General features: G+C 42.4%; 4 protein-coding genes across 4 annotated transcripts; 3 read left to right on the top strand and 1 right to left on the bottom strand.

Moving 5' to 3' along the window:
- The first annotated feature begins 4,426 nt into the window (after positions 1 to 4,426).
- LOC103188624 (casein kinase II subunit alpha) lies at positions 4,427 to 25,737 on the top strand. Its single transcript, XM_007908668.2, has 12 exons — positions 4,427 to 4,592; positions 9,231 to 9,342; positions 12,725 to 12,826; positions 13,869 to 13,919; positions 14,533 to 14,592; positions 16,253 to 16,336; positions 18,949 to 19,059; positions 19,517 to 19,618; positions 23,094 to 23,194; positions 23,309 to 23,457; positions 24,976 to 25,065; positions 25,554 to 25,737. Exons 1-12 carry the CDS (start codon positions 4,492 to 4,494, stop codon positions 25,667 to 25,669), a joined length of 1,179 nt encoding a protein of 392 aa, XP_007906859.1. The 5' UTR covers positions 4,427 to 4,491; the 3' UTR covers positions 25,670 to 25,737.
- A 7,410-nt stretch (positions 25,738 to 33,147) lies between these two features.
- On the top strand, positions 33,148 to 46,097 carry tbc1d20 (TBC1 domain family, member 20). Its single transcript, XM_007908669.2, has 8 exons — positions 33,148 to 33,462; positions 35,822 to 36,007; positions 36,970 to 37,050; positions 38,789 to 38,975; positions 39,274 to 39,375; positions 40,844 to 40,985; positions 41,491 to 41,669; positions 44,227 to 46,097. The coding sequence occupies exons 1-8, from the start codon at positions 33,408 to 33,410 to the stop codon at positions 44,480 to 44,482; spliced, it is 1,188 nt and encodes a 395-aa protein (XP_007906860.1). The 5' UTR covers positions 33,148 to 33,407; the 3' UTR covers positions 44,483 to 46,097.
- Positions 46,098 to 46,310: 213 nt separating this feature from the next.
- Positions 46,311 to 56,598, bottom strand: LOC103188626 (ranBP-type and C3HC4-type zinc finger-containing protein 1). Its single transcript, XM_007908671.2, has 13 exons — positions 56,477 to 56,598; positions 54,906 to 54,991; positions 54,315 to 54,459; positions 53,544 to 53,637; positions 52,776 to 52,992; positions 52,521 to 52,651; positions 51,696 to 51,869; positions 50,922 to 51,082; positions 50,268 to 50,379; positions 49,602 to 49,781; positions 48,971 to 49,069; positions 48,600 to 48,743; positions 46,311 to 47,947 (listed from the first exon to the last, which is right to left on the bottom strand). Exons 2-13 carry the CDS (start codon positions 54,964 to 54,966, stop codon positions 47,867 to 47,869), a joined length of 1,599 nt encoding a protein of 532 aa, XP_007906862.1. The 5' UTR covers positions 54,967 to 54,991; positions 56,477 to 56,598; the 3' UTR covers positions 46,311 to 47,866.
- Positions 56,599 to 58,166: 1,568 nt separating this feature from the next.
- On the top strand, positions 58,167 to 65,043 carry maf1a (MAF1 homolog, negative regulator of RNA polymerase III a). The gene is made up of 7 exons (XM_007908672.2): positions 58,167 to 58,368; positions 61,179 to 61,307; positions 61,504 to 61,672; positions 62,277 to 62,398; positions 62,572 to 62,691; positions 63,265 to 63,369; positions 64,209 to 65,043. The coding sequence occupies exons 1-7, from the start codon at positions 58,286 to 58,288 to the stop codon at positions 64,228 to 64,230; spliced, it is 750 nt and encodes a 249-aa protein (XP_007906863.1). The 5' UTR covers positions 58,167 to 58,285; the 3' UTR covers positions 64,231 to 65,043.
- Positions 65,044 to 70,869: the final 5,826 nt, after the last annotated feature.

Genomic DNA, 70,869 nt, shown 5'->3' with positions numbered 1-70,869 from the left:
AAAACATTTTCTCATAATTGAAAATTATTTAAAATAGTGTATAAATCTGACATGCATATTTTAGCTATTCGGGTATAAGTGTATATGTAATGCATCAGTGCACTCACTTCTTTCTACAGAAAGAAGAACAACTATTTAAATCAGATATTCTGTCAATGCAGTTGAAGTTAAGGGTAGTCCGGTATTGATGCTGCACTGCCAGAAAATAGCACCAGGACATTCAGTAAATAATCATTTTGGGCCTGAGAGCTTGCAGCATTGCAGATGCCCGTGGGGGGGGGGGGTATTCTATCCAAATTTTACATCATTTGCTGTGATCAGTGGATAGCGCTGCAGTTCTCAGTTATAATAATAATAATCCTTGCATTTGATACAGCGCCTTATCACGTCTTCGAGACGCCTCAAAGCGCTTCACAGAATATACTGTAAAATGGATTCACTGTATATTTTGTGGGCAAAACAATTATGTCCAAAGCAGCATAAATTGTAACATTCCACTTGTCTGAATCAATCAGTCTTGCGTGGGGGTGTGAGGCAGTGCTTAACTGATTTGCATTCACGGGTCTGTGAATTGTAGGTCCAAGTCGGCAGATTTCATCAGGGTTGTGTGTATAATGTCCCCAAAGCAAAGGTGGGTGCAGGTGAAAAGTGCAGCTTGGTGTTGGGGATAGTCAGATAATTATTTATATTATTTAATGACCAGAAGCTTTCTATTATTTAGTGATCAAATGGTTTTTGGTAAACAACGCGTTGTGGACTTCGATTCTGACCTTGTGGTTTTTGAAGAGGCCACAGATGCTGGATCACTGGTTTGCTCATGTCTTCTTGGTTAAAACCTCACGGCTCGGATTTCATTTGGTTAGGAATCTTCGTGACTTGATCCATTCAATTTAATTTTGTTTTCGGATCTTCTCTCCCCCATCACCCCATTGTTTCCAGCCCTAAATGAGGTAGATTTCTGTCTTGAAAGGCAGAATTAGCTTGAGACATTAGCTTCAGGATTAGACTTAACTGATGCCTCCAAAATGAAATTATCCTCTAGACTGAGGAGAGGTCATGTAGGCATCTTCGTGGTGGGGGTGGGGTGGAGTCTAACCAATATTGAGGCGATAACTGAAACTAGTTTAAGAAAATGGTAATCCAATTTCATGTTGAACAGTGTAAAGATTCCATCATGAACAGGCCAATTGATTTGCTTTCTTCCTGTGGAAGAAATATGAAGAACAAAAAACTGCGTGGACATTTGCAGCAGTAATAATAATAAATACTGTCAATCCACTTTATGGTATATTCTGTGAAGCGCTTTGAGATGTCTCCTGAAGATGTGATAAGGCGCTATATCAAATTGAAAGATTATTAATAAACACTTGCGCCTCTCATGTCGGCAGGAAGCCTTAAAAAGCTTCACAGGCTTTACTCTATTTTGAATGCAAACGTGGCAACCGATTTGGACACAGTCATGTTGTAAAAACACCCATTAAATAAATGACCAATTGTTGAAACCAGAACATCAGGAGAAACTCCCTTTATTTTTTGAATAGTGCTTTGGGATGTTTAACTTCCTCAGACAGGCGGGACCTCAGTTTAATGTTTCATCTGAAGGATAGCACATCCCAACAATATGGCACACCTACAGGAATGTATTGGAGTGTCAGACTACATGAGTCATGATTTAGGACTGAAACCCAAAGCTTCTGAATCAGAGATGAGAGGGCTACCACCTGAGCCAAATTGACACAATAGTGGTAGTGCTATTTCCAAATCTAAGTACAGTATAATGCAACACTTTTCAAAAGGTTGACAGGACGATATAATAATAAATAATAATCCTTGCATTTGATATAGCACTTTTCACGTGTCAAAGCGCTTTACAGAATATACTGTAAAGTGAATTGACTATTTTGTGGACGAAACGCAGCAGCCAATTATGTACAGCAGTGTCCCACAAGCAGTCATGGATTGAAGTGACCAATTGTTTTGTTGCTGGATTATTATCAGGCATGTGGAGTAAAGAAACTCGCCCAAGGTTTTGCGCTGCCGGGAATTGAACCCAGGTCTCTCACTTGCAAGGCAAGTGCTCTAACTGCTGAGCTACAGAACTTTGAATACAGGATATGTATTTTTGTAAAGTATAAATGAAAAATAAATGCAGTTAACCTGGATAGACAGGAATTCTTATTCCTGTGGAAAGTCGGGTAGAATGTTGCACTTTTAATGCACTATATTGCACTGTTCCATTGTATTTTTACTTAAATGTTGCAGTATTCTCACTTTTGCGGCCTTGTTTTGTGAGTTGATTGGAATTGCGTTGTGTGCTGCATTAAGTGCCCTGTTGGTTGCCCTACAGAGTTTCAAGCAGATCATTTTAACAGTTTAAGCTCCGTGGGTGGAAACCTTCTCAACTAATTGCTGGTTATAACGCCTGGCAAAAGTTATAAATTGACTGTTTTTCCTTCCTACTAGAGGCTCTGTTTGTTTGCCCCTAGTACCCAGCTTAATTGGCCATTATTCATGTGCAATCCTGGACAGTGAATACCGTCAGGAAAACCCAACCTGTTCTAACCCAGCATCCACACACAACCGCCTCTAGTGGGGGTCAATGGACTGTGATCAAGACTGGGACTCATTGCAGACTGCTGCAGAAAGAGAGAGGTCACTGCCTATGCCAAATGGTGACTCTACCGTTGGAATCAGAGGCAGCCTGTAAACTTATCTCTTTGCCAAATTCCTTTTATAATAAGGACCCGGATTCAGCAGTTGGTGGTGGTCAAGTGCTTTGAGAAGTCCTCCCGACGTGAAAGATGCTAAATAAATGTAAATGGTGTTGTATGTGATATTGGAACTGTGATACTTTGAGATGGCTGTTCAGTGTTACATACGCCACATGGGTCTTTGTGCTGCAATGAAGGGGTAGCATTCAAGATGTTGGTGAAAAATTGATGAGGAAAGGCCAAGGCTTAAAGCTTTGCACCTATAGTGTTGAAAATCAATGGGTTATATTGCTAGTACAGGTAATGCCCTGGAGGACAGTGCTAACTGTGCTGACCCGCTTTATGTAGCTTGGGAAGCGTTTGATGCCAGCTGGCCATTGGATGAAAGTTCAAATGTGATTTCATCAACAATCTGATGTGACTATTTCACCCAGCGGCTTTCTTCCTGGGGGAGGGGGTACGCATGGTTAGTCTGGCTCAATGGCGGCTCATCTGTTGTCTGGAGAACATAACTGAGTTAGTTCTCTGTACTGGACTTGGTATTCCATCACCTGAGTCAAGCAGGTCTGCAGTGCTTAGGGCTATTAATGATTTACCAGCTTGCTTTGATCCATTGGGATTTGGAGTGTTTGTAATGTCACTAAGAGGTGGGATTCTTTCCATTTGGCTCTTGTAACTCTGCAAAGCCAATCTTGTTCAGCTAGGGTGGAAGCTTATTAGTGTCTCTTACCAATAAACTGCATGGATTTAATTGGCTCATCTCCAGCAGTATCCCAATGTACCCTTTGGGGTCCCTTATGATTTTGTTTCTGCCAACCGGATTGTAGGGCTGTATACTGGAACACAGAGATCTGGAATTATCCTATCAAATTGTCATACTGCATCCCGTAGAGCCACAAAGCATCTTCATAGCCTTTCAAGGCACTTTTGCCTTCCTGGGAGAAATAATGCTTGCATTTTGAAGGCTGGTATTTTGTAGGCTGGTCCTGAGTATTTTGATTCAAGTCTACTTAGATTTTTTGAGCGTGCAAAATGTGTCTTAATTGGAAAGGGGATCCCATTTGCAAGCTATCAGAGCTATCAGATGATGCCATAAGTGGATTAATGTTCCTATTGCTCAGACTGACATGACATAGACATCTTGTGTAACCGATAATATTTTTATTGAAATTATCCAGCCCTAATTATATTCCAAAAACACAGAAGTTAGCACTGAATATTCATAACTTTATGCTCCAAAATTTCACCACTTTCATTCGTTTAGAAAATATACATCACAAGATGTGAGAGAACATTCTGCCTTCTGATGCCACTACCTTTTATTCCTGCAGTTACTGAAGTCATTTTAGATGCAAGGCTTTTTATTGGCATACAGTTCAGGGTGGTCCAAACTTTTGGCTGCTGAGGGCCGGATGCCCTATTTGAGAAACGTCCGCATGGCTCATAAGCAATATTTTTGTGTTTCCCTTCCAGAAACATAACATACAACATTTATGGGTTTGGAGGGAGCGGGTGGGCCAGATGAAATGGAGGAGTGGATGAAATTGACTCACAGGACCACCCTGGCATACACCATACTCTTCGTATTCTGTATTTGTGACTTGGTGTACTTCATCAAATGTTTGTGCTCTTTTCTTAACAGTGCAAAAGAGTCGATTAAGCGAGGCTGATCCCGCTCCATTCATTGTCCGAGTTTGAAGGTAATTGGCTTTCCCCAGCTGCCCCGCTGTTTCACATCCGCTGCTTCTGAACTCTCCTCGGGCCTTTCCAGCTATCGGACATGGCAGGACCTGTGCCAAGCAGGGCCAGAGTGTACACTGATGTAAACACACACAAACCCCGAGAGTACTGGGACTATGAATCTCACGTCGTGGAATGGGGGTAAGTTTCTTCAAATTGGAATGGTTTCACTAGACCTCCAAGCAATAGCTATTGTAACTGTGACCAGATAGCTTCATTTGTTTCTATTTTTAAAAGAGCAAAAACATTCAGTAAATTTTTATATTGATTCCCAAGGTCTTGAGGTAAATCGCAGTTTTCTTGATTGTCCATGATGTTGTTATGAAGGATGTAATCATGGGCCTTTCTTTTTCTTTTCCCTTCCAAATACTTTTTCATGGAAAGTGCCCTTGGCTTAGACGTTTGTCCACCTACAAATGAGTAATCAAAACAGTTGTTGTTAAAAATTGATCATAACATTTATTGGGTGTCCGTCCGGATGGTATTGGGGTGGTATAATGTTGGGTTGGGTTGGAGAGGTCAAATTGCAAAGTTTAAGACTAGCCTGGCAGAAAATATTGCTTTGTGATATGAGGCTTATAAACTACAAAAGTAACTTGTACCCCATTGTATCATCTGACAAATAGGTTGACATGTCTCAAAGTGCTTCACAGAATAAACTGTAAAGTGGATTGATTATATTTATGGCAGCCAATTGCACACAAACAGTCGTGGATTGAGAGATCAAATTTTGTTTTTTCAAGTACAACAGCAAATTACAGGTGTATAGGGGCCTTTCAAGTCGGGAGGACATCCCAAGGAGCTGGACAGTCGGGGATTTAACTCCAATCTGATTTGGGCCTCACTTAATTTTTTTCAATAAATGTTTATGCAGCATTGCGTAGTGGTTTTTGAGTGCTGAATTCCTTTAATTCAAAAGGTTTGAATCCTATTTGGTGTATACTGCTGAAAGCATTTTGTTATTGCATAATATAAGCTATTATATATAATGTATATAATATAGATAGATAGAAAGATATCCCTTCTCCCACCCCAGCTCGGGACTGAAATGCTGTACACTGTCCTGCGCCTTGGGGCGTCCTCCCCAAGTGAAAGGCGCTATACAAATGTCATCTTGTTGCTGTTGTTGATAGTAAAGCGATTCGGAACAGGGCAGTCTGAAGCATGTATTGTAGTCTGAAGTTGCAGTGCCCAGGGTCTGATATACCATTGCCAATTTTTGATCCATTTTAATATTATCAAAAGAGCTGGTCATATGATCACATCTTTAATAACATTAAAATGGTATCTTGGTGCAAGAGGGGCCTTTCAGTCTATCCATGTGCAAGGTGCTTTGAATGTTGTAATGTATGGAAAATGAACAGAGGTGACTATACCTTTTATTTCACAAATCCCTAAATCAAATTAGTAAATGCTGTTTCTAAATTAATAAGAGAAGCACAAGGATAAGATTGGCTTCTATTCTAGTTTTGTGCTCTTGTCTTTGGGCCTCGCCTCCTCATGATATTCCATGAAGGGAGCCCTGCAATTTTTTTTAATAAGATTACGTCGGATCAATGTGTCCCTGGAATACCGTGGAGAAGAAGAATTACCTGCTGATCTTTATGGGGTACTTGTTACAGAAATGGACAAGATAGGTTAACTGCATGCCTAGCCAAGCATGAGGAAGAAGCTTTGGACAATATTTCTGAACTGGACTAGAAATGAATTTCCCGTTCCGTCTTAGCTAACCACTGCAGCACTGTCACGGCTACATGCTGAGTTCCTTGTCTTGATTGTACAGGGTGCTTTTGTTTGGGGGGAAGGAGTAAAGCAAAATCTGAGGCCGAGCAGCTTCTGATTTTAAGGCACCTTCATTGTGGTTGGCTCAAATGGCAATGTCCTGAGCCTTCAGGAGTATGTTGTCTATTTGGCATGATGGGATGGGGGGAAGAATAGTGAATGGTGGTTGGAATTTTTTCCATCCAGAAGAAGCAAAGAAACAATGATTAGGCCCATGTGGCAATCCATTCAAACATTTACAGAACAGTGTGGGGATATTGTTTAAGACAACTCTTGAGCCCGGTTGACAGTTCCAGGTAGAGGTACTGCTCCTCGTGAAAGGATTTTTCGTGTCAGCCATAGCATCTGATTTACATGGTGTGTTACGTTTATCACAGTGACTTATGCTTGATGGGTATTGCTTGCTGTTTCCTGAACTGAATTTGAATTGTTGGAATTCCTGAATATTCTTAGTCCAGTTTGCCTGGTTGTGAAATAGGTTAAATCTGATGAGGGTTAAATAGAATTTTTATGATCCCTGTATTTCTATTTCACACAATTGACAAACTTACCCTGTTTTGCAGATAACATTTTTTTAAAGTCCTCTTGCTGTTCCTCTTTCTGCACTTATACTTCCAATATAAGATGACATTGTTCTGTACAAGTGCTTGTCCTTATTTTTTTGATTCCTCCAAGACCCTTGTTTAAGATGAAATTCAGAACATTGTGTTAATCATTTAGGCTTACGTATTCAGGACATCTGAATATAGATTGTAGAATCGTCTGCAATTCATTACCTTGGTTGGTTACATAATTAAGGACATTTGTATGTCTTTAAGCACGCTTAGCCCATTAGCCCAACCCAATTTTAATCTGATGACTTGTCAAATACCATTGAACAGGTGAGTGTTTAGTGTTGAATCCTTATTTTGTGTGTTTGAAATTCTGGAAAAACAGTATCATTAAATGTGAAGGAAAATACTCTTATTTCTGTTTGCAGATCTTCTGTCAGCATAAAGCAAATTATCTGTAAAATAGCATAAATTGCAAGGTTTGATAACTGCACTATTTTAATTCGAAATACATTCTGAATTAATCCCAATGAAGTGTTGAAGTTATCATGGGATTATTTTGGGAAAAACACAATAATGTCATTCAGATGATCTTGCAATTGTAAATAATTCTGATCATTTTATAGGTTATGAAGAATAAACTGACTATTGTATTAAGTTTTCCATAATTTAATGCCAAACAAGCCTGTCTCGTGACAACTACGGTACATAGTGAGACCAGTATTCAATCCCATGTGGGCAGAGAGTGGCTTGTGTGTGACAAGTCTACTGATTGTTCATAGAATATTACAGCGTAGACACTATTTGATCCATCAAGTCTGGATTGTTTTTTATCTTGACATGAGCCACGTAATCTGATCCCACGCACATGCTTGCTCCCTGACACTCTTTCATATTCCTCTTCTACAAAAATCTATCCAGTTTGTGTTTTAAGACTGCCTCAACAACAGTTCAATTGGGGTATATTATGGTCTGTTATGAAATTGCATTTGCTGGCTTTCCATTTGCCCAACTATTCACCAGTCATGGTTGAAGGAGCCAGGGTGGTTCTTTCCCATTATACCGAACAGTGGTATCATACACAAAACAGGCAGATGGGGATCAAGCAGTTGTAGGTGTGAGTCCTAAATGTAGGCCTTGCTCACTATTTGTTTCTGTTTTACTCTATCCATCTGAACAAATTGTAGCCGAGGATTTCAGTGCACCATGTGTGCAATGCTGTTCTGTGTCATTTTTTTAAAAAAAGGACATTGGTATTATAATTCCTGGTAATCAGCACACATGTTTTTTAAATCAAGTTTGTAGTATTTATTCTTTCTGCTGCACGTATATAGTTCATGTTTCCACCATGAAGCCCCCAAGCTGATTGAGCTGGAACTGCTACAATAAGTTAACAATAAGAGGCCACATGATATTTCCAGTCAGTCAGCGAATATCGAAGTTCATGTGCCCTGTGTGAACTGTTCTGATTTCCTCTTGGCAATTTATTGTCATCAGACCATCCCCTTTAATTGAACTGCTGCTGTAACTAATTCCCAGGTTTTCATTAGTCCTGTTTTTAAAAGGGATGTGGTCCAAAGTTTAGCTCGCAGCACGTAGGTTCTTTTTCTATTGTGTTGCCTGCCCGCTCTGGTAGAACTTCAGTATGCTGTGTGCTTGTGACTTCGCACTTCATCTTTTGACATCAGTTGCCTCTGTGACTGTGAGAACAAATCCGTATAACTTGAAGCCAATAGACAATTGACATTTACACAAGTGGAGGGGGCGAGAAAAGGAAAATAATCTTTACATACTTAATATAAAATAGCAGGTGATCAGGGATTATTTCCAGATTTTGTTTGGTGCATATGTATCCCATATCAACCGGTCCGCTCCCTCCGCTCAGAAGGTGTGTCTCAAAACCTTCCTCTTCGACCTAACCTTCGGCCACCCTCCTGCCCTTCATCCTCCCTGATTCCCAGCTCTGGTCCAAATCCCTGACTGTCCAGTGCCTTGGGACGTCCTACCGATCTGAAAGACGCTATACAAATATAAGTTTTATTGTGTGGGTGGGGGGGGGGGCGGAGTGTTTACCTTTTGTTGATTCCAACCTTTTATATGCACTGATTACCAGGTCACTTATGGGGTGGTATGGTAATTGACTGTCCTTCATTCTGCTAATATTGGACTATGCCATGTGTTTGGTGAAGGAGCCCCTTAGAAGGAGCTGTGGTCACGAAGGTTTCTTTACAGTGTAGTTTCCTTCACATTTTCAAATGCACTTGAGTTCCAATTAAGACTTTGTGGTAAAAGTTTATTAACATGACTACTTAAACAGTAAATCCTTCAATTTCACCAAGACAGCTGTGGCTAGAGTATGTCCCAGTTTTTATGAATTGTTTTACCAACTTAAAAAAAATTGCAGCGAATTTCAGGTATCTTAATGCTTTGTATTCTCTCTGTGCAGGAACCAAGATGACTACCAGTTAGTGCGAAAATTAGGCCGAGGGAAATACAGTGAAGTATTTGAAGCCATTAACATCACAAACAATGAAAAAGTAGTTGTTAAAATACTAAAGGTAAGACACGCCCCAGTACTGATGCCTGTAACCCACTCAAATGATAGCTTGTCTTATAATGCCTGCTTCAGGCACGCTTAATTACTCAACTGGGAGACCAGCCTTTTCCCAGGCCCCTGCTAATCCCACACTTGAGGAAATTAGGGAAGGGTGGCTGCCTAATTTTGTCCCTCCCGCCCTGTGTAACCTAGGTTTAGCTCTCTCTCTCCTGCAGTTACAAGGTTGAGATGCAGATACTGGAAACTGATCCTCATCAAGAATTACACCCTTCTCTCCTCACTCTGGACCATACTGTGTCCACCTTTCTAACACATCTGGTATGGGTGTCGTGTGTTTTTCTTTTTAATTCAAACATTCCAAACTGAATGGTTCTGAAGAATAGCCATTAACATTGAATGATTTGTGATAATTGATCTCCCGGCTGCTTTAAATAGCATTCGTGCCTAGTTTTACTTATAAATGGCAAGAAAACTCCAAAATGCTGCACTGCATAAAAGTTGCCAGCCACTGAAAGTGAATATTTTCATCTACTAAACATTAAAGAATGCTTTTCATTAGCAGAGCTCACTCATAATAACAATAATAATAATAATCCTTGCATTTGAAATAGCGACTTATCACGTCTTTGGGACTCTCAAAGTGCTTCACAGAATATACTGTGAATGGACGAAACTCATTATTATTGTAATACACGTTTTTACACTTTTTTCCCAACAATAACATGTCTTCCTACACAGAGTTGGGGGATTGTCCAAGCCTTGCCATAGAAGACCATATGTGTAGAATCAATTTGATTGCTAAAGGAAAGGATAGATAATTTGAAAGAAAAGATAGATAATCGGAAAGTAAGAGAAAGATGCAAAACCAATAGAATATTGATAATGGAGGACTTCAATTATCCTAACATAGACTGGCAAAATAACAGTGTAAAGTGCAAGGAGGAGTAAGGATTCCTGAAATGTTTGCAGGATAACTTTCTGGATAACTACTTTTCCAGCCAAACAAGGAAGGAAGCAGTGCTGGATCTAGTTCTGAGGAATGAAGTGGTGCAAGTGGAGCAGGTTTCAGTAGGAAAGCATCTGGACAACAGTGATCACAACATCATTAGGTTTAGAGTACTTATAGAAAGGGACAAGGGACAATCAAAGGTGAAGATACTCAACTGTAAGATGTTTAATTTCAGTGAGTTAAAAAGGGACCTAACCAAGGTGGACTGGAAAGAAAGACTGGCAGGAAAAACAGCTAATGAGCAATTGGAAGCCTTCAAGGAGGAGATAGTTCAAGGACAAAACAAATACGTTCCCATAAAGGGGAAAGATAGGGCAACCAATCCTCCCTGGATGTCTAAGGAAATTGGGATTAAAATAAAACAGAAAAAGAGGCTTATGTCAGGTCCAAAATAGAGAAGATAATCAAATAGAAATAGAAAGTACAGAGGAGAACTGAAAACGAAAATAAGAGAGCAAACAGATGTATGAAAGAAGATTAGCAGGCAACATAAACGGGAACCTTTAAGGTATTTTATAAGTATACAAAGAATAAAAGGTCAGTCAAAGGTAGGGTGGGGCCAATTAGGGACCAAAGAGGAAATCTTATGGAGGCTGATGTACTGAATGAGTACTTTGCATCTGTCTTCACAAAAGAGGATGCAGCCAATGCCACAATATCGGAGGAGATGGTAGAGAAATTGGATAGGATAAGAATAAACAGAGAAGAGGGATTAAAAAGGTTGACGGTGCTCAAGGTAGATAAGTCACCTGGTCAAGACATCCAAGGTTACTGAAAAATAATCCCTCAAAAATAAATTATAAATTGGTCATTTCAATCCACGACTGTTTGTGGGACATTAAAGGAACAGTGGCAGCGGATACAGAATTGTCAGGGAGGCAGAGAGCAGTGGTGAACGGTTGTTTTTCTGACTGGAAGGAAATGTGCAGTAGTGTCCCCCAGGGGTCGGTATTGGGACCACTGCTCTTTTTGATCTGTATAAATGACCTGGACTGGGGTATAGGGCGTACACTTTCTAAATTTGCAGATGATACTAAGCTGGAAAAGTAGTAAACATTGAGGAGGATAGCAGCAGACTCCAAGAGGACATAGATAGACTGGTAAAATGGGCAGAAATGGCAGATGAAGTTTAATGTGGAGAAATGTGAAGTGATATGTTTTGGAAGGAAGAATGAGGAGAGGCAATATAAGCTGATGGGACAATCTTATAAGGGGGTGAAGGAACACAGAGACCTGGAGATTCCTAAAAGTAATTCTTTGGAGGTGGCAGGATAGGTAGATAAAGCTGGTTTAAAAAAAAGCATACGGGATACTAGACTTTATAAATAGGGGCACAGAATTTATAAAATACTGGTTAGGCTTCAGCTAGAGGCCGTGTTCCGTTCTGGGCCCCACACTGTAATAATAATAATAAACCTTGCATTTGATATAGCGCTTTTCACATCTTCTAGACGTCCCAAAGCGCTTCACAGAATATACTGTAAAGTGAATTGACTGTATATTTGTGGGCAAACGCGGCAGCCAATTGCGCACAGCAATGTCCCACAAACAGTCGTAGATTGAAAATGACCAATTTATTATTGTTTTGTGTGATTAGGGATTATTATTAGGCTCTGTGTGGAGTAAGGAAACTTGGTCAAGGTTTCGCCCTGTCTGGAATTGAACTGAGGTCTCTCGCTTGCAAAGCGAGTGCTCTAACCACTGAGCTACAGAACTCCACTTTAGGAAGGATGTCAAGGCATTGGAGAGGGTGCAAAGGAGATTCCAGGATTGTACCAGGAATGAGGGACTTCAGTTATCAGGAGAGTAGAGAAACTGGGATTATTCACCTTGGAACAGAGAAGGTTAAGAGGAGACTTAATAGAAGTTTTCAAAATTATGAGGGGATTCGATAGGATGAACAAGGAGAAACTACTTCCACTGGCGGGTGGGTCGGTAAACCGAGGGCACTGATTTAAAATAGTTGTTGAAAGAAAGAGGGGAGATGAGGAGAAATTTTTTCCAACAGCGAGTTGTTCGGATCTGGAATGCAATGCCTGAAAGGGTGGTGGAAGCCAATTTGATAACAACTTTTAAGAGAGAAGCAGATAATTATTTGGGGAGGACATGTTTGCAGAGCTATGGGGAGAGTGCGGGGGAGTGGGATTGATTGGAAGCTCTTTTCAGAGTCGGCACAGACACAATGGGCCGAATAGCCTTCTTCTCTGTTGTATAATTCTATGATTCTATGAAATGGGGTAAATGGTGGGAAATGTATTGAAAGATTGACTGTTATAGAGTGGTATTTCTTATTTGCATTATATGGTAAAAGGTTTATTCTCCAAATGTATTATTAATTTGTAATCTGACGTTTAAAACTAACGTTTGCTTGCAGCCCGTAAAGAAGAAGAAAATAAAGCGTGAAATTAAGATCTTGGAGAACCTGCGTGGAGGCCCAAATATTATCACACTCATAGATATTGTCAAAGATCCTGTGGTAAGTCGAGCTTCCTCCAGCACTTCCTTTACTTCAAGATGGGAGAATAATTATCCAATATTTTCAGATCAATAAATTTTTCATTGAAGCAGGATAGGAGAATGTGTTGCTTACCCAGCAACCCATTCGTATAGCACTTTCACATTGGGTCATCTCAAAATGCTTCACAGGATTTACTGCAAAATGTAGTGACCGTTTATTTTGCGTAGGAATAAAGCAACTGCATATTTGCCCACAGGAGTGTAGGGATGGGATGTTGGTAGAGAATTCCTGAGAGCGGGGGCAAACTGGCTAAATGTTTGTCCATGTTGTTGGGGGTTGAAAGAAAGAACCAGCATTTTTATAGTACTCTGCCTTCTTGGCCTCTATCTCTCTGTTTTTAAATACCGCTTGAAATTCTGCCTCTGATGGCACCTACAGTCACCTCCCAGGCATCCTACACAATCCCTACAAAGCACTGCGAGATATTATCCTATGTGAAAGGCGCTGTATAAATGCAAGATGTTGTTCCGCTTTCAGAGACACCTTGGACGTCTATTTTCAAAGGGAACTAAAGTATTAAGAGTTCAGAATACCAGTATGAACTTTAAATCTCCTGAGCAGGTGATTAATTCATTACGTGCAAGTACTTGGAGTCTTATTAAAAAGAAATCCTGAATGTGCGGTGTATTAAAGTGGTTTGCCGCAATATGTATGAATTCTTTATTATTTAAAAGGATTTGGATATTTATGGTCAGGAAAAAAATTCATGCCTTTTTAAATTTTTTATTCCACTAAATTTATATTAAAGTAATTTTCCCAGGGCTATCTGCAAGCCAGTTCTTTGGGCTTCCGTGTTAAAGCTCTGTACATCAGTATATGTTAAAGACAGTGTGCTGTGATTAAAGAAAAGTTGCAAACATTCTAAACTAGTATTTCAGCATTTATTATTACCTGGCAAATCTTTTAGGGCAAAAAACAGATCAATGATTGGTGTAGTTTTGTACGCAATGTTGTCCTCTTCAAAGGCTTATGACTGGGTGGCTTTTTTGCTTTTTCATAGTCACGGACACCTGCATTGGTCTTTGAACATGTAAACAACACAGATTTCAAGGTAAGAGCATGCTTTTTATTCAGGAAGAGATCACCAGCTAGGTTTGATTTTTTTTTGTTAAAACCATTTTATTGTTAATCAACTTCCATTCTCTTTATTAACAAAAAAAGGATTTAGGGCTGGAGGGAAGCGAAGATTTGATTAGGATTTCCTTCACGGTTACAGTAAAATGTTTCTGAAAGTGTTTCCTGTAGTCGGTCCTCTGCCATCCCCAATGTGAAGCACTTGGTTTGTACTTTCCTTCGTGGTTGTACTGTTATGTCTTGGCTAAGTTCTGAAACATTCTGCATTAAAATAGCCAGGGTGTCTACCCAGTTATTCCCGCCTCCCCCTGGGTGCTATTCACAAGGTCAAAGGGTTAGATTGTTTGGTGGGGAAATATTAAGAGATGAATCTCCATTCAGCAACACTCTGTTCATTCAGGGTGACCGTGTGTAGAATGCCCTGATTGACCCTTTACATTTGCTCACTTTAATCCTGCTTTCAGACATTATATTCCTGTTAATAACTGGAATATATTAAACGATAACAAGCTTTTTTTTTTTGGTCTGTGCTCTAATTTTGTGTGATTATTAAATGTTTTCAACTTGTTTTCCCTCTTTGTTCCCTGCAGCAGCTTTACCAGACCTTAACAGATTATGATATACGATTCTACATGTATGAGATTTTGAAGGTATGGAAAGTATTTTTGTAATAGTTTTAACTATAATTTAATGTGCTGTGAGAATGCCAAAATTGTTTAGAGATGAAGATGATTCCAACATTAATGTGGTTAATTGAGATCTGCAATCTTCCATGGGCTTAGCCATAAGACTACTGTCTTAATATGTAAGAGTTTTGGTAAATGGTTTAAATAATTTGGAAGAACTTTGGAAAACTGGCTTCCAAATTAAGACTGGATTTAAGAATTATCCATGAACGACAGCTGAGGCCACAATAAATTTCAGGCCTCTTTTGACCTAAACCATCTGTAAGCTTTTATGGTTTAAAGCAGTTGGCTGACCCGGTCCCACTGTTTAGATTTCAGTTTTTCCTGCTTGATACAAGTTGTAAGGAAAAGGATAGGTTCATTTGACTCAACCAGCCCGTTTCCCTTTGATTTCACACTCACCTTCTCACTATATCCTTCAGTCTTTCCTTTTCAAGAAAGATATACAGTTGCCTCTTGAGCTCACCGTATATCGATGCTTTGAGATGTCTCGAAGACATGATAAGGCGCTATATCAAACGCAAGGATTATTATAATCTTGACATTCAAGTCAATGGCTACAGGCCTTATAGCTAGAATTAGTCTTCCGTGTTAAGAGAATACAAGGGAAACTGAGTATATTCACATTAAAAGAGATGGCTCAGATAAGATCTTATTGCAATTTTCAAGACGCTAAAGAGTAATAGATAAATTGTCCTTAAAGTAAAAAAACGTAGAACAAGTTTGGAAGGGGGAAATCCCACCTGCTTCATTCCAGAGGTTTGGATTGTTTTTAATAAAAAAGGAAAGAAATTGCCATATGTCTATTCCGAATACACAGTACTGCACCACTCAGCCAGAAAATCATTGGAGTTTTACAGGTCTAGGACTTGTACAGTGAGATTGATGGCCGCAGCAGGGGTGAGATTGGGGAGTTCTACATCGCTTAACTTAAATGTTTAATGCTGCAAACATTTCCCAGACTGTCCAGCGCCTTGGGACGTCCTCCCGACATTTGCACTATAGAAATGTAATTTTGTATTTTATTTAGACTGTTGTTTGCTTAATGTGCCCCTAAATTTTAATCTTGAGAGACTGACTTTCCATCTGCATTACTTTGGTGGAAATTGAAAGAAGACCTGTGCTAGCCCCAGTTACTGAGGCGATTTGGTGACTGACCTTGAGTTTCCATGTTAGAACTCTGCAGCACCAATTCTTTGAACTTTGTCCTCTTCCCCCCCCCCCACCCCCCCTCAATACATGATTTGAATTCCCATCCAGAGGTTTAAAAGCTGACATTGGGAATGCCTGATTTTTTCCAGAAAAAAACATTCAAACTTTGCCACAAAATAAACCTTTCTGGTAATAATAATCCTTATATCTGATGTAGCGCCTTACCATATCCCCAAGACAACTCAAAGCACTTCACAGGAGTAAGAACTCACTGGGACCAGTGAATTTGGTGTTTGTATATCCATGACTGAAATTGGGAATATTTGTGGCTAAACTTATGAGCCGAGTTGTCCTAGTTCCAAGGTTTCACTGTAAGCAATGTAAATGAACTTTTACACTATTGAAAATCACTTGTTAATTTTATGAAATAAAGTATGGACGGTGATCTAGTCATATCTTCTGTGTTTTGCAGGCTCTGGATTATTGCCACAGTATGGGGATTATGCACAGAGATGTTAAACCACACAACGTTATGATTGATCATGAGCACAGAAAGGTAATGGACAGAATATAATAAAGATTAGCCATTTTAGTTCTTATAGGTGCATGTATTTTACCTCTTTATATTCCTCTATGTTATGGCAGTTGACATTATCTGTTCCATTGTCGTCGCCCCCCCCATTCCGCCTGTCCCATTTAAAGCTGTTTAATTTGAAGGATGTATATTTATTATTAGTGCAATTTAGAAACTTGGATTTGAGCCAAGGTGACTCCAACCAGCTCCCTTTTTTGCTTGCAAGTGTCCAAAAATGCCTTTTTAAACTCCCTGATAACTTTGATAAATATTAGAATCATAGAATATTACAGCACAGAAGGAGGCCATTCGGCCCATTGTAACTGTGCCAGCTGTTTGGAAGAGCCACCCAATCAGTCCCACTGCCCTCGCTTTTTCCCCATATCATTTCAATTTTTTTCCTTTTCCAGGTACTTATCCAATTCCCTTTTGAAAGTTGTTATTGAATCTGTTTCCATCACCCTTTCAGGCAGTGCATTCCAGACTATAACAACCCTGTTCGTTTAAAATAAATAAATAAAAATTTAAAAAATCTTCTCATCTTCCCTCTGGTTCTTTTGCCAATTATCTTAAATCTATGTCCTCTAGTTACCAACTCACTTGCCAGTGAAAACAGTTTCTCCCTATCTACTCTTATCAAAACTCCTCATAATTTTGAACACCACTACTAAATCTCCCTTTAACCTTCTCTGCTTTAAGGAGAACAATTCAAGCTTCGCTAGTCTTTCCACTTAAATAAAGTCCCTCATCCCTTGTACCATTCTGGTAAATCTCCTCTGCACCTTCTCCAAGGCCTTGATATCCTTCCTAAAGTGTGGTGCTCAGAATTGGACACAATACTCCAGCTGAGGCCTAACCAGTGACTTATAAAGGTTTAGCAGAACTTCCTTGCTTTTGTACTCTATGCCTCTATTTACAAAGCAAGGATCCCATTTGCTTTTTTTAACAGCTCTATCAACCTGTCGTACCACCTTCAAAAAAAAAAAAAAAGCTGAATAGATCAATGTGGCTGGGCTTCATAAAATTCTCTCTACAGACAGTTATTGCTGAAATCTTACCTTAATTTAATCAAATTACAATTCATTTTAATATCCATTCGTTTTTGGGAAGTGTGAACATTTTTGTTGAAATTATGGAATTCAGCAATAATGCTTACATTTAATACATAATGTCTAACCTTGAAACTTCTCCATGGGTAATTGTTAAGTTTAGTGACTGTTTGTAGGCAGACACGGCAGCCAATTTGCGCAATGTTAAGTCCAACAGTCATTAAGTGAATGATTAATTTATCTGGGGATTGTTAGCCAGGACACCCCGAGAAACTCATTCATGTCCAACTTTAATGTCCAGCTGAACTGGCCTTGGGTCCTCAGTTTAATGTCTCATCTGAAGAGCAACACTTCTGACATTGCTGTGCTTTCCTATCACTGCATTGGCGTGTCAGCCATTGTTGGGCTTAATCCACAATCTTCTGCCAGTGTTGCAAGCGACAAGTCGCAGTTACACTGCACTCCTCAGTTTGCATTGTGTAATTGAAGAAAAGAGCTATCTTCACTCTGAAGATGCTAATTATTCCCATAGCTGCAGTATGTTTGTCATAATCAGAATTATTTAGCAAATTTAGGTCCTGACTTTTAGATCGCACAAGGTTAAGCCTTAAATTAGCTTTGGTCTGGAGATCCCTTAACACTAGCTGCAAAAGCTAGTGTGTTGCAGCCTGACTAACATTCCGTCTAGTATCCTACCACCGAGCCCCAGGGTCAATGAGGTGTGGAATCCTGTTTGTGTTGACCACACATAGAACCTATTTGATACCTATCTATCTGTTTTTCTTAATATTCCATATTGCTTAATATCCTTTGATATAATTGAATCCTTTGCCTGAATGGTTTGCAACGTGTTCAGATAATTAATAAATAATCTTTCAAAAAAAATTGGGTTCACTCAATCCACAAGTGTTTGTGGAACACTGCTGGACGCAATTGGCTGCCGCGTTTCACCCACAAATATAGTCAATTCACTTTACAATATGTTCTGTGAAGCGCTTTGAGACGTTTCAATGACGTGATAAGGCCTTACATCAAATGCAAGGATTATTATTATCCCACCCTCAATTGGAATTTTTTNCTGAACAATTCTTGATCCCTTCTCTTCAGATGACAAGCAACATCTCACCCCCACACGTCCCTGTTAATTCTTATGGAGTCAAGTACTTAGTGGTTAGAGCAATCGCCTTGCAAGCGAGTGGACCTGGGTTCGATTCCCAGACAGGGCGAAACCTTGGGTAGTTTCTTTACTCTACACACTTCAGTTTACTTAACAGTAAGTAGAAACCCGGTCGTTAGTTGATTGGTGGATCCGGGGTAATAATCGCTTCAAAAATAAAAATAATAATTATTTGCTCACACAATCTACGACTATTTGTGGGACACTGCTGCATGCAGTTTTGTCCACACGGCTGCCACATTTTGTCCACAAATATTCAGTCAATTCACGTTACAGTATATTCTGTGAAGCACTTTGAGACGTCACAAAGACATTATATCAAATGCAAGGATTATTATTATTATTTTCTGTTGTATCTGGGATCACAGTTGCGGCTGATAGACTGGGGTCTGGCAGAGTTCTATCATCCAGGGCAGGAATACAACGTTCGAGTGGCCTCCAGGTACTTCAAGGGACCCGAACTACTTGTAGATTATCAGGTGAGAAAATGTTATTTCCTTTGTCACTGGGTTCAACAGGACACAAGATATGAAAGTGCCGATTGAATTAGGTTTTTATAAGTGATGTTACTTTTATAAGTGACGTAATTTTCTCCAGATAAGAGAGACTTTAATAATTGTGTGGAACTTACTCTTGTGAGATGGACAGGTTAAAGGGTTTTGCTCAACAACAAAATGACATTTGTAGCGCCTTTCAAGTCAGGTGGGGGGTGGGGGGGGGGAGTCTCAAGGTGAAAGACAGTCAAGGATTTGCACACGAGCTGGAAATTGGGATCAGGACGGGTGGGGGGGGGGGGTAGGAGGGTCAAAGAGGAAGGTCTTGAAGGTGGCAAGGGAGGGGGCGAGGCGAAGGGACTGTGGGACAGGTTCACAGTTGTTCATGGACAAAAAAAATTGCTGCTTAAATTCTGATTTCCTTTGGATTATTTGATTCTAGATGTATGACTACAGTCTAGACATGTGGAGTTTAGGATGCATGTTGGCCAGCATGATTTTCAGAAAAGAGCCCTTCTTCCATGGGCACGATAACTACGATCAGGTAAGATGTTAAAGTCAAATTTTTAAGGAGTGTTTGCTTCAGTCAAAAGCTTCTCGTGAAGAAATCTGGTATTTTAAGCAAACTGTTTAGTCCTTCACAGATGGCATACACGTTGCTTTGTGACCAGAAGGGCACATCCGTACATTTCTCTCACTCTCACCAGATCTTTGTTGATCCAGCCTTGGGATGACCCGCAGAGCAGATCTTTGGGGAGGAATTCCACCTGGACCTAGATTTACTCTGTTTGTGTAACATTTCAGTGTCCAGAATTTTGGAAAATACAAACTTAATTTTGAAGCTGTGTTTTCTTTTTAAAAAAAACAATGGAAGACCTGATTTGAAAGTTAAGATTGAACTCAACAATTTGCGGAGTTCTGCTTGCTCCAAATCTAGACCCACTTTGTTTTGAGTCAGTGATTCCCATTGACTGACTGGGACATTGCACATGAGAGCAGCCTGGAATGATTACTTACCCCAGTTAATTTCCCCAGTGTTGATGTGTTGGGGTCACTGTTCTGTGCTTTTTCCTGGTGGCATAGATTAGGAATCATTTGCATTGTGGGTTAATGGCATATTATCACCCTGTGTTACTGCAACACTATCTATCTCTCTATTGCTCTCTCCCCCCACCCTCCCTCCTTGAACGAGTACGAGTTTTAAGCATACCTGACGAAAGTCCCTCTTGTGTGGGAAACAATAGGGGAATGCAGTTCCAGTGACAGGGTTAGATTCAATAGGCTGAATGTCCTCCTGTGCTGTTCCTACGATTCAGCGTTGTGACTGGCGATCACTTTGTATAGAGCCTTTCACGTCGGGAGGATGTCCCAAGGAGTTGGACAATCAGTGTTTTGGACTCGAGCTTGGGGTCAGGATTGGGGAAGGTGGAGGGCAGGTGGTAAGGAGGGTGACTGAAGGCACGATTGAAAAGGAGGGACTTGAGATGGGTCTTGAAGAAGGCAAGGGAGGGGGCAAGACTGTGGGATGGGCTTTCCAGAGGCTGGGTACAGAATGGCTGAAGGCCCGCCTACCAATGCTTGGGTGGGAAAGCGGGACATGAAGCAGACCAGAACCCGCTGAACGGAGGGAGCGAGCAGCTTGGTAGGGGGTTAGGAGGTTGCAGAGGTAGGAGGGAGCAAGGCCATGGAGGGCTTTGAAAGTGAGTACCAGGATCTTGAATTGTATCCTCTGTGTGATGGGAAGCCAGTGGAGGTGTGCGAGGATGGGGGTGATAGGGTCACGGAGCCTAGTGCGGGAGACACAGTGAGGCTGACAAGCAAGGATTTTGTGTAGTTGAGGCTGAATGTTGTGAATGCGTGTATGAGGGTCTCGGCGACCTGTACTGTAAAAGCACATTGAGCTGGTTTGGAAGGGAACGTGTTCTGCTGAAGAGTGAGTTTGACTGCGATAGTGTTTGTGGACCCGTGTGGGATGTGAGATGATGAGAAAACCACAAATTCAACAGCAGCTTGTATTTATACAGGGTAACATCCCAGGGTAGACAGTGGTGGAGCACTACGCTGAGCCGGGGGAAGGGGGGAGGTGACCATATGCACGGTCAAAGAGGAAGGTCTTCCGGCGCAACCTGAAGATGGGGAAGGAGGTGGCAAGGCGGAGGGAGTGCAATAAATATGCAAACGACCATTTTTTTATATACCTTTGAATCTGCACACATTTAGATTGCAAACCTCCAGTGAACTGAATAAATCCTCATGTTAAAGGCACAGTTGGCATTGCATACAGTAATTTACATGCAAATTTGGAGTGAGCTACAGTGTAAACTTTGAGATACATAGCGAATGTGATCGCATTTAGAAATGCTTTCAGAAAATTAATTCCAAAAGTGGGTCAGGCAGGACTGCAGCTGCTCAAAGAACAACTGGTACCATTCAGTTTCTGTGAATCGAAAAGTCATCCTGTGGAATGAGGGCGTTTGAGCGTATACGCGTGTGATTCCTTCCTCTGGCTCCCACAGTGATGCAGGGTGGGGTGAGCAGTGCAACTGCAGCTGCTGCTCGTGTGTCTCTGCTTAGAAAATGCTTTGTAATAGCATCTTTATACATAGAGCAGAACCACCACCTGCTGGAGGAGAACGATGTTGCAGGAGTCAGATTTGTTTAAAATGTTTTTTTTAAAAAGGTCATTCTGCAACACCTTAACTTTCATTTTGGATGGTAGAGTGGAGGCAAATCTCCTTCATCTCTTTGGTTGACTTACTATGGAAACATAGATGTGTACAGCACAGAAGAAGGCCATTTGACCCATTGTGTCTGTGCTGGCGCTTTGAAAGAGAAATCCATTCAATTATGAATACAAAAGAGATTCCTGACCTGTTTTAGTTTGAAATAGTTATATTGGTGCCACTTTTGGGTACTTAGGCAGCAGAATGATGCAGTGGGTCAGAATGATGTACTTTTACTCTCTTGGGGTTGGTGAGATTGGTTGAGATGATGGCTCTTCTCACTGTCTATAGGGATGTCAGTGAAGTAAGGCAGGGTTTCTCAGCTGAGTTTCCTAATGGACTTGGCTAGACTTGTAATGTTATAAAAAGTGTATATTTGCTGTTTGTTGCTATGGACTTACTGACTGTATAAATGACATTGCGAGTATTGGCTTTGAGGTGTGACAGAGCCTCATTGTGGGGGAAGTGAATAAACTGCAGTACGTACAATCATTGCCACTTCGACCACACATCATGCATGCAGTAATGAAGCTTCCTCACGTTGCTGAACTCGGTAAATCCACCGCCCACCACCCCCCCACCCTGCACGCACACACACACACCCCACCCCCCCAACCCCCATTGATAAAAAGATTGTGTATTAACTGTTTTTTTAAAAAACTTAAATTTAAAATTAATTCCTTATAGCTGTTTAATTTCTAGAACTGGTCTGATTCCATTTTGAATAGGCTCTTATGTGGAGTTGTAGCGTAGTGATTATAGAGTAATCACCTTGCAAGCGAGAGGACCCAGGTTCGATTCCCGGGCAGGCAAAACCTTAGGCAATTTCCTTACTCCACACTCCTTTGTTTACCTAGCAGTAAGTAGAAACCCAGTTGGTTGTCGATTGGTGGATTGCTTTTCTGGGGGTAATTATCCCTCAAAAAAAAATTAAGATAAATAGTTTGGTCTCTCGATCCACAACTGTTTGTGGGACACTCTTATGCGCAGTTGGCTGTTACGATTCGCCCACAAAATATATAGTCAATTCAACAACAATAATAACAACAAAATGACATTTGTATAGCGTCTTTGACATTGGGAGGACGTTCCAAGGCGCAGGACAGACAGAGTTTCGGACCTGAGCTGGGGGTCGGGATTGGGGAGGGTGAAGGGAAGGGGGGGAAGCAAATTCACTTTACGGTATATTCTGTGAAGCACTTTGAGATGTCTCAAAGACATGTTAACGTGCTATATCAAATGCAAGGATTATTATTATTAAGTGGCTTTAATTTATCTTCACTCTTTTCTTTGAAGTTGGTCAGAATAGCTAAAGTGCTTGGCACCGAGGACCTGTACGATTACATTGACAAGTACAACATTGAACTGGATCCTCGGTTTAATGACATCCTGGGCAGGTCAGTTCCCAGCATTTGTTCACTCGACTCGCAAATGAGCTGAAACTGAATCCTTTTTAAAAACAATCTTATTTGTAACAACACCCGAGTGATCTCGTTAATGTTGATTTTCAGACATTCCCGTAAAAGGTGGGAGCGCTTCGTACACAGCGAGAATCAGCACCTGGTCAGCTCGGAAGCGCTGGATTTCTTGGATAAGTTGCTGCGATACGATCACCAAACGCGTCTAACAGCACGAGAAGCTATGGAGCATCCTTATTTTTGTAAGTGACTTGTACGAGAGCTTGTAAAAACTCAATTCATGACTGTTTGTGTGCAGTTGGCTGCTGCGTTTAACCACAAAATACACTGTCACTCAACTTTACAATATTTTCTGTGACGTGTTTGAGACGTCTCAACAATGTAATAAGGCGCTATATCAAATACAAGGATTATTATAATTATTGTGCAGCTTCCCACCAGATGTGGACTAGGTCATGTTTCTTTGCCATTATAATGCACAAGGCCATTCTAGTATGTAGTAGCCACTGTAGTATGCAATTTATACCAGATTGGTTTGGAGTAATACAGAATGACCTCATTGTGATGTATTTTGTGTCCTTAAAATTAGACCTGCGTTAAAATAGGTCCATTTAAAAACGGCATCTCATTCTGTTTCTGGGGATGCCTTGTCATGTCTTCTCATATTCTGTTGAGGTGTTCAACAAATTGCATAGTCTTGTGGTGATAGACTATTCTATCACTTGGCCTGGATTCTGTTTCATAGAATCCTCGAATGTTTACAGCCCAGGAGGAGGCCACTTGGCCACATTCCCCCACTCAAGCTATCTATTTCAATCTGCATTTCATAAATTTTTAAGATAATTTTCCCTTAAGTATTCGTCCAGTTCCATTGCAAATGCCATGATGGACACAGCTTCAACAACTGTTTCCTCCATTAGCTGACAGTGTGAGCAGGTTTGAGTCCCTGCATTTCCCATAGCTGCTACTGTTAATACTGCTTCACCATTTCAGTGCATTTTTGTGAATGAGAACTGGACTGTTTGTTCTGATCCTCATCTGGAGGTGGCTTCCTGACTGCTAGTGAACCTGTGCAGTCGAGCGTATTTGATCTCAATGTTACTTGATTTCAATGTTACTTCTTCAGGAGTCTGGACTCTCCCTGAACAACTGACTGACTGCTCCAGGGTCAGCGTTTTCATTGACGTAGTTAAAGAGTTGGAATTTGGCAAGAGTCTGAAATGACATGACCATGAAGTGCAGCTTTACTCTTATCTTCCCACCCCTCCCCCCACCAACGCTCCCAGATTCCACATCTGAGAAAGACATTGAGTGGAGCTGAGTGCTTTATTGAAGGAGGAGCAAGTTGAGTAGCAGGTTGACATGCACTACTCAACGTACAAAGGACAGAGGGAAGTGGTTGCTTACATGTCACCTGTACTTGTACACGCCTCCCTTAGGGAGCAGAGTGCACGGGGATAGGAGAAGTAATGGTAAATGAGCTTTGGTCATTCAGGCTTTCAATGGACTTGCCCTGAATAATGATACTTGCATTTAATACGTCACCGTACAACGTGAAAACATCTTGAGAGATTAACAAAAAGATTCACTGTGTGAGGTGTTGCTGCCACTTTGCCTGCATAACTTTCACTTCAAATGACAAGGCGAGTGAGTGGTCAGTTTAAAATGAGATTCTCTTGAAATTCGATGGCGGCTGTATGAACTAGAGTATGGAGGATTTAATAGTGTTCATTTAATTTGGATTCTGTTTTATTCCACAGACCCAATTGTGAAAGACCAGTCCCGAATGGGCTCCTGTACGAGCATGCCGACCGGCAGCACTCCAGTTAGCTCGGCCAGTATGATGTCAGGTCAGTAACACACGTGTGGATAAGCTAACAATGGTATTCAATCTTTCATGATGTAGGCAAGACTTGCCAGACGTATTCAGTGTGTAAATAATTGAAGCAATATGTCACAGTTATCTTCAGTCTAGCCTATATGTTTTCAATTTGATTAGTCTAACCCTGCTCTTACCCCTCCCCTGTGCACTCACACACACACAACTTCAGTCTTAGCCTGAGCGACCATTCTATACAAATGTTAGTTGTTGTTCGACTCTCCCTGCAACAGAGCTCCGCACAGTGAACAAGTGAATTCAGTGTTGCTCCAAGGCACTCTACCAAGAGACTGCCGCTATCTCCTCCCCCCAACCCCTTTAAACCAAACTCTGATGGGTCAGAGTCTACCGGGTGTACGCTTTGAAGTTGCACATCTGATTTTAAAATGCATTTATTGTACTTTTCAGTGTTGTTGCTTAATAATTAAGAATTAAAATGTTTAATGTTTGTGCACACAGGGATATCTGCAATGCCAACCTCGTCACCATTGGGACCCCTGGCTGGCTCACCAGTTATCTCCGCCACTAACACCCTCGGGACGCCCGTTCCAGCCACCGCTGGGGCACAGCCTTGATGTTGCTTCCTGACTTCTTGTAAACCACACCCCCCCCCACCTTGGCAACAGCCTGCTCCCCTTCTAATCCCCCCCCCCCCCCCCACTCTTCCATGGAAGCACGGGGAACCTGCTGGGCACTGTCACGTCTGAGCAGTTGCTTGTGGATTCTCTTCATTTCAATCATTCTGAAACCGGGGGGAAAAAGGCTGATTTTTACTTGAGATTTTTTTTGTTTTGTATGTCACAGACTTAGAGACAGTATACCTCTTCTAGTCCTAATAGGCCATATGTAATGCCTGTCAGAAACTGTTGCCTACACAATGTTCTCATGCACTTGTTTAGTGTTATCAGATTTTTTTTTCCTTCTAGGGTTTTTTTGAGTGTTTTTTCAGCAGATGATGTCAGTGTTGTCAGGATTTCCTGCCTGGAAGATTGAATCGCTCGAGAATAATTATTTACTTTGAAACATTAAAATATTTTTTTTAAATTAAGTCTTATCCCCGAAAGCTTATAGTAAGGGGCAGTAAGTGTGGCGTGTCTCTCAAAAGCCTGTAACGGCTGCGCTAAAAGGGATACTGTCTCTGATGTGAAATCAATTGGAAATCCTGGAAGCACTCTCTCCACCCTGACTTTGCGTTGTGCTTTTGGAATGAACTAAAACCAATGTTTTGCCCACAAAATATACAGTCAATTCATTCTCCACTATATTCTGTGAAGCGCTTTGAGACGTCTTGAAGACATGATTAGATGCAATATCAAATGCAAGGATTATTATTAAAGTTAATTTAAAAACATGCATTTAAAAGCTTGTTTGTTACCCCCCCACCCGGAAAAGGAGAGCAAAACATTACTCTTTATTTTGTCATGGCTTGCGCACAAATTACATTAAGTGTACATCCGATCAATCCAGCTGTTCTTCAGGGTTTGAGACACCGTGAAATTGTTTCTAAGTTCTTTAACCATAGGTTTGAACGGTTCTGAAAAAAAAGACTGCACTGTTTCTCTGGGTACCATGTAGAAAAGAAGTTTGTCTCTCCCAATTATTGTCGCCCACAAAATATATAGTCAATTTACAGTACATCCTGTGAAGCGCTTTGAGACGTCTCGAAGACGTGATCAAATGCAAAAAAAAATTTCACTGGCTTCTATTTAAAGGTTGGATCTGGAAATGGGACCCTAGTCATTTTTTTTTGGAGGGGTGGAGTAGGTGGAATTGTATTATATTTTGAAGGAAATCTGTTGGAAAGGTAAGAAAGCAGTTGTGTGCATACTGCAATTAACTACATTTTATTAAACAGCCCCTGGTTACATGTTTATTGATCCGATTCGTACTCTGTGTTTTTTCCTCCCACCTCCCTGTGCATTGGGGATGGGGGGGAGAAATGTTCAAATTCCATCAGGCTGCAATGCCACCTGCCTCCTCAGACATTCAGACTGGGTTGGGCACAGGGCTGCGAGGGCTGGTGTGAGAGCTGGGCTCCTATTTGGATAGGAGGGGGGAAGAGATTTTTTAAGGGGGAGGGTGTGGTGAATATTGTGATACATATTGCACAGCCATTAATCACCCATGTAGCTTTGCATGAATGAGACAATGCTATTTTGTCTCCATCAGGGGCACTTTTGTCCCATAGTAAGCTTAGGTCACAAATCTCCCCTCCCAAGATTGTCTGAAATGATCCTAGATGGCAAACAGTCCTTTTTTTTTAGATATTTCAGTATTTTGCTGCCCTTACAGTGCTAATTCAAATAATGTGCAGCACTAACATGCAACCATTTTAACTGGAGACCTCTAGTTCCAGCTGAGCCCCAGCCTTGGTTGTATTGCAGGCATTATCAGAGTTTGTTTCAGTGTTGCACATCTCTTGTATATATCTGCTTGGAGATCAGCGGGAGCACTATTTGTGGCTCAGCAAGTGGAACAGTTGGATTCAATGACAGCTGGTCCCCGTGGTGATCTTGATATCCTTCCCTTCCCGCCCCCACCCTCGACACACACACCTCCCACAGCACAAAAAACCCACAGATCATGAGGAGGTTTCTTACGAGAAGTAGATTTTGAAAAAACAATAGCAATACAGGTTGGCATCACAGATAAATTCTCAAAATAAACCCATCCTTGTTTTGCCAAGATAGTGTACAACACCTGAGTTTTTAATGTTCCCTATTCGTGATTAAAAACAACTCAAAAGATGACTTGACCTAAAGTACTTTTTTTTTTGTAACCTTTACTCTGTGTGCAGTAGGTTTAAAGCTTCCAAGGAAATCCCGTTTGGTTTGAGTTGGTGGAAAATCCCATTGGAAGTAAAGGGTCCATTGTGGAGATTATGCACAGACACGTTTTGTTTCACTGTACATGGTTTAAAACAGTTTTACTTAAAACTAGAGCAATGTTGGGCCTAAGGGTATTCATTCACTAGTTCAACAAAGTCAGGTCTTTTTTGTTTTCCAACTGGAAATAAAAAAAATCCTGTGATAACTTGTGCCTTTTCAGGTTGAGTGCCCCAGTTAGCTTGAAATAACCTTGTTCACCTATGTCATGCTGCTTGTGCGATGGTTAAGGCAGTGACCCATTATTTTCAGAATTGCTGCCCCACATAATGTTCTATGAATTATCAAATATCTAGGATTGGGTTTAAGGATGCGATTGATCGGTGAAAGCGATCTTCACAAACCTGCTGCGTGATTGACTCTTGACTGAACTGAATTCCTGTTTTCACACTAATCCCTTTTGCGTTACTGAAGTCCAACGTTCCAGTGTTGTGTACTGCCATGTTTAACATGGTTAAAGGTTACTAGCGACACCTAGTGGTAGAGATTGAGTAGCAGAATAGAATGGTACTGATCGGAATGGGAATTTTTTGAAACAATTGTGTCCACCTGACTGTATATATTTATCCAAATGTCTTCAAATCTTGATGGAGAAGTGATTTATAAGAGTCATCATTAAACAGTGTGTAACATTTATTTACTGTTCAGATTCTCCTACCTACACGTGGTATTTAAATTGCAGGATTCAACACCAGTCGAGACATTTGCCTTGTTTTAAAGCGCGGGTTGTGTGCACCTTCATTTAAATTACAAGATGGAGTTAATTGTTACCCTACATTTTTCAGGATAACTAATTTAGTTGTTGATGCCTTTAGAGATGACATATGATCCGTCGGAGAATAAATTGCTAAAATTACAAATCTGCTTATTTCAGTTGACAATTACAGTTGTATATGATTTGTTTCTAATCTATCAGAATAGCAATGTAACCTTTTTTTTATCCTGGCTATATTTAACTATGTGGCATTTCTTGACAAATCTGATCCTTTGCAGCTGCTTCCTAGCACAAATGGGCTCGATTGGAGATTGCATTTCTATTATTTTACTGACCTTTCTGGACGCCCAATGTTTCTGATTTTTAATTACGTTCCACAGATTCTTGTAAAGATTGCTTCCTCACTCCAATTGCATTGTATTGCTCCAATTCAGTACCCTGGTGGCACTGGGTTCATTGCTGATGTGCTTTTCTGCAGGAGGCTTACACCATGGTTATCGGGATCTGCAAACCCATCTTTTTCTTCTTTCCCCCAAATTGTATTTTTGGCTGGAATAATTCCAGAGAGCAGATTCTCATTGCTTTACAGGCAGAGCGGGGGGGTCATGTGTCAACTAGAACCAGCTTTTCCTAACGGTTGTTTAATAATAAAACCAGCAAATCCCAAACTCCCTCTGCCTTCTCTCTCCATCACAACTTAGAACCATGCAGACTGTATTCTGAAATAGGTCCTGGAATACAGGAAAGATTCCTGGCTCTCCCAGCAACGTACAATGTCACGAGTCACTTACTGATGCATTTATACAGTTAATTCAGTATATTCTGTGAAGCGCTTTGAGACGTCTCAACAATATGATAAGGCGCTATATCAAATGCAAGGATTATTATTCTGGAAAAATGATGGTTATAAGCAGTGCATTGCTGTAATTTTTGTACTGCTTTGCATGCACAATCACACCACTTGATATTTGGTATGTGGTTGGAAGGGAGAGAGGAAAATAATTTAGTTTAATTGCCCTGTACAGATTTCTACCAGTTAATTGCAAGTTTAAAAAAAATGCATGAAAAGCTCCTGAGATATAGCTGCCTTTGGAAATCTTAACCCACAGAATGGTGCTGCGACATCCAGTAGTTCTGGGAACATTTCTCTTGCTGTCCATCTACTATGTGAATCTTTCCAGGATGTACATTAGAACACACAATTGCTTTCTAGTGGACTAGCGTATCTTCAGTGCCTATAATGGTCTGGAAGGACCTGCTACTGTGAGCCACCTTCAGGTTAACTTAAAAAGGCACTGTTTGTTCGACTGCACCCTCAAGTAAGAATGCAGCAAAGCTGCCCAGGAGAGCATACGTAATTCAAACCAATCTGAATCATAACTGCAGCTGCTGGAGAAAGGTGTGTATAAATGAATGTTCCCATCAACAAACTGTAAAGTTCTTTTTTCAAATTTCTATAGCCAAGCACTGTGTAGGTAAGCAAAGTGTTTTTCAAGATGCACTTTATTACCTATCTGTGCGCTCCCATGACAGAACCACACGCAACTGAGTGGATGGCGACTGACTTGAAACGATGGATGGATTTGAATGGACTTCTGCCTGTATTGCAGATTGAGATATTAACTAGCTGCATCTGTACATTACCTCATATATGTACTTGAACATATCTGCCCTTTCAACACCCTTCAGCGTTGTATTCGATTTCTAAGGGTTTAAATGCCAATATTTGACAAGTGCTGCTGAATACAACTGTTGCTGTTTCGAAACACAATGCCATCACTACTCTGAAAAGTGACTCGTTTTTATGTAGTTTAAAAACTAGCCTTTGGTTTGCAAATTGTAGTTTTATTGTTCTTGTTAAAACTAAGAGTTGATAAAAACCGTGCTGGGGAAAATTGAAAATTCACGTTGATGCAGTCTGGATTTATTGTTCATGTTTTGGTTGGATATTAGTGAAATTTGCAGTTAACAAAAATGACACCAAGAGTCTCCCCCTCAATCAAGCTCACAGTCTAGACTGACACTACAGTGCCATACTGAGGTAGTGGTGTGTCATTGGATATCTTTAGGATGAGACTAACCAAAGTCTGGTCTGCCTGTCCAGGTGGGCCTTACAGATCCCACGACACAATCTGATGAGCAGGGAGTTTCTCCAGATGTTCTGGTCATTCTGGCAATTCATAACTTTGGGGGAACTTGCTGGCACAAATGCCACGTACACCCTATAAAAACGGTCACTGTAATTACTTGTGAAACTCTGTGATGTTTTGACATAAGGCACTATATTAAAAAAAAGTTCTTTATATTAAAGTTAAAAGGTGTTTTTTTCTAATGGTGCAGAAGATGGACATGTTTGCCACTTAAAACTGTCCTATTGTGATGATGATTCTTTGAACTTACACATGGCCACTCAGAATGAAGTACTGGAGGGGAGCTTGTGGAACTATCCCAGTACAAGTCAACAGCAGCCCACAGAATGGGAAAAAGCCCATTGAGGGTAGGAATCTGGAGATGATGCACCTGGATTTCAGCAAGCTGAGCTGAAATTAACTCAAATCAGAAGGTTTGTACTTAATCCAATACCAGAAAGTCTGGTCACATCTGTAAGCTGTCAAACGAAACTGAGTGCATTTGGTATGCACTTGGCACAGCAGTTTTATATCTGCGCTGTTCAGTTTTTGACTGATGCCTTGAGGTCCGTTTGAATGTACGTACTGTTGAGCTGACTGCAGCTATGTGTTCCCAGCCCATAAGATTTCACAGCAGCTCCTGGGAAGGTCACATGGAGAATAGTGAGGCTGGCCTGATAACCAGACGTGCTGGGGACCTTCTTAATAAAAACATGTAATATAGTGAATTACGAGAATCCAGTACAGCTTCAAGAGACATTTTTTATTTCAAATAAAATGTAAAAGTTGACTTTGAACACCTCAATGATGAAGGGTCGCGCGCGGTATTCCAGGGCAATGCACAGCCAGCCTGGCTCTTCAGCAGGACCTGGAAGGGCTGACCAGTCACTGGGGGCAGGGAATCCTTCCACTCAGCTCCTGTTAACCCTGCAGCAAAAGCCTTAACGGGTAGGGTGGTCCTAGCTGGACAAGCAGCAGGAAAGCTTGCCAGACAGCAATATCAATGGCAAGGTGTATGGTTTTAGCTGGTTAAGACTCGAGCAGTTACCCCAATGCACACTCTGGGGTCCCTAAGCCTTGGTTCTTGCCAATCTGAGCCTAATGCTTTCTGGAATTAGGTAATCTGGATATGTTCATCCAGGGAGAGAGAGAGTGGCTTCCATTCCAAAAATCTATCTCTGGGTTTTCCATGTGTAGGTGGGATGCATGGAAATCTCAGCTTGGTTTGGATATTCAAGCATGGTAATGGGTTTCTGTATGTCAGACACCCGGTGGGGCCAAAAAAAAAAGGAACTCAGACCAATTTTTAAGTCTTGTCCCCCCCCACCCATTTGAAACTGATTGCCCAAGGTGAGCTTGGGAGTTTTGGTCAATCTGAGCCATTCTATCAACTCCTTAAATAGGAAGGAATTTCCACAATATGTTTGAGATGAAGACGTTCTATAATGAGTTTAACTCCTCACTTTAAGTAACATAGGAGTAGGCCATTCAGCCCCTTGAGCCTGTTCTGCCATTTAATTAGATCATGGTTGATCTGTACCTCAGCTAATCCTTTCAATTCCAATTTCCCGCTTTCTCACCATATATGTTAATATCATGTGATTAAGTATGGCCTTGGTTATTGAATTAATCATTATTTTGCAAAATGTAGCCTTTCTTGTTTTCAACACAAAAGGGGTTTTGCAAACACATGAGGCATTAAGGTAAATAGCATGATGACATCATTTAATTGTGCAATTTGTGTGTGAAGTGGCTGGTGGTGTGGGGAGTGACACATGCTTCGAGACATGTCAAAGCGCTTCACAGAATATACTGTAAAGTGTAGTGACTGTTTTGTGGGTGAAACACAGCAGCCAATTGTACACTATTATGTGGGCAATCTGTCAAGAGCGTTGGCCAGAACAACAAGAGAAAGATTCTCTTTTCAATAGGTAGGATCTTTAATATACTTCAAGGACAGATTTAAATTTTCAATTGGATTGAAAAAGTTTTAAAAAATCCGGAACAATACTTTAGGTGCATGAACACATAACAAGAGGACAGAAGTTTAGAGTTGCAGCGCAAAGATAGTGGGACGTTTTTCTATACCCAGAGGGTAATTAAGCACTTTTTTTTTAAAACAGGATCAACGGCACAGATGGAAATCAAATGGGCAAACGTGTCATTTTCTCATTACCAACAAAACCCCAAACCATCAACCGACACCTGACTTCCCCTCATCCCTTCCAGACGTGACGAGGTCCCTTTAAATTAAAAAAAATCCCCCGTGCGTGAAGCAGGGCCGCTCGCTGCACGTATTGCGTCATCGCGACGACGCCAAGGCGCAGCGGCCGCTGTCGCCGCTGCCGCGTCGTCATCGGTTCGATTCCTCCCCTCGAAGCATTTAATTTAATTCGAAAGAAAGAATTGAATATATACAGTACCCGAGTCTCACTCACACACACACATTAATCTATATTAGGAGGGAGAGAGATAGAAGCGCCTCGTGAGCGAAGGCTTCGGGGATTACGGCGGTGCGGACTGCGATCGGGCGCCGGAGTCCGGGGTTAAAGATGCGCCGCCCGCGCCCCGCCGGCCTGCACAGATGTCTCTGAAGCGGACTCGAAGCAGCGGCTCGATAAACGGGATAGGAAAGCAAGGTAACGTTTATTTTTCTTGTCATATCTCCGTGTATTAATATATATAGTGTTATTTTCTGGGTATCTGTGTGTGAGGGGAGGTGCGCGCGCGAACATTTACCTGAAGTGAAGTAATTGCGCGAGGAATGTACGACAGACAGACCTCCACCCGCCGCCCCACGCGCTGGAACGGCTCCGCCGCGACCGTTTGATTTGAATATTTCCCCTCCCCCCCGCGCACCTCAACCAAACTTTGTTGTTTCCCCCGGGCCTCTCTCCGCGATTGACAGGCGCGCGAGCCAATGACAAGGCTGTTTTCTCGAGGCCGGAACGCAATGTAGCCAATCAGCGCCCGGTGTCCGCGTCGAGGGCGGGGTTTTGTCCCTGCCGCACAGCAGGTTAGGTTGGCACGGGTCGGATTCGCTTTTCCAACGGTGAATTGGGAATAAAGAGGCGATAACATTGGCTCAAACCGACTGATAGTACAGTACCTGTCACCGCGGGCAGAGGGGGAAGCCCTGACGACCAGGAAATGTTTTCTTTACTCCGAGGGCAATCAACGACTGGCCCTCAGGTTGCGAGGAAGGGTGTTTGCTGTGACTGGGGGTAGGGAGCGGTAGGCTGTGTGTTGTCGAAGGATGAGATCAGATGTACTGTTTTGATCCACAGTGTATAGTTTGGGACATGACATGTCAAGCAACTGCCAGGATGGTGTAAGGGGACCCGGATGTATCCTGGTCTCTCACCTGAAAAATTCTTACATTCTTGTGAACCACTTATCAAGGCCTTTGCCAATGTGACGGTACAATCGACTGCTGGGAAGCTTCAGATGCAGTTGGACATTTGTTTTTCTGACTCTCCCATTCCCATGGGAAGGCTTTTGTTGGTGCAGCTCACACGTGGATCTGGTAGACACGTGGATATTTGAGGGCACTCATTTTCATTCTGCCACTTGGATTGAGGTTTATTGCCGGCAGCTATGTCATGCTGGGCCATGAAATGCAGTGTGATAGTGCTGATTGCACACACAAAGCTATTATTTCATGAAACCAGTTTGTTTTCAAGTAATTATTGGAACTGTGGGAAACTGCAATCCGTCACATGCTCCGGTCAAACTCTGCAGAAAATTTCTTCTGTTCAATAATCAGCCGGTAGAGAGAAGGCTAATGAATAGATCCCTTGTTCCTGAACAGGATTGCTCAAATAAAATCAGATTCAATTTAGGGGCCAACTGGATGTGTGATATACAAAGAAACAGACCACCTGCTTAAAAGTATCCAAATCAGACTGAGAGTTCCACATATGAATAGAAATGTCCCTTTGTCTGGAATGTTGTTCCAAAAGGTCGCACCTTGTTTGTCTCATCCCAGAAAGTACAGGCAAATGCTCTGGTCAACATTAAACAATGGGGTGCACCAACTTTATATCTACATGAATTCATAGAGCAGAACAGTGCTTAAACTTGCATCAAATAGTGAACTCAAGCTATGCTTAACTTGTGCAGAGTAGAAATATAAGATTCATCTGACAGCCCTTTGCCTGATTTGATCTCATCTTTATGATAACCTCAAATTTGTCCTGATAACCCATTGTACCTGTTGATTACCCATTCCTGATAATGGTCAGGTTCCTAACTGATTTTAAGTAGATCAGGCTGATTCTGGTTAAATACACTTATACTGATTAATTTTCTACTATCTTATTCTCCTCCAAAATTTGCTTAACTTTAAATTGCCTTTCGTGGAACTGTATCAAAGTACAAGTTAACTATAAGAAAGGAGGATTTAGTGGAAATTGAAGATGTCCCCCCCCCACACACACAGACATATACTGCATATGTTTGTACCTGAAGGATTTTCACTCTTGCTTCCTGCTGACAGTGGGGGCTAAAGGCACCTGCAGCAACAACAAAGTTACATTTGTAAACGCCTTTCACATCAGGAGGACATCCCAAGGCGCTGGGACCTTGCAGGATAACTCAAGTACAGGTTGAGTCAATCGTTTGTCAGTGTCAGTGAGCTCTTTGTTGTGTAGGTCATGTTGTACGTGATGTAAACAGATTGATAAAAGTGGCTGGGAGCACATTGCTGCACCACAGCGTTATAAGATATGGTGAAATTCTGATCTTAGGCAGGTTTGTGAAGGTGATGTCGTCTCTCCGCAAGGCAAATTGGAGCTCAGACCAGCCCATGGTGCTCTTGCAGACATCCTAGAGCCAGTTACAAAGAGCAGCATTGGAAGGTTACTCGTCTGTGTTCCCAGTTAAAGAATACTCTGCACCATGGGGAAGAGAAAGAGTGAGATTAAACTTTGATTTTGAGATGTGATGTTTGTCACTCAGCTCTATTGCAATTTAAGTTTTTTTATATTTTAAAATTAGATTATGAATCAAAAAGAAAAAGAAAGGTAGCAGAAATCCAACATGCCTTGAATAGCTCCCCGGTGGATGTTGCTGCATTGCGGAGGATGGCTATCAGTGAAGGTGGTCTTCTGACAGATGAGATCCGTAGTAAAGTATGGCCAAAGCTTCTTAATGTAAACACAGATGACCTACCCCCAAAACCAGGTACTCTTTCTCTATCTGTTTCTTTTGTTATTGTTTGAGCACAATCCTATTAAAAAAGAGAACAAACCTACATTTTAGATATCCTGATCACATCAAAATACAGTATTCGTACAATATACAGGCAATTCACTTCGCAGTAATAATAATATAATCCTTACATTTGATACCGAGCTTTCCAGACGTCTCAAAGAACTTCAGACTTTGTGAATATTCACAGTATTTTCTGTGAAGCTCTTTGAGAAGTCTCGAAGATGTGATAAAGTGCTATATCAAATGCAAGGATTATTATCAAAACGTCTCAAAGTTCTTGACTGCAATTACAGTCAATTAGAGCATGTTTTATACCTACAGTGCTAAGAAATGTCTGGTTAGCTTTGTTGCAGCAACAAAGATCCAAAGGGTGAAGCTGACGGGGCTTGAAATTGTTGGGGCTCAGAAATCAATGATTCTCGACAAAGAAAAGTAATAAAAATAAATGAATATTTCACACACATACAGATGTTTGTTGGGTCATTTTATTCAAAAGCTGCATCAGAAGCTCCTTGTGTGTGTGATCACAGTTACGGTTGGAGTATATTCATTGGTTCATTGCTTCAGTCAAGCTCCTCACTCTCACTGGTTGACACACAAAACTTCCAACTATCCAATTGAAACTTTTCTTTAATAACCTGTGTTTGTGGCATTTACTAGCTGCAGGCTATCTTCCCCCATGTCTCTCTAGACTGTTATGAGTTCTCAAAGAATAATGCATGCTGCTTCATTCACTTAAATGTAAATGTTATTGCTGGCATGGACCACATCTTTGCAATGTAGCTAAATTGTTTCTGTCCATCCCACAGCTCCTGGTCTAATAAATACAAAAAAAATAGAATTAATTTGGCATCAACATGAGCAACTTAGATGGTTGTGATTTATTGAGGCTGTTCCTTAGACAATAATTGCCCACCTGATCTTTTCACTAGGACCAGAACTACGGGAAAACAATAAAGACTATCAACAGGTGCTGCTGGATGTCCAGCGGTCACTCCGGCGCTTCCCACCTAGTAAGTGCCTTGCTGCAAACTGTTGCTATTTCCTTCTTGGGAGGGTCTGTTTAGCTGGTGCAGATTAAAGGAAGATTAATATAATTTAATGTCTTTATGGGGTAAGAGTATTATATTTGTTCATAGGTTTTCATACTGTGTTACTGGAAATTAGGACCTTGACAGGTCATGGGAGAAATGTATCTTGAATTATCAAACCAGAGGTGGCATCGCAAGAGAGTATTTCTGAATGTATTTAAATTTATTTGACTTCCTTCCTTTTGTAAGTGCTTCTTTGACTCCTCCCTCTTTCAGACCAGTTGTAGAGATCATCTTTTGCTTTTTCTTAATGCTGCAGTGATTCAGGAATAGTTTCTGCAGTGAAACTCTTAACTTCAATCATAGGACCTACACGTATACTGGCTACTGTCAAGGCCTTTGTTAATGTTCTGCTTGTTTGGTTGTGTGTCTACCACACTACCAAACTCTCTTCTGGACATTCAGTCCAGGACATACACTGCTATGTCTTTAAGAATGAAAACCTGCGATTTGATATAGTTGATTATTTATTCAGAGCAGGAATCCTCATGAACAGTCCTTTACTGTTACAAACAACATAAGGCTATGTATGTGTGTCTGTGTGTGTGGTTGGTGAATGTTTAAAAATAGTCAAATCTGAATATTGGATATCAAGCAGATTTTATTCCCTTGTCTGAAGGCTCTGACCCATACTAGAGCTACAAATTCCTAGTGCCAAAGAAATACTGATTCATAATCGTCTCTATGTATAGTATCTATCTTTCTAACTGCACCTCAAGTCTCTCTTTTATTTGTTAGAATAAAGGTATCTGGTTATAAAACCATGACATGCAAATTAAGTTCACTGAAGACATTTTGCATGTCTGATCTTTGCTTCATTTTGATGCAGTTGTGCAATAATCTTTTCTGAACTAATTCTAACAATATAAGTAATTAGACTGAAGAATGTTCTTTAAAAATATTACGAATAAAGCTTGCTGGGAGTAGAGAATCTAGCCTTCTATTCTGCGTTTTGTATCCTGTACTAACTCGCCTTGAAGACATTGTTGTGTATTTTATAACCTTAATTTCCTGTATGGATTATATCCCCAAAGGCACAGTCTTGTAGGACATAAGCATGTTTTCTGCTGTAATTGTGAAAACAGGCTTTAGAGTATATTAATATACTTTAAAAGAAAATTAAGAACATCTGATAAGTTCTTTGATTTGTAAGGGACTTTATGCAGGCCACATGTGTCACGAGTGTAGAGGCTTTGGGAATGTTTAAGAGAAAGAGAGAGAATATTCTGAATGCCATTTAGTTTTGAAAGTAGCAGAGGTTGGCTACTAGAAATGCAAAAGTTTTTGTGTACTTTTGGAGCCAACTGCTACTTTTCGCAGATTTAAAAAAAAAACTTATCTCTGCTCTGTACAGAGAAAAACATTGTGTGGCACTGCTAATGCATACTTCTGTCATGTGCTAGGTTGTCAGTGGATTCCTCCCCCACCGACCCCCCACCCAAAATAATATGAATTTGATCAGTCAACCCATGACTATTTGTGGGATACTGCTGTATGCAATTGCCTGCTACGCTTCACTCATAAAATACAATATTAATCTACTTTACAATAAAGTCTGTGAAGTGCTTTGAGACGTCTCAATGACGGCATGAGGCGCTATGTCAAATGCAAGGATTATTATTATGGGTAATGTAATATTCTGGGTTGGTAATGCCTACAGGAATGCCAGATGCGGAGCGGGAGGTGTTGCAAGAACAGCTGATCGATAGCATCCTGGTGGTGCTGAAGAGAAACCCCCAGCTTCACTATTACCAAGGTTACCATGACATTGTTGTCACCTTTCTCCTGGTTGTTGGTGAGCGAATGGCAACGGCCCTCGTGGAGAAACTTTCCACCCATCATCTCAGGTATTTGCTGAGTTTCACTTCACTGTAAACACAGGGCTCTATTCCCCACCCACACCCACCCCCAAAATATTGTTGATCTGTTTGAGAAAGAGAGGTGGGACAAGCCATTTATTTTTAATCGATTGCACCTTATCTCTCTGTGTTCCTTGAACTGTTGTATTTAAGCAACTGGTTGAACAAAAGCTGCCCAGAGATCTTCCACAATGCTGCCATTAGTATTACTTTAATTTGATGAGATTTGATTACAGAGAAATTATCCATATCACAATTTTTTAAAAATTTTGTGTTCTATTTATAGGGATTTTATGGACCCGACCATGGATAACACCAAACATATTTTGAATTACCTTATGCCAATAATAGAAAGTGTTAACCCAGAACTTCATGACTTCATGCAAAGGTGAGAGTTAATGGTCGTTTTTGGGCTCTGCCAACAACAATAACAACTTGCATTTATATAGCGCCCCTCATGCAGGGTAGTGTCCCAGAGCGCTTGAAACTGGCTCAGTTATATAACTCCTCCAATTTCTGTTCAAGATGCTTTAGATAATAAGATCAACTTAATGCACATCATGAAAGTGTTTGATCGTAATTAAAATATCACCAAAGTAATATTCGCACCTGCGCATAGCTAGCCTACACCATTTCCATCTTTCCATCACCAAATCACCACAGTTCGGTCATGTATTGGAATGCTGTGTATATCTAATCGAACAGGAAATATTGTACATCTGTACAAGCCAATATGGGTTTCGAAAGTGTGGGGAAAAAAATCAAGTTTATGGTCTTAGAAATATATAAAAGCTGTAGGTGCTGGACATCTGGAGAGGCAGGTGGAGTGGCTGGGTAATGCGCGTGTCTCACACTAACTTATTGCAGGTTTGATGTGATACGTTAAAAATGACTAATGGTGAATTTGAAATTGTGACGTAGACTAGAGCCTAACCCTAAATTAAGGTCATGTCCTTTAGTAATTGGCCTACTAGAACACCAGGAGATTTTCTTCATATAGTGTCTTGGTTGGGGGGTAAGCAAGTCAGAGAGGGAGGGAAGTGCCAGGGCATGAAAGGATTTGAAAACGAGTGTTTTCAATAAAATTGAAATTGATCTGTTCAGCGATAGGGAGCCAGTGGAGCCTGGCTAGAACTGATGTGATGGGGGTACAGAGTTTAGTGTTGGTGAGTATGTGGGCAGCGGAGTTTTCGATCACCTGGGTCCTGTGGATGGTGGAGCTGGGGAGATTGGTGAAGAGGGCATTTGAAAATGAGTCAGGAGGTGACGAACGCGTGGACGAGTGTTTCGGCTGCGACTGGGGTAAGGTACAGTCAGAGGCAGGCAATGTGACGGAGGTGGAGGAAAGCAGTCTTGATTAGGGACCGGATGTGGGGAAGAAAGGACAGCTGTGTGTCGAACCTGACGCCTAGGTTGTGCGCTGGTTCAGTAAGTCTGAGGGATAGGCCGGGGAGGTCAGAGCCGCAGGATAGGAGACATTGACGGGAGCTAATGAGTGTGGCATCCATCTTGTCAACATTGAGTTGCAGGAAGTTTTCGCTCATCCAGGCCTTGTTGTCTGCCAGACAAGCCAAGAGAACGTCAGCGGACCTGGAGTCACAGCTGGAGGAGAAGTAGATTTGTGTGTCATCCGCATATATGTAAACGTTTATGCTGTGTATGCGGATGACATCACCGAGAGGAAGCATATAGATGAGGAAGAGGAGGGGGCCAAGGATGAATGGGCGGAGGCGGGAGGAGAAACCATTTGAAGAGTTAAAATGAAGACGGTTTGTTAAGTAGGACTCAAGCTTATTGTTAAGCTTATTGTTCTTATTGTTTCATAGTTTAAACTTTTTTTCCTCTTGTATTTGTAGAGCTGAGGTTGGTACTATCTTCGCTTTGAGCTGGCTGATAACTTGGTTTGGTCACGTGCTTTCAGATTTCCGGCATGTGGTTCGGTTATATGACTTCTTCTTGGCCTGTCATCCATTAATGCCCATCTATTTCGCTGCAGTGGTAGGTCGCGCTTTGTGTGTGTCTCTTACCTCACAGTGATTTCAAATAGAGACCTTGGTATTTTCAGTATAGATTTCATCAGTGAACTCTGCCATATATGATTCTATGTTATATTATGGGGTAGTGACTGAATTTATTCAGTTTATGTGAACGCACATTTGTTAAAGTTTAAATGAATGTGGAAGTGTAACTTCAATTGGACTTGTCATATTTCTATAAACTGTGCATTTCTGTGTACCTCATTGTAATCCTTATTGCAGCATTTCCGAACATTAAAATGTTATGCAAAAGTGATTGCTACCCCCAAGTGCATTGTGATCAATTGGTGCCAATGTGATTGAGCAACAGAGTATTAAATATGGAATAATTGGGGAATGTTTTTATGCTTGATTAAGGAACCCTATAATGGGATGTAGTTTTGTACCTCAAGAGTGTGTATGCACGTGCCACAATCTTCATTCAGCTGTTACAGTTCTCAATAAGAGTTTGCATCTGTTTCCTGTAGATAGTACTGTACCGGGAGCACCAGGTCCTGGAGAGTGAATGTGACATGGCTTCTGTCCACCATCTCCTCTCCCAGATCCCACAGGACCTGCCTTACGAGACCCTGATAAGCCGTGCTGGAGACCTATTCGTCCAATTTCCTCCGTCCGAACTTTCCAAAGAGGCAATCCAACAAGAGAAGTAAGTGGCAATATGTTCACGCTCTTGGTTCTCAACATTATAGCGAAGACTGAATCCCTTTCATTACATTTGAATCCCTTTCATTACTCTTGGCATTAAGCTACCTTAACATCAGTCACAAGTTTCACTTTAGGAATAATAATCTCCTCAAATCAGTTGGTTAGTTTATGCCCTTTCCCTCCATAACCAGTCCAGTTTGTGACATGTTTCCCCCATGATGGTCTTGTGGTTACTGCAGTGCCCTGTGGCTGCACATTGTCACCCTGTGGCAGAAATCATGTACTGCAACAACCCAATATTGCATTTCCTATCATGGCAATGGACAATATTCCTGTCCCTTGCCCCATTTTTAATCACTAGTTCCCCCCTCCACCCTTATTTTAGCTGCCCCCACATTGCACACCATTTCCCAATTGAATGGAGCTTGGAGGCACCACCCCCCACCCCTCCCACCGAGGTTTCTGTTTGTGCTGTCAGCAAAGTCCTCGCTGAGGTTAGAGAGAGAGAGAAGTTTGCTCTCACCCCTTGGCTTTTATGACTTCTTTATTACAATTGGAAGAAATTCCACCCAGTCACGTACAGATTGAGTTTGCGTGTACGTGTACTGTTACCAGTTGCCTGCTATCTTCAACTGTGCCTTCAGCTCCCTCTCGACTCTCTACCCCCTCCTCGCTCCTTCCCTCCCCTCACCCTGACCATTTCCCCCCAATGCTCGGGTCCCGACCCAACTGTCCAGCGCCTTGGGATGTCCTCCCGACGTGAAAGGCGCTCTATAAATGCAATCTTGTTGTTGTATCTTCGTTAATGTAAATTTGACTACGGTAACTGGAGCATTTGGTATTTTTTTAAAATGCCTGGCCTGAATGTATTCTAAGTCCCAGCATGACGTTGAACTACCAATAGGGGCCATAGCTTACAGTAGATTTCAGTTTTATTGGGTCTTTGATAAATGTTCTGACTTCTGTAAAGGGAGGATCTGTTGGATAGTTGGATGATGAAGCACCAACCTTTTATTCTGTTGTATTAGATAATAACAGCACTATAATTAATAATTAAGAGCTTTCATTGTGTGTTTTTTTCCTTGCAGGTTGTGTTCAAAGTCAGAAAGCACCCCAGTGTAGGATTGTCCTATATTGCCCTGTAAATATCTTTGAACTTACAGAAAATAAGATAATCAAGATAATTTTTGTGTGGGAAGGTTATGTTTCTAAGTGGTTCAGTAGAGTGTTATGGTTACCAAAGGGCTTGTTACAATAATGGGTTAATTTGTCTCTTGCTTCCTGGATTCACCATGCTGCCTGTCATATTAAGAGCAACTTGACCTGATTGCTGCTAGTGTTACTCTTAGTAAACTAGGTGAGGGACACATCAGACTTGTTTTTCTCTCCTGAAATACGTTTGTTAGTGTGCATCTACAAAACAGTTGAACAAGGAAGTGAACGCATAAAAATGGGTTCAGTCGGACAGCCTTGGGGGTCAAATGAAACTCTTTACAAAAATGTTCTTTGGTAAAACATATTTTTGTACCTTCATAACTCAATCCGGCCTAGAAATGGAGGATTAGGTTATCTGCTGCTCATGTTGAGCAGGGGAAGGTAGAGTTAAGGTTTGAGTTTCTTCAGCAATTTTAATTAATGTTTAGCAGTACTTGTTTAGCTGTACCTTTACATGGCTGTGTGGATGAATTAATTTGGCCCTTTTCAAAGAACAAAAGTATGAAAACATATTGGAGTTTTTGGGGGCATCTGACATATGCGGAAACCCATCACCACGCTTTAGAATATCAAACCAAATTGCGAATAATAGGCAAGTCAGAATGGGAAGATAAAATGGATCAGAGTATCCTAAGGAGATTTGTTTGAAGTAGAGAAATAAAAACATGTATGACTTAGCAAAGCTATGTTATCTAAACTGTGATCTGTATCACAGGTTCAGGTAATGGCTATGTCTCTTTCAGTTGTTGTGTTTTGTTGGGAAGATATGATGTAATTCCCAATCAAATGCAATTACAAATAGTGGAGGGTTCCTGGACTAAGAGAGCTCTAGTGCGACGTTTCTGTTGGGCTTACTTGATGCCACATTTTAAGAAGAAACTGAGCTGCACTCTGGTTTCAAAAAGGCATAGAAACTAAGGCCTCAGCAAAGGTTACTTGCCTCTCTTGGACGAGGTTTTGAAACACACAGAACTGTGATCTGTGATACAATTGTTGTAGTAGTAATGAGAAGGTACAAATTGCTTGTGCTCCTGAGTTTGCACAGCTGTGCTGATGTAGTATAGTGCCACAGGAAGGCAAGTTTATTTCTGGGCTGAGGTCACAGGCACCCACGTCAGAGCAATGTGCGGGAGGCCTGGGGATCATGTGCAGAAAATGAAACTCATAGGGACTGGTTCACTTTCAGAATTTTAGTTAGGATTGTTGAAAGCTTGTTGAAATGTTACTATTCTCTTAAGAGCTCCAAGGAGCTACCCCGGTAAAGGGCACTGTATGAATGCAAGTTATTATTATTACACTGGGATCTGTCTAATCTGGTTCTTCTGTTTGTCCACCCCTCACAGCACCGCTGTCTCCACCTTCAAGGACTTTGAGCTGGTGTCTGCTCAGCAGCGCCCGGACGCTGTGCTCCGCCGGCGATTGCGAGAACAGCCGCAGAGAGAGCGCAGGAGTAACATAACTGCGGCCAGAACGGGCACCAGGCGACTGATGAAACTGGCAGTGATGGGACTGACTGTGGCGCTGGGGGCGGCTGCGTTTGCGGTCGCCAACGGTGCTTTGGAGTGGGCAGCAAAGTTTGAACTGCAACTTTTCCCTTGAGAAAGACCTTTTTAGCCACTTTACAGACCTCCCCCCCAGGACACTCTTGGGGAAGGGAAGGGGCCATAGGATTCTTTTTCATTGTTGCCTTTTTACTTTATAATGTCTCATTGAAGACAGCAAATGGATTCACGTACCTACTCAGTTGGGGGTAAGACTGAGCTTAACACTAACGTTTTTGACTGCCTTTTGTGAACGATTAGCACCAAACGTAACGCTGCAATATACTATAGAAAACCTTTTTGCTTTAGACCTTTTATTTAAATTAAAGCTTGAGGCTTCCAGTGCATCGGAAACTCCCAACACACTGCACAGGACGTATCTGAAGCCACGGTTGTCTCGAACAACCAAGTGACCAACCTTAGTCACAGGATCACAAAGGGCCAATGAGCGTGTGTAGGACGAATTGGAGCCGGTTATAGAGCTGCTGTTGGCAAGCCTAGAGTTTGTGTGGTGCAGGGGGAGTAACAAAGAAATGTGCTACTCTGTTGACTGCATGCAAACTGATACCATCACTCTTATAACATTACCTGATCCATATAGGCTAAGCGTTATTTCTTTTGCAGACTTTTATGTTTTATGGTGTTCTTCCTGCTTGCTCAACTAAAAGATGTGGGGCAGGTGCTGTTAGGACATCATTTATGCAGCACTCCCTTTTTAAAAAAAAATATATAAAGGCGTTTTTTAATCCAAAAAAAGAGCACAAATGAAAGTGGAAGATTGTTTGAAATTTCTGCACTCCCCAAGTGGAAATAAGGTCCCAGCACAAAGCTCCCAATAACCTGTCACTTTGCTGCTGCCCTTGTTTTGGAGTCCAGGGAAGAGAAACAAATCGCTGGTATGAAGCTAGATGTCAGTCAATTGCAGAAGGCTACAGCGGTAAGCCAGTCCATTAGTGAGCCCCTGAGTCTCCCCTCCTATACCTCCCCTCTCCTCTTCTGCCTTTCCTGTGGAACGTGTCTTCCTCTCACTGTTCTATTGAATTCCTTATGCACTAAAATTACTCTATTCCTCAATCACATGCACAGTGCAATAACTTTTTTTNGCTTACTCGAAGATAAAATTATTTTAAGTCAAAAATATTTCAAAGTAGTTCCTCAATCACATGCATGGTGCAATACCCTTTTATTTAGCTTACTCACAGGCAAAATCATTTAAGTCACAAATATTTATAAGTACAGAATGCAAATTCACCAAAATCCAAATTGGATCTTGTCAGTACCATTGCCTACCTCTTCACAAATTGAGTCGCTTGCTATTTCATTGCAATTAGTAAGATCCAGTCATCAAACGTACAGTTACCGGCTCATTGCCAACTGTTTTAATAATGAGCCTGGATGACAGGCAGCTCACTAATGGCAATCAATCATCTTCTGTTGTACTGTAATATATTGCAGCCTTAATTGTGGAACAGCAACTGGCTCACTAACCTTTACAACGCTTTGTAGTTGTGTAGCTAGTCCTTGTCAGGCTGTGTTGCTTGCCTTTGGTATGAAGGAATTATGTGTTGATACTGTACTATTGGTCTTGGAAATGCAATATACAAATCTCTGATGCTGGTGCCTGCTTTTGTCAGTGACTATCTATTAGCCAAGTAAAACTGCTATAATCCTCAGTGAGTGAAATTGTTTGTAGCAGAACACGTACTAGTTTGTGGTTATTCAATTTATTTTACAAGATGCCACATTTTCCTATGAACCGCTTTGAGGTTTGACTTTATAGTTGCTCTATCAAATGCAAGGATTATTATGATGCTCCCTGCTGGGAGGGAAAAGGTGATTTACAAACATAGTAATGACTGTTATGCTGAGCAGTAAATGCAACAATCTCCAAAAATATTTTTATTTAAATTGCAATAAAATTCCACATGGCCTTTCCATGCACAGAAAAGAACGCTCACCTTTGTGCCAGATTAGATTTGGAGATACAAATTATCTCAAATTAACTACACGTTGTACATTACTGCTACAATATTGAGTTCTGCAACAATCAGGTTCCTGTGAGATTGGGCAAAAAAATACCAATGAAACACTCCTGTTGATGGTAAGTAAGCTGCATTTATAAACATTGCAATCTTAATGCTGGGGGTAGGGAGGAAGCAAAACTTATCTGGCCATGTCAGAGATTTTCCTCTCTGTTTTCCCCTATGTTCCCCCTTCGAGGCCGACACCTGTGACAAGTAAAACACTTAAAACCCAAGAAATGCAGCCCACACCTATCGAACACTAACGCACATCGCTGCTAAACGCATAGTTGAGTGCTGTCGAGCTTGCTTCAAGTGACATCATCTTGATTAATTATTACAGCGATCGATTGCTTTAATCAAACTTACTCCACACAGACGTCTTGCATTGTAATCCCATAGTTCAAAAGGAGTTTCTTATTCAATAAGAAAGCGTATGAAAAAGAACACAATATGGCTCAAATTCATCAAAATCAAACTGAAATTTCCACCTCATTTGAGGTTGTGAGTTCTGGTGTGTGCATTCCCATTACCCACAATCAACGTTCAAGTGAAATTGCCAATTTAATACCAAAATCTATGCTACAGGTCTTCAGCCCACTAGGAACTGAGTGAAGACTCCCAAAACTCATTTGACTGAGAACCATCTTCACTCTACCCTGTGTGAAGGGCGCTATATAAATACAAGTTGTTGATGAGACACTTTCATCCCATCAACCCAAAGGTAGGAAGTTATTTAAATTGATCAGAATATGGTCAACCCATTGGATTTGTATGTAAGCAGAAGTGACTTTGTCCAGTATATTGGATTTAATTCTAGACATGTTTTATCTGGAGCTCGCTCTTCTCACAACCATTTCAGATCTATGCCTCCCTCCACCAACAAATTGTAATTTATTCAGAAGCTTTCATGTCGAGAGGACATCCAAAAGCACTCCACACTGAAGGGTTTGCACCTGAGCTGGGGTTTGCAGTCAACAGGGGTGGAGGTGGAAGGATGACCGAAGACATGGTCAAAGAGGAAGGTCGTGAGATGAGTCTTGAAGGAGGAGGGTGGAGTTTCAGAGGGTGGGGGCAGAAAGGCTGAAGGTGCTGTATTATTGGAAGTGCATTAAACTGAGGACCCGTCTACTCAGGTAGGACTTAAAAGATATTAGCCAGTCCTCCAGATATAATGGGTTGTTCGCTTCATGGTTGTTTGTGGGGTTTTTATTGCTGTGTGCAAATTGACTACCGCTCTCACCTACAAATAGACGGTACTGAGTATACAAAGATTGTTTATGAAACACTTTAACAATACCCATAAAGATGAAACATTTCAAACGCAGGCAGAATTAGTATTGTAGATGTTGCCAAATGACTGCATTAGTTTTGATTGAACTCGATGGCTTGGTCTGTCCCCACAGGGACAGTGGGAATGCTCAGTGGCAGTTCTGACAGTTGACATGGCACAGTGCACCACTGACCCGGCAACGGCATCCTCCACTGGTGTCTCCTCTGCCCTGAAATGGTACATTGGCAGATTAGACAACACCAATAAATTAGATTTACATCTTATTTCACATCTTTCACGTCAGGAGGACTTTCCAAGGCGCTGGACAGTCGTGGATCCACACCTGATAAGGTGGGGGGGAGGGTGGGGACAGGTGGCTGACCGAAAGAGCAGTAGTAAGAGAAGGATCTTGAGATGGGCTTTGAAGGAGGCAAGGGACGGGGCGAGACGAAGGGACTGGAATGGATTGCCAAAGGGTGGGGCAGAAAGGCTGAAGGCCCGACCGCCGATTGTGGGGAAGGCAGAGTGGGGAGGTGGAGCAGTCCGGAGTCCATTGAGGGGAGGGAGCGGACAGGTATGGAAATCCGCAGTGAAATCCCCAATTGGGAATAAGCACATAGACAGATAGTAGGAGCAGAAAAAAACCTATGGCTCATCACGTTCACTCACACACACACACACAGCTCTTCCCCCCCATCCCATTTCACTTCTCGCCCAATATTTGAACTATTCTTCACACATATTCAGGTTCTTCCCCCAAACCTCTCTCTCTCTTCCCCCCCCCCCCCCCCCATTTCTGCTATTTTTGTAATTTGCTCCCCTCTTATCAGCCCCAATTTTAAAAAAGTTGGATACACGCGGAGGGCGTTACGATAACGTACCAACGGGCCCCAGCGAGGACCCTTTGTCACCCAGCAGATTTCGGTTTTGCACATACTGCAAGAGATCCAATCGCACCCGTCTTTTTTCTGAACCACAATCTTGCATTTAGGGCAATGCATTGCCTCCCCTTCCTTCAGCAGGGTCTGCGTGCAGGAAAACAAATTTTTTTTATTTTATTCCACTTTAAAGTATATTCTGTGAAGCGCTTTGGTAAGACATGTCGATAACTTAATTAATGATGCGATAAGGCGCTATATCAAATGGAAGGATTATTAAAGTATTCCCATATCAGTGACATTCTTCAACCACCCCCACCCTCCTCAAATCAGTGGACCAATATTCACAGGGAGTGAGAAAGAACAGTCCTTACAATGAGCATCTCCGCTGTCTGCCTTGCAGCATCGTCATTCAGAGCTCGGATTTTCAGATCGTCCTGATATTGCTGGCAGTTCATCTCTTCGTGTATCGCCTGTGTTCAACAGAAAAAAAAGTTTAGTTTTTTTTTAAAAAAGACAAATGGATTAGGATTTTGCAGCCCTGTTACTTGTCAACGTTGGACTAGAATCTGTGCGAGAAGGGAATTAGATAAATATTGCAAAAAAGGAAAACTATAAAAGGATGTGAGGGGGAGAGCGGAAAGTGCACGGGAGTGAGACAGGACAGGTTTTGGAAAGAGAATATACAGTTTACAAGATATATTGTTTGGGACCCGACATGTCATGTGACTGCCAGGATGGTGGAAGGCGAACTAGAAGGACCTTGGTCTTTTGCCTCTCAAGTTCTTATGTCTTATAAAAGAGAGAGAACATGCAGGGTCGGCCAAATGGCTATTCTGCTGGGTGCGGTAAAATTCTCAGATCATTTGTCCCTTGAACAACAGAGTGGGAAATGGTTCATTCCGACAAGACTTCTAGGCTAGGACCAGTTCTGTGCTTTGCTGTACCTGCTGTGTGTGCCCTGCACTGCTGTCTTAACGAGTTACTTACTGAAGTGACACTTACTTTACACAGCAAACAGTTCTTCTTCTTGCACAGCGGGCACTGGAACTCGTTCACGTCGTCCTCATAGATGCACCAGCCCCGGCAGTCAACGGTTTGACAGTGATAACTGTTTTCACTGCGATTCTCTGCAATCGCTAAACTTTTGTCCAAATATCCCCGGTACTCCTCATCCGTCAGGAGCTGCGAGCGGTGCAGGGAAAGAGCGAGGAATAATTGGACGGCTTATTGGAAGTCTTACAAGTTACAACACACCCCTCAGCTTGCGTAAAATGGTGCTGGCTCACCTAATCTAGCAAACTCTTTCCTATGGGCTCTTTCTTTCTCCTGTCATGCGCTTTTATATTCTTACATTAAGTTGATGTGGGACTGAAGAGAAAGGAAAATGGAATATGGATCGGAAGTGAAAGTAGAAACCAAACAGAGCACTTAAATTGGTAAGAACCCAATGGCAAATTGCGCAGTCCGTGAGTGTCTCGACAGCACTGTCGGGTGTAATGCTGTTCTCAGATGAACTGCTCTGTTTATATCTTATATATATATATATATACACACACACACACATGATAGGCCCTGTGACAATAATGTGTTGTTGCTGTATGAGAAGCACATGAGTTCTCACTGTATATTCCTTATGTGCCAAGTGTACTGGAGATTAACCCAACTTACAGATTTGATCTCTCGTTCCAGTATTTTTTTGTCACAAGAGTACTGATCATCCATGAATGGGCAGGTCACATCAGCATCCCCGCTGTTCAGGATCGTCCCCTTAAGACATTCCCTGGAAACGGCAATCCATCGTTTAACATTCCTTTCATTCTATTTTTAAAAAGTTCTTGTTCTGACCTTATAAGATTGTATAAATCGAATTTCTGTTTGAATTTTGAGCGGTTGTAATATTACCCTTTGGTCAGGAACGGCATGGGGATAGTGAGTGCAATAAATTTTCACATGTGGCCCCAGAGGCACTGATATCCCAACTGGTGTAGTGACTAGTTAAGCCTCCTTTGCCCCCCTTCAAGACCCGTCTCAAGACTCCTCTTCGATCGCATCTTCGATCACCCTCCCACCCCAACCATCCATGCCCTTCACCTCTCCTGATCCCAGTTCAGGTCCAAATCCCTGACTGTCCAGCGTGGAAGGTGATACATAAATGTTGTTTGTTGTACATGAGGTGGGTAGACCTTCTATCCACCAAGTCCCAAAGTCAGGGTTTGAACCCACAATATTCTAACCCAGAGCCGAGAGTACAGAACTAACAACTGAGCCAGGTTGTGTTGCCCTCTCTCTCACACAAACAAAAGCCAGGAGCTAATCACTTACTTGCAGAAGGAGTGCAAACACTCCCGAAGAGTAACGCCCTCTCCAGAAGCCAGGGTCATGAAGCAGACTGGACAATCAAAATCTTCCCCAGTTGAGATCAGGTTCAGGTCATCAGTCTGCAGCAGCTGCTGGTAATTTTGCTTCCGCTCTTGTTCAACAAACTATTTATTGGGAAAACCAATTAGTGACCATCCTCTCCTTTTCAGGATGTGGAGGGTGGGGTGTGTGGAGAGGTAAGCTGGGTCTCCTTGGAGCTGAACTGCCTCCAAGGTGATGTACTTGGCAATGGAATGAGCATTGGAATCGAGCCACCCTCTCTGGCGGTCTCAATGGTCTGGTTCCTGAGCCAGGTGGATTTGCAGTAGTACAGGTCACTGCTGATGCAGCACAGCCCAGCCTGGCTCAGTTGAAGCAGGTGTTCTCCACTCGCATCTGTTACACAAGAAGCCTAACAGGAAGGTAGTCCTAGCTGGACAAGCAGCAGCAAGCTTGTCAGACTGCTAGCAATGGCAAGCTAGGTGCTTTTAACTGGTTAAACTCCAGCAATTACCCCAATACACACTCTGGGTCCCCAAGCCTTGGCTCTTGCTAACGGCCACCTAATATTTTTTGGATTTAGGTAAGCAGGGTGCAGACCTCTAGGGAGGGACTGTGCACTCTACTCCAGGCACATAAAAATTTCCATATGCAGGTGATGTACATATGTGGAATAAAACAGAATTGTCTGGTTTAGCTATGACTCTAACAGATGCACAGAAAGGACTTTAGACTTGCCTCTTTATAATGCTTCAAACTGTCCTCTGCATCCTTTATCCTCTGTACTTCCTCCTCATCAGGTTGGTAAATGTCAGGGATCTTATAGTTGTCTGGCTTTGCCTCGCTGCACATTTCACAGCCAGGACGAGTCGGTTTATTCATGTACGTACACTTCACACACACCCATCCAACCTACCAGTTATGGAAAGGAAGAAGCATCGTTTAAAATCAGATGTGATTACCAGGCTTAACCAAGGCAAGGACAGTACAGTACTACCACAGATGTTTACAGCACAAAGAAGGTCATTTAGCCGATCTTGCCTGTGTTGGCTCTCTGAAACAACTGTAATAATAATACTTGCATTTGAGACGGCTCAAAGTGCTTCACAGAATACATTGAAAAGTGAATTGACTGTGTATTTTGTGGGCGAAACATGGCAGCCAATTGCGCACAACAGCATCCCACAAATAATAATACTAGCATTTGATGGGTCTTATCAGATCGTTGAGATGTCTCAAAGAGCTTCACAGGATATATTGCAAAGCGGAGTGACTGTGTATTTTGTGGGTGAATTGTGCACAGTGGTGTCCAACAAACAGTCATGGATTGAGTGACCACATTATTCTTTTTTGTAGGAATTATTACCCCCGGAAAGTGATCTGCCAATTGACTAACAACTGGGTTCCTACTTGCTGCTAGGTAAACAGAAGTATGTGGAGTAGGGAAACTTAACTGGAAATTGAATCCAGTTGTTAGTCGATTGTCCGAGCGCATTAACCACTATGTTACAGGACAGTCCCATTCTCCTGCCTACACACACACTGGGTTAGAATCCACATTACCGGCAGTGCTGGCTGGGCTGCTGGCTGTTCTTGTGTCGGGTATCTTTTGTTTACTTCGGGGTTCTGCGTACCACGCGCCTCCAGCCCGGGAAGAACCTCTTCAGTTTGCGTCGCCTCCACACTGTCCTCATCTCGAATCAAGAAAAAGAGAACCTGCATTTTAATGGCGCTCTTTCACAGGATCCGACACAGCGAGCATCACGAGAGGTTATTGTGCCAGGAGTGGGGGGGAGGATTTTAACCCAAACTACTCACTCCCGTCTGTGGACAAGGCGCCTGGCTGAAGCAGTCTCTGGTCTTCTTCGTGTTGCCTGCGAGTGAGGTTGGCCTGCTTGGCTGAGAGCAGGTAGAGAAAGGCCATGTCCCCGTCTCTCTTAATGTTGTGAGAGTACAGCGTCTCCTGGTCTTTTGCCAGGCGCTGGCCAATGATCCACTTCTGCACTTTGGTATGGAATCCATAATCTCTGTACACCTTTACAGGTGAAAGAGTTACGATAGTAGGTTATAATAATAATAGTAATAATCCTTTGAGCATTTGATACAGAGCCTTATCACGTCGTTGAGACATCTCAAAGCGCTTCACACGAAATACTGTAACTGTGAACTGATTGTATATTTTATGGATGAAATGCAGCAGCCAATTGCGCACAGGAGTGTCCCACAAACAGTCGTTGATTAAGGGATCACATTGTTTGAGCGAATATTACCCCCAGAAAGCGATCTGCCAATCATCTAGCAACCAGGTTCCTACTTACTGCTAGATAAACAGAGGCGTGTGGGGTAAGGAAACTTGCCTAAGGTTGCGCCCTGCCCAGGAATTGAACCCGGAGCCTTTCGCTTGCAAGGCAAGCGCTCTAATCACTAAACTACAGGACCGGTCAGTTTTTTCTATTGTTAAAAGGAAAGTCAGAAAGAAGTAGAACAGATCTTCCTTTTATCACTTTGAACTGTTGCAGACAATCACTGTTGAGTGTAGTGATTGTGAGGGCAAGAATTTTAAACTCGATTTAAACCCTGGTTTACCTTATCCTTCAGGGATGCGATGGTCATGTAGGGGAGCACATTAATAGTGATGGGAATGTTGCGGACTTGGGAATCTTCCACTCCGACTCGCAAACTAGAACAGGAACAGAAACAGTGGTAGTGGGTTACACTTGTTCTGGATGTAAACGCTTTGGTTCATTAACCCTTTAGGGGCAGGGTACAGCCTGGTTTTTAAATTTGAGGACCCCGGGTTGAAAAGAATTGGGGGCAAGCATTGGATCAAAGAACAGTGAAGACTCTAAGCTCGGATTTTGAAGACCTTGGAGATTGGAAGGGAAGATTAGGGGGAGGTGAAGAGCTTTACACCTTTGAGGTCTTGGCAAAGACGGAGCAGGAGAGTGTGAGATTCCGCTTTGATTTCAACGATAAAGATGATAAGCACTCACAACAGATTCCTGGGAATTGAGAGGAACAAGAGGCAAGTAATCAGATATATTAATAATAATTCTTGCATGTGATATAGTGCTTTTTGCATCTTCTAGACGTCTCAAAGCGCTTCACAGAATATAGTGTAAAGTGAATTGACTGTATGTTTGTGGGTGAAACTCAGCAGCCAATTGTGCACAGCGGTGTCCCACAAACAGGCAGGGATTGAGTGACCAACTTATCATTTTTTTTGATGATTTGTGATGCCAGCAGGTATCAGTTTCAATAGAAATAACATGAAAAATTAGCAAGAGACGGAGACACAAACACTCAATTCTGTATCCAGATGCAAAGGAAATCCACCATAAGGTTCCCAGATCTTACCGGATTTCTGTTTTAGGGTAAACCTCTTTCTTTAGCTTTACACTGACCAGGGCACATTGCTCAACCAGGATCTCAGTGCAGCGAGCTGCTGTCTCTCTGTCTCCAAGTTCGATCGCTTTGCTCAGCTTCAGAGCAGCTGCCTCTGCTGCAAGAACAGACACAAAATAATAACATTAAGATAATAATAATAACCTTTGCATATGATATAGCAACACATCACGGCGTTGAAGTCTCAAGGTGCTTCACAGAATATTCTGTAAAGTGGACTGACTGCATTTTTTGTGGGCGAATGGGGAAAAATAGCCAGGAAAGGCGAGGGAAACATGCTGAGTACTGGCCAAAGATATTTTTTCCGAGGGATTTGAAGGCAGAGAGTGAGAGAGGGACCAAAGCTAATAAGTTGTGGGAGCAGGCAAAGGCTGGGATGTTCATCCAGAGCAGAGAGATTTGGAAATGGATTCAGGCCAGAACTTGGGCAAAAAAGAGAAAGTATAATTAACACATCCAGTGATTTTCCCCCTTCTCCAATTTATTCGTAGTGCCACTTGCTGGGACACCACAAATGAACAGGGTGGAATTAGAAAGTCTGACCTGCTTTTATCAGGTCCTCCCGTACACAGGACTTTTCCTTTGCAGGGCCAGACTCTGCCATCTTTTGACATCAATCAAGCAGATCTCTGGAAGAAAAACAGAAAACCGTGAACGACAACAACTTGCATTTATATAGCTCCCTTCATGCGGGGCAGCGTCTTGGAGCTCTTCAGTGCGCTTTGAGAAGTCCTGAAAGGCACTGTATAAATGCAAATTGTGTGGCAATAGTTGGCTTCACAATTAATGCTGTATTTAAGAATTTGCAAAATTCTGAACTCTTCTGCAATTGCATAGAGTGGAATAAAACCCACAGCAACCTGGGGCTGTTTTGATACACTGGAGAAGAAACATGACACACAGCTAAGTGTGTTCTGTGTTGGACCTGGGAGTGTTAAAGTGCATTCAGAAACTTGTGGGAAACTGAGCAAAGAAAGGGCTTGAATCAGTCAGCTCACTGCTTGATCTCCACTTGCTAGCTCAACACACTCACTCCCCGGTAGGTTTACGTGGACACATCCTTGCCAATGAAGGGCTCATTCGTTGTGAGCCAACTTTATCTCACTCCAACGCAATCTACAACATTACTTCCTGAAACTGCTCCCTTTACTGCAGCCCCATCCCGCAAACCTCAAATGACGATGACAAAATGTCTTCAGCTGAATGCTGAGCAGACTAGAAGGGTCTCAACAACGTCTTCTTAATGCTGGCGCTGACACCAATAACCTACTCACCTCACAGAGCCAATTTGAACACTCAGTGTCATGTTTGATCCCCAACTATCTTTCAAACCCCAATTCCATGTTCTGACCCCGCTCAGCTTTCCCTCGCCCTGAAACATTACCCACGCCTGCTACTCCCTCTCCTCTCGGGCCGCCGAGTCCCTCATCAAACGGCTTTATCATATCCACTCCTCTCCTCACCAGACTCCTCAGCCCTTCTCTCCGCAGCTCTGCACCCAATGTCCTCTCCCGCACAAACTCCATGAGCCTATCATCCTCATCCTCTACAGTCTCACCCTACTCTACCTCTGTGACCTCCTCAGTCCCTAACGACTCGGCGGACCCCTTCACTCAGCCTGCTTCATGTCTCCACACCCAGCCCCCTCACTTCCATTCGTCTCACCATCGACAGATGGGCTTTCAGCTATTCTTCTCCACTCTTTGACTCGCTCCTCCCTCGTTCATGACACGACTCAAAACGTATCTCATTGACCACCCTTTTGGTCATCTTCCCTACCCTCCAACAGCTTGTTTTGGACACCAATCCAGCATCGTTAAGCGTTTTGAGACGTCCTTGCAACGTGAAAGGCGCTGTATCAATGCAAGTTGTGTGGCACTGTGGTTCTTAAAATTGGCTTCAAAATTAAGGCTGTATTTAAGAATTTTCCAAATTCTGGACTCCTCTGAAGTTACATTGAACAAGGTGGAATTTCTATCTAACGTCTACAAATCAGTTTCACTTCATGCAAGTCTATCTCGCTTCCCTCCCTCCCACCCCCCCCCAACAAATCTCACAAACACAAGATTCTGTGCTATACATTTCTATGATTTAACTGAATATTATTGCCTTACCTAGGGGAAATTTCACTTCAAAACACACTGAAAGGGCAGAGGTCTACTAACATCCAGGAGGTAGGGAGGACTATTTACATGAAACCTAGTAATCCAAAACTGGAAAGAAAAAGTGAAAGTCTGATTGTACCAGGAAGTAAAGATTATACAAGGCCCAATGTTAGTAGGTTGCGGAAATGCCTGATTGAGAATAACGGAGCAAGAATAATATTAATCCTTATTAATAATCCTTGCAATTGATATAGGACCTTGTCACGTCTTCAAGCCGTCTCAAAGCGCTTCACAAAATATACTGTAAAGTATAGTGACTGTTTATTTTGTGGGCGCTCAGCAGTTGTGGATTGAGTGACCAAATTATTCTTATTGTTTTAAAAAAATGTTTTAAGGGATTATTACCCCCGGAAAATTGATCTGCCATTCGAGTAAGGAAACTTGTCTAACCTTTCGCCCTACGGGAATCAAACCCAAGTTTTCGTGCTTGTGAGGCAAGAGCTCTACCACTAAGCTACAAGATAGATGGAGATAACAATGAAGGACTGAAACATACGGACAAAGAATAACCCAGGTTTTGTCTTTGGTGCATCCTGAGTCAGTTGACATCAGTCGGGGCAGAAGGGGTGGTGGGGGGGGGGTTTGGGGAACTATAATTGGCCCCAGGCTAATGGAGGGGAAGATGTTAGTTTACAGAAAGCTCATTATTACCCATTTATATTACTTAAAAAATGATTATCAGGTTGCAGATACAATACAATTTACGATATTTGATTATTATTACTATAATGTAAATTATTTGTATAGCCAGGCTTTACAATGAAATTCAATGAAGCACTTTGAGACATTTTTACCTGGCCAATAATTCCCCCCCAAATAAAATCAGTCGCTCAATCCACAATTGGGACACTGCTGTGCGCAATTGGCTGCCGCGTTTCACCCACAAAATACAGTCAAACCACTTTACAGTTTCTTGGGGTCAGCCGGGTGTCTGACACACCCGGAAACCCATCACCGTGCTTAAGAGTATCCCAACCAAACTTTCCATCCATCCCACCTACACATGGAAATTCCAGATAAGATTGTTGGAATGGACTGCACACTCGCACACTCTCTCCCTGGAGGGACACATCCTGTTTACCTAATTCCAGAAAGTATTAGGTGCAGGTCGGCGAGAGCCAAGGCTTGGTGGGGGGGGGGGGGGGGGGTTAGACGGGACTCAGTATACATTGGGGGTAAGTAACTGCTGGAGTCTAACCAGCTAACACCGTGTATATTCCGTGAAGGGCTTCGAGACGTCTCGACGACGCGGTGCCAAATGCAAGGACGATGATGATGATGATGATGATGAGGTGATGATTGTCGCCCCCAAAGAGACCCGACAACTAAACATGTCGCTTCGGCCACAAAACACACAGTCACTTCACTTTGCAGTGCGTCCTGTGAAGCGCTTTGAGGTGTCTCGAAGACGTGATGAGGTGCTGTATCAGATGTGAGGATTTTTCTTGTTCTATTATTATTATTATCATTCTTATTATTGTTATTGTTATGATTCATATTGCCAACAAGGGGCTGGGGCGCAGGCGCAGTGCAAACCAAAGAAAGACTCTCAGTCCGGCCCCGCGCAAGCGCAGTGAGGGTGAATTCCGGAGGGCGGGGCCGGTCTGAGAGTCCCGCGCATGCGCACTGATCTACTCCCCCACTGCCCCGCCCCCGCTCACGGCTCGAGCGAGAACCGACCGTTACCGGAAGCGGCGCGAGGCCGCGGCTGTTTGTCTTCAATTTAAATCTCAGTCGACAACAAGAACCGCCGCCGCCATGAAGCTGCTCCTCAACTCCAGCTTCGAGGCCATTAACTCCCGGCTCACCATGGAGACCGGGGACTGCGCCATCATCGGCAGGTAGGAGACAGACAGACCCGGGGGGGGAGAGAGACCCCGGGGGGGGGGGAGAGAGACCCCCGGGGGTGGGGGGAGAGAGACCCCCGGGGGGTGGGGGGAGAGAGACCCCCGGGGGGTGGGGGGAGAGAGACCCCCGGGGGGGGGGGGGGAGACAGACCCCCGGGGGGGGGGAGACAGACAGACCCCCGGGGGGTGGGGGGAGAGAGACCCCCGGGGGGTGGGGGGAGACAGACCCCCGGGGGTGGGGGGAGACAGACCCCCGGGGGTGGGGAGAGAGAGAGAGAGACAGACCCCCGGGGGTGGGGGGAGACAGACCCCCGGGGGTGGGGGGAGACAGACCCCCGGGGGTGGGGGGAGACAGACCCCCGGGGGTGGGGAGAGAGAGAGAGAGACAGACCCCCGGGGGTGGGGAGAATGACAGGTAGGCCCCCAGGGGGGGTGGGGAGAGAGACAGACAGACAGACAGACCCCCGAGGGTGGGGGGGAGTGTGTGGGACTGATGAGCTGATAATATAGTGCAATCATTAAGATGGATAAATACTGTGTAAGGTGCTGAGTGCGCGCTCTGCCGTATAGTGAATGAGTTTATTGTATCAGGAACTCAAAAGCCAGTGTGTCCCATTCTCTGTGTTGGGGGGAAGTGGGGGAACTGGTTGTCAGACCCTCCTATGGTTTCCCTGTGGTTTGGCATTTGGAACCGTCAACTGCTGTCCCTCCAACCGGTCTGTATCCTCCTGCCCTGCTCTGGCTAACCCGAGTGGTGCGGTAACTTTGAAGGACCTGTCTCTGACATTCAATACCGGTTCAGCTCGACACCAGCGAAACAATATAACGCCCTTCATGTGGGGCAGTGTCTCAAAGTGTTTGAACTCAGTGGTAAGTCAGAACTTCCCAGCTTCAAATTTTCCAAGACCCGACTTGGGAGTTGGATCTTTGTTGATCACCGCCTTATGGGAGCTCTGTTAGTTCCCAGCATTGGCTCTCGAGCGAATGGACTCAATAAGCTCGTCACATTTTTGGGACGTGAAAACACTGAGGCGTGAAAACGTCTCAAAGCGCTTCACAGAGTGTGTTCAGCCTCTCTGCCCCCTCACCTTTAAGGCCATTGATGGCCTTGCCCCCTCCTACCTCTCTGATCTGCTGACTCCCTACCAACCTGCCCGCTCCTCCGTTCAGCGGGCTCCGGCTGCTCCATGTCTCCCGCCCTACCATCGGTGGCCGGGCTTTCAGCCTCTTTGCCCCCACACTCTGGAACTCCATCCCACGGTCCCTTCGCCTCGCTTCCTCCCTCGCCTCCTTCAAGGCCGGCCTCAAGACCGTTCTCTTCGACCGTGCCTTTGGTCTCCCTCCCACCTCTCTGCCTTCCCTCCCTCCCCCGTGCTCCGGCCCCAACACCTGACTGTACAGCTCCTTGGGACGTCCTCCCGACGTGAAAGGTGCTCTATAAATGTAACGTTGTTGTTGTATATTGTAAAGTGAATTGACTGTATATTTTGTGGGTGAAACACAAATAGCCAGAGCAAGTATCTTTTGTTGCTGTTAGGTACAAAAAAGCGATCCAAGTATATGACGCTTGTTCTTTTATGGGCGTTGAGCCCTTCCCCAAATTAGGGCAATTACCCCAATGATAATTGTATTGTGCCAATTACTTGATATAATTGGTGCCTTTTTCATAGTCCAATCAGATCCTCCCCTCAGTTGCCCAACAAGGGACCAGGACACTTCCAATCCTTCATTTGCTTATTAGAATGCTAAATTGTTCCAACCGTTGCCTTTGAAGACCTGGTGGTAACAGGTATAAAAACCTTAAATACATAAAAAATGTATTTAAAGGCTTACTCAATATATTTATAATCTGTCAGTTCCACCGAACTTCGGGACTTTCAGAGTTTCCCCATGCGCAATCGGTAATTACTAACCGCACTTACGCTGGCTAATGCTTTTAGCGAACACAAACTTTACAGAACGTATTTTAAACAACAGGCAGGCATAGAAAACAAAGGGGCGATCGTAACACACTAATGTAAAGTTTGACAGAAAGCGAGCAATGGCTGAAAATCTGCGCAGTCCATGTTCCTCAGTCTGTGTTCAGAAAATGCTTCAATGTTGTTACTTAGTGTGGACAACATGGGATTAACATTGTAGAAATGCATTAATATAATTTGAAAAATATGCCCTAGGGATTTTTTTTATAGTACTCAATAGCGCTGTTTTCTAACATAACGATTATATGTTTCTGTACCATATGTTTTGTTATCCAGTTTAACTTTTGGCCTGGCTTTTGCTTAACCTCTAAACATTTAGGATGGATCAGGGCTCTTGGAATCTTTTTTCTTCCATCCAGTTTAGTTAATAATAATAATAATCTTTGCATTTGATATAGTGCCTTATCATGTCTTCAAGATGCTCTTCACAGAATATATTGTACGGTGAATTGACTGTATATTTGTGGGCAAAATGTCGCAGCCAATTGCGCACAGCAGTGTCTCACAGGCAGTCGTGGATTGAGTGACCAAATTATTATGATTTTTTTGAGGTATTATCAAGCTTCCTGGGAATGGGATTGTTTGTATAGGAGCAGTTGGATATGGGATTCTGCTCACCATGTCTTGCATGTCTATGATGTCCATCTCACAGGACGGAACTCCTGAGTGGAGGTGGATAGTAAAAGAGGGGTCACTGAGTGTTGCAGCATGGAGTTGGTCTGAAACCAAGCCACTGGCCTTCCATGCCCTGCCTGATTTTGGGTGCAGGGTGGGGGCAAGAGAGAGAACAGCATATCCAAACACTTTTCTGTGTTGAATTTTCAGGATTGAGAGTTACTCCTGCAAAATGGCTGGTGAAGACAAACAAATGTTTAAGCAGTTCTGTCAGGAGGGCCGACCACACATTCTTGAGGCTCTTTCCCCACCCCAGACTACAGGCATCAGCCCCAACAGGTATGCTTTGGTTTGGTAAATCATTTGAAAAATTGCCTAGATTTTCTATTTATTTTTCAGTGAGTGCTTTTATAGATTAATAGAACATTACACAACAACTTGTCACTTGAATTATAATAATCTTTACTTTTGATGTATTAGTGAATTAACAAATTAACCCATCCATCTATGATTCTTTCTTCCTCTTTACTTGCAGGCTAAGTCGGAGTCAAAGTGGCGATGACAGTGAGAGTCCACTGAGCGATAATTGTAGCCGCAAAACCTTATTCTACCTGATCGCCACACTCAATGCATCTTTCCGTCCAGACTATGATTTCAGCAAAGCAAAGAGCCATGACTTCAGCAAAGAACCCAGCCTCAACTGGGTAAGTGGATGGGGTGGAGAATAAGAAAATCCTGTTTCATTTAAAATAATTTCTAACATTCATGTTTTGGCTTTAATACAGCTGTAATTTGGTGTTTGCGTGAGCCACCGGTTGTACTTGATAAATTATGTTTAGCTAAACCCGAAGAAATAAAAAAAACAATCTTTGCATTCCACATCTGGAGAATGCCTCAAAACACTTTACAGGATTTACTGTAAATTGTAGTGATCGTGGTATTTGTAGACAAATGCAGCAATGTAAATGCAGTTTAACTAGGCATGATTTAAATGAATCTTGCAGGTAATCTTGTTTTAGACAATGCTAATAACTTACATTTGTTTATTAATATGCAGCTACTTGGTGATCAGATCAGACTTGGTTCTAATGCCCTCTATGGCAAATAGCAGATTGGTGCTCTTTGCTAGGGTTCACACTATGAGCAAGTTAGCAGAATGCTGAAGATGTGTAGCCCAGCATGAGTTTGATTTAGGATTAGCTTTCAGGGGAAGCAAAAAAAATGTAGTCCATACAATGTGTGTTTTCAATTTTAAATGAGGACCAATTTATTTCCAGTATTTTACTTGCTTTTTGGCTGTGTTTCCAGGTTGCAAATGCAGTAAATGGGAGCCTGTCTTCAGCTGCAGGGGAGCAGTTTAACCAGCTCAAGCCTGAACTGTGGCAGGCCATTGATGATGAGATCTGTCTTTCAGAATGTGAAATTTTCAGGTAAACAGCATCCTGGGCAAAAATGTGATGTGATAATTGTCCTTTGGATTCGAGAGAATGGGTTACGTCTTCTGCTATCTAATGTCCTTCCTGGAAACATGCAAATAGATATTGGGTGAGAACAAGATTGGCCTTGATGTTATTTGATGTTTGAGACTTGTCTCTTGTTACAGCTATAACCCAGATCTAGACTCTGATCCCTATGGAGAAGAAGGTAACTTGTGGTCGTTCAACTACTTCTTTTATAATCAGAGACTGAAGAGAATTGTTTTCTTCACTTGTCGCTCAGTCAGGTGAGAACATTTGGAGTCGGTTGACTGAGTGTTGTATTAGGCGTTTCTGCATCAGTAAAATGTTAAAAATCAAATGGTTTCCAGTTTATAGAGGATATTCGATTCCATCAGGACAGGATTTGAACATGGATCCAAAAGCATTCTATCTCCCTGTGCCACCAAATCCCGTTCTTTTATATTACTGGTCACTTTTGTGTTTTGCTGAGCAAGTTTATGCAGAACACCACTCATTTGCAATTATCGCCAGCATCATGTAATGATCATTGGGATCCATGGTGTAATGAAGCATTATTCTTAATTGATGAGGAATTACTAGCTTGGCTGAATGTGATCTATAATCCATGAGTGTCAATTGTGTGCCGAGCAAAACATCAATATTTTTGCAATTCAGAAAATTGTTCTGCCCCATTTAACAATTGACAATTGAAGATATGGAGTGTTTGAGACTGCAATAGCGTTAAACAGCCAGCATGTTCTCTCTTTAATGTTTTAATCTTCATGTCTGTCTCTGATTAAAAACTGTAAACCAGGTGGCATATTTCCAAATGATCTGATGCACAATGTGTATTTTAGTGCCTTTGTGGTGCCTGGTGATTCTGGGCTTGGGAACGAGCTGGACATGGAGCTGGAGCACGAGGGAAGTGTGGTGGAGGAGGAAGAGAACCTGGATGAGACAAGGTGATTGTTTTTTTTTCTCTCTCTGATCCCTCACTAATCTCCTCTGGCTTCATTTATTACCAACAGGATAGCGATTTGGGAATGGGGAACCCCTTTTATATCTGTCACTAAATAGCTGTGTGAGGAGAGCCCTGTAGAACACTGTTCAACATATCAATGTTGTTAAAGAGCCAGGATCAATAGCATTAGCAGATCAGCAGACAACAAAGTGACTAGGTTGTGAAGTCACATTCCTAGTGAACTATTTCCTCAAGGTAATTCCAGCAGTCAAGACAGTGACTATGCATTACCAGAGCTGGCTTTACTGAAACAGCATAAGGACTGTGCAGCAGAGTTCCTTTTGCGTTTTCTGTTGTCTCCCTCTGAAATTTTGCTTTTTATTCCTTTGTGAAGCGTTTTCTGTTTAAGACCAACCACAAATTATACAAGTGGTGGGGCAAGGGGAGACTGATCCCTGTTGGCATTAAATGCGTAAAGCATTTGGTGATGTGTCATTTATAATGGAGAAATTGTATTAGTGGTGCAATTGCTAAAAACACTATGAATTTAAGATCATTTAGCTGTTCGGTTAATATAATAATCCTTGCATTTGATATAGCGCTTTTCACGTCTTCTAGACGTCTCAAGCGTTTCACAGAATAAACTATAAAGTGAATTGACTGTATATTTGTGGGCGAAATGCAGCAGCGAATTGTGCACAGCAGTGTCCCACAAACAGTCATGGATTGAAATGACCAATTTATTATTTTTTTGAGGGATTATTATCTGATGTGTGCAGTTAATCACTGGTAATTTCACTGCAGTCTGTCTGAAATCCAGGTGTCTTGTTTGTGTTGTAGGTATGAAGCCGTTTGTGCTTGAAGCTGGTGACTAGACTTATTGAATGGCCGTTTTGCATTTCTTCATCTTGAGATGGACATTTCTCCTGCCTCCTGTTCAGCATTACATGATTAAATTCATGACTTTATTGAACTTTCCAGAGGGGGAACAATCCCACCCCCTGAATAAGGAAGCTCTTCAAAAGTGTTGGACAAAGGAATTTTTTTTTTTAGATTTCCTGCACTGGTCCCATTGATGATGGCTTCTGACATTGTGAAAGCAGAACTGTTCATTGGGTACTTCCTACAGACTGAAGGCAAACTTTACAAGTTTGGTACCAGCATACCACCAGCACTTACCTCCCCCTTAAAATACTGTTCTTAATTTATCTTCTCTGATGGTTGGATGAAGTCCTTTCGAGGGCTCTGGGATCTGCTGTGTTTACTTAGATATTCCCATTTCTTGGAAATGAACACAAGCCAACGGTCAGTGCAATACTGACTTTATGTTTTTACCAACTTAAGTTCTGCAACCAAAATATTTGTCTTGAATGTTCTTAAATGTTAAGAGCATAAACTTATTGTCTATATACTGTCAGGTACTGCCTCCTAAGCTAACAGGCGCACACTCTCCTTTTTAAATGGATGGGACTATTTGTGTACATGAAATATGTTTTAAGTGCCGCAGGAATTTGCTGAATGGACTAATTGCCACGTATTCTGCTACCTGGCACCCAATGCAGAAAAATCAAATCAGCGGCAGCAACGCACTGGGCAGTTTTGTGACAAAACATTTTGCGACCCAGATTATTTTTCTCAATAAATATTAAAGGGAAACTTTAGGGAAGAGGAAAAAGCAGAGCACTTTGAGTTTTATTTGCTCTCATTCTCACCTCTTCTGCTCATGGTGACATCATTGCATTTGATTATAATGAGAATAATAATATTTGCATTTCATACATCATCTTATTTAATCGCAACATCTCAAACGCTTCACAGGATGAACTCTAATGTGGTTTGTCTGTGCGTAAAACACGGCAGCCAGTTTGCACACAGCAGTGCCCCACAAACAGCCGTAAAACTCTGAAATATTGGGCCCATCTCGACTGCTTGAGTCACAAGGTAAACTTTTCACAGCACCAAAAGGAACAGTGAATATCACTCAGTTATTAGGAGTGTGCTTTGGAATATTAGTTATTTACTACATTCTGAAAATTAAGATGAGTCCAAAATGAGCTCATCTGAAAACCATAATGCCCATAATTTTGCTGGGGTAAGGTAACAGGAACAGCGTGTGTCTGAAATTACAGAGAAAAGCTGAGGAAGATCTTTTTCTCTGAACTGCAGTGGATGAAGTGCTTCCGAGAAGTGCCTGCCATTTTCAGAACCTGTATCAATCTCTGTCCTCAGCCAGAGCAGGTCGAGGGGTGGCTGAGATCACACAACTGGCCGAATGTGCTCGTACTGTGCTACGTGGCTTGATGTCTAGAGGGAATTGAGTGGTTTGGAAAATTAAAGGGAACAGCACAGTCGTTAGTACTGTAATGGTACGGATGATTTTTCATTTAAAAGAACAGCACCTGCATGTCAGTGTTGGCTTTCAAACCAAAGCCTTGTTGTTTTACTCTTCTGTTCGGCAGATTTAATGTTGGCTGCTAAAGTATTGCAGATGTGCACACTGGCTTGGCAATGCTCCACTGGAACATTACAACTGCTGGCACTGAGCTAGGTTAAAGCTGGGTTGTAAAGCTGAACTAATCTCTAGCACCAGTTTCTAATCATCCTTCTGCTCCTGTGAATTTGTTGTTTAATAACTATTTTTGGAAAGAAAAGTTAATTTAGAACAACTTTTTTTTTCTATATGTATATAATTTGGGGGCATTTCCATGGCAAATGAACTGGTTTGTGACACTGCGATTAGCACATCAAGTCAAGTTTATGAATGCAGCAAATTGAATGCCTTTCACCTTTTTTGAGTAACCACATGGAACATGGTGGCGATGCATTAGAGCTCTAACATGTGGTGCTCCTGAGGTTACGGACATCTACCTGACAAGGCTGATCCTAACAATGTTGGGGAGAGAATGCCAAGTTTAACTGAGCGATAGGGATCAGAACAAGTGGAGTCCTGCAGCTGAATGGTGAGAGCGCTCGCCTTGCACGAGAGAGCTGGGTTCAATTCCTGGCAGGGCAAAATGTTGGGCAAGTCTCCTTACTCCACATGCCTTACTCCACATGTTTACCCAGCAGTAAGTAGGAACCTGAATGTTAGTCGATTGGTGGATCACTTCTGGGGGTAATAATTCCTTTTTTTAAAAAATTGGGTCACTCAATCCACGACTGTTTGTGGGACGCTGCTGTGCACAATTGGCTGCCATGTTTAGCCCACAAAAAATAGTCAATTCACTTTAAGGTATATTCTGTGAAGCGCTTTGAGATGTCAGAAGACATGATAAGGCGCTATTTGAAATGCAAGCGTTATTATTATTATCCCCAGGTTATTTTCATGTTGCTCCTCAGACCAGCTTTGATATAAAGCTGGAAGAGATTTGCCTGTTGCAATGCCTCAAATTAGAACCCCAAATGCGGAAAATGAACCAAGAGGTAGAGCGTTTCCTGTGTCCACAATAGTACTCCAAAAATTCTCCTGTCGTGGACTTCTCCAGGTTTGTAATGAGCAGGAATGCATGCAGCCCTGTGAGTGGTGTCACAGTGACTTTGTACTGGATAGCGGGGGTGGAAGATGGTATTTTTGGAGGTGAGGGGGACTTTAATTATAAATGCAAAAGAAACTGCAAAAGATCTTGCATCATATATAACCTCTTTCCTGAACTCAATTGTCACTCAACCAGTCAAGTTGGTGATTTTTATTGTGTATTTGGGGTACACATTAGTGCACCCAAGCCTGCCAGCTGTGGTGGTGATGGAACAGGATCGTGAGATTGTATATCTTTTTTGGGTATATGCCAAATTCCTGCGCTCACGGGCCTCTGCAGGACGGAAATGATTCCAGGATGTTTTCCAGTTGCTTCCTTGTTTAAAAAGAGTACAGGGAAGGTTTCCATAACCACAGCACTGACGAAGCCTATCATTTGGATGTAATGCCCTGAAGCCTTGCTTGTTTTCATAAATCATCCCTGCTCGTCATGGGTACATTGATGTCTGCTGGAAGAAGCTATGTAATGGCTTAACAAGCCCACCTTTTTTCCTTGTTTCTCCCTCACCTCCAAAAATACCATCTTCCACCCCCGCTACCCAGTACAAAGTTGAATTCCAGTTCAGTCTAATCTTTATTCTTGTGTAAATGTGACCTTGCCTGCTTCAGGGCTGTAGCCATGCCAGAGGAGGTATTGTTTTATGTGGGCCTGGAGTTGAGATGGTTCTTGGCAAGAGGCTTTCAAACTTCAAAGTGTTCATGTCTCTTATGCTACAAATTTACTTTTATTTTTTTCCTGATGTTTTGAATTGAACTCCCTGAATCCCTCTGATCATTCTGCCCATTCAGCTATAGATAATAACTATCCATTGCCTTGATCATCGAATCCTGCAGCTCAGGAGGCCATTCAGTCTATCGTGCCAGTGAAAGAGCTATCCAATTAATCCCATTCCCCTGCTCTTTCCCCATAGCCCTGCAAATTAGAGAAAGCAAATTGCATTTTGATGTTTGAATGTATTAACTGTGTCCCTTTCCTCCTAATTGACTAAATATAAATTATTCTGTCCAACCATTCCCGTTGTCGGAGCAACATCTGCCTCCCAAGTCGGTACGTGCAGAATTACAACTTGTGGTTATATATAGAGCCTTTCACACAAGGCAGTGTCTCGGTGGACTGACTGCAATCTAAGAGTAGTTGATGATTATAATTATCCTTGCATTTGATGCAGTGCTTGTAATGTGTGAAAGGAAACGTCACCAAGTATGACTGTTTGTTGGCAGCCACTTTGTGCACAGCATTGAAGTGAATGACTATTTTATGGGTGGATTGTTGGCCAAGACCGTGGGAGTGACTCCCTTCTGGTTTCCAATCACGTGGTAGGATCTTTGTCCACCTGAAACAGTTACAGACGACACCTTGGTTTACCTTATCCAAAAGACGGCAAACTAAACCTGAATGAATGAAGATTCCTAAAAAAAAATCTGAAAATCAATGAGATTTAAAATAGTAATTTTAGTTATGCAACCTGGTTAAATAATGGTAAGGGGGGCGGGGGTGGGGGGGGCGCGAGATATGTGAGACATTTATTGAAACCTAAGTTTGCACGATAGATGCCAGCTTTATTCCAAACCCCTTTCTCCACTGGCCTTGTTTCTTCCAGAGGTGCAGAGGATGTGCCACGAGGTGGCAGTAAATCAACACCATCCTCTGCCAAATTCCTCACAAGTGGTTGCTTTAATGGAAAGTCAAGGTGAAGGGCCAAGGCCCCAGTGTAGGATGTAACCACAAGCAGAAGCCACTGAGATAAACTAATTAAGTAGCGGCTAGCACTGGAGTAAAGTGAAATTTTGTTTACAAAACCAAAGAATTGTGCGTGTGTGGGGTGGGGGGGAGAGATAAGGCGTCAAGGGTGAAGAGAAGGAAAGTAGGAATGCTTTCATACCAAACATAATAATGATCCTCGGAGAAAGGAAAGCGGGTCATGTTTCAGGTCCGTGACCCTTCGTCAGAACGGGTGTTCCAAAGAAGGGTCGTGGACCCGAAACATTGACCATTTTCCTTTCTCCATGGATGTACCTGACCTGCTGAGTGTTTCCAGCCACTCTGCTTTTGTTTCAGGTTTCCAGCATCCGCAGTATTTTATAATAATAATCCTTGCATTTGATACAGCGCCTTCTCGTGTCTTTGAGACATTGTAAAGTGGATTGATTATTTGTGGGTGAAAAATGGCAGCCAATTGTGCACAGCAGTGTCTCACACAGTCGTGGATTGAGTGACCATATTTTTTGGAAGGAGGGATTGTTACCCCTCCCGCCCCCACCCCCGAGAGCGATCTGCCAATCGACTAGCAACTGGGTTCTTTCTTACCGCTGGTAAACAGAGGTGTGGGGAGTAAGGAAACTTGGCTACGGTTTTGCCCCACCCGGGACCTTGTGGTAACCACTGCGAGGTGAGCATGCTAACTACGATGCTATGGGGAAATATATCCCTGCCCTTTTCATTCACTGTAAAAGACATCTATCTTTGGGACAAGGACTAGAGTTTGCAACATAGACTGCATCTGGAATATAGAGGAGCAGCACAAGCACTTTGAGATGTTTCTGTGATGTATAAAATAAATGCAAGAACAGCAGCAATATACATTTAAATAGTGCCTTTCAGGTTAGGAGGATGTCTCAAAACTGTGCTACACCCCCTACCTCACACAATAGTCAGTGCTCAATTATTGGTTATCTAGATAAAAATATTATAGGGCCTCTACCTACAAAATAGACAGTCACTACACTTTATAAATGCTATGAGACAACCTGCCAATGTGAAAGGCACTGTGTCAAATATAATTATTACAGCACAATAACTGGGCAGAGAATTCTCTGCAATATAAAGTACAAATCTTTTATTGAAAAGTGACAAATGTACAGTCAGTAAGCACACACAATGTAAATCCAAATGTAGTGTTTGCGTGTTTACACAATTATCAAAAAAAAACTATTTATACAGCTATTTTGTGGGGGGGAAGAGAAGGGAGGGAGGGGGGCTGGGGTAGAGAAGGGAGGTACTGGGCTTAATTGCATCTCGTTCTAGTGAAGAGCATCAACTGCTCTTGGGCCCCCCACCCCTAGCCCCCCCACGCCCGCTGCAATCTGAACAACTGCAGAGTCTACGTTCCACAATTTGTGAACACTGGTGAGGAATTGGAAGAAGAATTCAGGCTACTAATGGTAGGAAATGGGAAAATGAGCCTGAGATTCCCACTCCTGACCATTTCTTCTCTCCTGCCCCCCCCACCCGCCCTCACCCCCAAACCAGGATCGAGACCCTTGCTGCCACGTGGATCATGGCCTTTTTGGGGGGGCAAAGTTACTAGAGGCCTGGAGAGAGTTGGACTCTAGGATGGAGTTAAGAGAGAGAGCGAGGGAAAGCATCAGCAACAAACGATGTCAGACAATCAGTCCTGAAGGGTGAGGTAATAAATGGGAGGCTATTAAAAAGGCACAGAGTTGGTCAGTGGGTTTAAGGAGAGGCAGAGCATCATTCAGACACTTGTGCCAATGTTAGTGCATTTAACAACAGTCGAAAGTATTCACAATGCCCTCCCCTCCCACAGAATACAGTAAAACCTCCCAGGCTTGCAACAACAACAACAAAACTACATTTGTATAGGGCCTTTATGTTGGGAGGATGTCCCAAGGCGCTGGGCAATCAGTTTTTCAACAAGACTTTCGAGTCAGGTAAGAGTTTGATGGAGTTACTATTTACGATCGGGGCCGGAGAGTGTAGTTTGGTGTAATGCACACGTTGCTCTTTTTTTTAAATCAAAAAACTTTGAGGAAGGAACACAGGCGGAGGGGGGGAAATCCGGGCGTCGCTCAGAACTCGCCAATGACTTGGGAATTGAGGACCATCCTGGAGAGTTGCAGGTTGGCATCCATAGATTTTTGGCTCGGAATGACTGAATTCCCAAATTCCCTCCACTCCTGGCTCCCGGACAGATGTTACTTTTGTAGCCCGGCTGAAATGTTATC

Source organism: Callorhinchus milii, unplaced genomic scaffold (genome assembly GCF_018977255.1).
Source record: "Callorhinchus milii isolate IMCB2004 unplaced genomic scaffold, IMCB_Cmil_1.0 Scaffold18, whole genome shotgun sequence".
Taxonomy (NCBI): Eukaryota; Metazoa; Chordata; class Chondrichthyes; order Chimaeriformes; family Callorhinchidae; genus Callorhinchus; species Callorhinchus milii.
This window is presented reverse-complemented; position numbering and strand designations above follow the sequence as displayed.

Excerpts from the sequence above, each read along its gene's own strand:
- LOC103188624 (XM_007908668.2), top strand. The coding sequence starts at position 4,492 with ATGGCAGGACCTGTGCCAAGCAGGGCCAGAGTGTACACTGATGTAAAC. Across the intron at positions 23,195-23,308 it reads TTTAATGACATCCTGGGCAG|ACATTCCCGTAAAAGGTGGG; the intron begins GTCAGTTCCCAG and ends GTTGATTTTCAG. Across the intron at positions 25,066-25,553 it reads CTCGGCCAGTATGATGTCAG|GGATATCTGCAATGCCAACC; the intron begins GTCAGTAACACA and ends TTGTGCACACAG.
- LOC103188626 (XM_007908671.2), bottom strand. The coding sequence starts at position 54,966 with ATGGCAGAGTCTGGCCCTGCAAAGGAAAAGTCCTGTGTACGGGAGGAC. Across the intron at positions 53,638-54,314 it reads TACCCTAAAACAGAAATCCG|TTTGCGAGTCGGAGTGGAAG; the intron begins GTAAGATCTGGG and ends TTCCTGTTCTAG. Across the intron at positions 51,870-52,520 it reads CAGCCCAGCCAGCACTGCCG|GTTGGATGGGTGTGTGTGAA; the intron begins GTAATGTGGATT and ends CATAACTGGTAG.
- tbc1d20 (XM_007908669.2), top strand. The coding sequence starts at position 33,408 with ATGTCTCTGAAGCGGACTCGAAGCAGCGGCTCGATAAACGGGATAGGA. Across the intron at positions 33,463-35,821 it reads AAACGGGATAGGAAAGCAAG|ATTATGAATCAAAAAGAAAA; the intron begins GTAACGTTTATT and ends TTTTAAAATTAG. Across the intron at positions 36,008-36,969 it reads TGACCTACCCCCAAAACCAG|GACCAGAACTACGGGAAAAC; the intron begins GTACTCTTTCTC and ends TCTTTTCACTAG.
- maf1a (XM_007908672.2), top strand. The coding sequence starts at position 58,286 with ATGAAGCTGCTCCTCAACTCCAGCTTCGAGGCCATTAACTCCCGGCTC. Across the intron at positions 61,673-62,276 it reads AAGAACCCAGCCTCAACTGG|GTTGCAAATGCAGTAAATGG; the intron begins GTAAGTGGATGG and ends CTGTGTTTCCAG. Across the intron at positions 63,370-64,208 it reads GAGAACCTGGATGAGACAAG|GTATGAAGCCGTTTGTGCTT; the intron begins GTGATTGTTTTT and ends TTTGTGTTGTAG.